Source organism: Mirounga leonina, unplaced genomic scaffold (genome assembly GCF_011800145.1).
Source record: "Mirounga leonina isolate KUSES-001 unplaced genomic scaffold, KU_Mleo_1.0 Mir_176, whole genome shotgun sequence".
Taxonomy (NCBI): domain Eukaryota; kingdom Metazoa; phylum Chordata; class Mammalia; order Carnivora; family Phocidae; genus Mirounga; species Mirounga leonina.
The window spans coordinates 57553978-57623599 of NW_023270454.1; the positions used below are offsets into that span (position 1 = coordinate 57553978).

A 69622-nucleotide genomic window follows, 5' to 3' on the forward strand; every position below is an offset into this window, starting at 1 on the left:
ATCTTATAAAATTTTGTATATAAATGTATATTTATGTTAATATATGTAATTGTTATATTTTTGGAAAATAACACTTGAATAGAACTCTCCACCAATATAACATAATCAAGTTTCCAGTCAATAAATAAATATATGTAAGAATTACACAATTTTAATTAACTTTATTGTCTCTTTCTCTTTTTTGTTCTCAAAAAATGTCTTGGTTAGGTCAATAAATAGGCCCACTAAGTGTACACACACAAACACATACACACACATATTAGATATATACATGCACATGTGTCTAATATATATATATATACACATTTATATACATAAATAAATATATATATATATTTCCCAACAATGGAGATTTCAGCTTTTGGTGAGAGAGATTTAAAGGTAGCAATATAGTCTAGAAGAGGTGGAAAAAACAAAAAACATCATTGCTTCATATCAAAAATGGGAGAGATAAATGTGTATTCCAAAAAGAAAGGAAGGTTAAAGTAATCCCAAGTTTCCTTTGCCCTGCAACAGTCCCCCAGACTTTAAGAAACTGTGTTCATCCTGCCACAATGGTGTATAACCTATCGCTAAGCTCAACATGATGCCAGGTACGTTGGAAGCCTCCAAGTAAGTAATTGTGGGAATGAAAGAACAGACAGGCTTTACATGCTGTGAACCTTGCTAAGAGTGGGGAATGCAAGGCTGTGTAGGGCATAGTCCATGCTCATCAGAAATTTTTCTATTGGGGAAAGCAAAAGCCATAAAAATGAAATGTGAAATAAACTTTTAAGCCAAAAAAAATTCTAAGCGAGTCTAAAGATTAATTACAGCTCAGTTATCCCTGATGCTATTTCAAACAGCATTCTGAGATGGTTAGTTATCATAAAAAAAATAGGCCCACTCAACCAATTTTTTGTAACTTCTCTATTGGGCAGAAATTATTTTAGTTATTATATCAGCAAATAGTTTAATGGAAATGAGAGTATGATGTACATACTTACTTAAATTTTTTCTCTAAACATATACTATCACAGCCATGAAATTGAAGGACTCGATGACTATAAAGCTGCATGGCAAACAAGCTAAGTGGTAATTAAAATTGCTTAAGCAAATGCAAACCAATTTGTATTTTTAAAAAAAATCAAATTTCAACTCTCTAATTCTGGAGGTTTTATATCTTCTGCCTTTTCTGCTTGTGCTTCGGAAAAGAACCTCAGAATTCACATAAAATGAATTAAATACTAAGATCAACAAGCTCCAAATGCCATGGATAGGCTAGGAATAAACAGAATGGAAGGGTAAGCACAAGCACGATCTATTTGGTTTTATGATCTTCTAGTTAAGTGTGAGAGCTGTACTTTGAAATTCCAGAAAAAACAGATGGGACGCTGGTTTGGTATTTGGGAAATAAACATTCAAATCAATGGTGAATGGGAGATGGAGAGCTCATGGCTTTAGCATAAATAATAACACAATAAAGATAGCACGTTTTCCACTCTCTCAGTTGACGACAGTACATTTACCTTCCCAGTAGAAATCTGGAATCTAAAGAACCCAGGTCCAAGTGAGTGCAAACACCTGGCCCGTCTAGTTCAACAGTAGCTGCCTATAGTCAGGCCTTCTAGGGCAGTTCATCTGATTCTACAGTCTGACCTCGACTATGGACTTTTTCCCCTATAGTGGCCCCTGCGGGTCATCCAACCGTCCAGGAGGGAAGCAGCCTGAGTCCGAACCATGACTGCTTTCAACCTCCATCTGGTGGAGGCCATGTCCTTTTCATGAGGCGGATGGGAAGGTCGCCCTACACCCCTGCTATTTTTTTATTTTTACAACATTCTTCCCAGTCCTTGCCTTGCTTCTCTCAGTCCCAGACTGAGAAAGTAAAAGCATCAAGGGAATTTAATGGATTGAAAGGGAGCCCGGACCACTGAAGAATAGGACGGGTCTGGAGTGGTCTTTTGGAACAAGGGGTTTAAGGGAGAGGCAAGGGGCAACTCTCCCAGCTCAACTGCCCTTCCTAGGAGCGGATACGGCCCCCAGAGCCAGCGAGTCCCTCCCGGCCTGGAAGACAAAGAAAGGCTCAAGGCCCAGTGGTGACGGGTGGGTGGGGGCAGCGACTCGCGTGAGCTCGGGGACGTGAGAACGCAGCCCCCGCCCCTTTCTCCGCCCCTCCGAAAGGCGGGGCCCCAAGGCCACCCCCAAAAGGTTCCCCAGCGACTCGGGCAGCGGGGTCCAGGCGCCCGCACACGCCCAGGCGCGGGCGGCGACGGGCCGGCGCTCTGGGGGGAAGGGAGGGGCAAGGGGAGGAGCCGGCGGGCGAAGAAAGGCCGAGCGGTCGGTGGGGGCGGGGCCTGGGCCTGAGGGCGGGGCGGCGGAGTGGGGCGGGGCGGAGCCGGCCGAGTCCCGGGCTGCCTGAGACAGTCACTGCCCTGGCGGCGGCGGCGGCGGCGGCGGTTGGCCGGTGGGGGTTGGGAGGAGCACGACCGAGGCCGCTGGGGCAGCTGGAACTGGCAGTTGCCGGGGCCAACAGGAGGATCTGGAGCTGAGAGCGAACCCCAGGCCGGGTGGAGGAGGCGGCTGCAGTTGGAGTCCGGGGAGCGCTGGCGGCCGCGGATTCTCAGAGGAGCAAGTGCCTGGGGTTTAGAGTCTGCAGCGGCGGCGGCGGCCACGGCGGCGGCTGGGGCCGAGGTAACCGAGGGGCGGCAGCGGGGGTAGAAGCGAGGCCCCTCCTCAGGTCGGGAGCTCGGGGGCTGTGGCTAGGCTCGAACCTGGCTCACCCACCCACCCTTTCAGTCGCCGGCCCCAGACCGACTTCTCCCCACGTTCCGCCGTGGGTCGGGCGGGGGCGGGAGCGGCGCGTGTGGTGGGGGCGCAGAGCTGGGCACCGACAGGGAGGCGCCCCCTCCTCTGGGATTGGCAAGGACGTCGGGCACCCCCTCCCCCCTCAAAAGACACACCCCAAAATCTCGGGCGGGGCGGGGTGTTGGGGCGTTCCCAGCCTTCTGGAAGGGAAGACCTCAGCGTGGAAGCTGCACCTCCGTCCGTGGCTTCTCGGAGGTGGCCCTCCTGTGGCTCCTGGAGGCTGCTCAGACCGAAGGTGGTTCCCGTCTCTGGGAATCCCGGAGTTCCTTTTGTCTGTCAGCTGAAACTGGAGGCCGGAACTCTAGGCAGACACCCACCAGCCCCGAAGCACTCTACTCCTTATCCCTTTTCTGTCTCGGAAGGAATTCTCCCCAGCAGCCTTTTCTCCGGCCACAGTAGTAGATTCCATTCCTCACCCCCATCCGAAACCTTTATCTTTAGCGCCGAGGAAGGAAGGAATTCACGTTGTACTTGTGTTTAGATTTATCATTCAAGATCATCCCCATCCTCCCCTCAGTTTGTTTTTTTCAACCCATTCTCATCCAGCCACAACGCAGGTAAGCATCCCCTAGATTCTGCAAACTATCAACAAAGAAGTGTGACTAGCCGAGTCAACAGAGTCCTTGACTGGCTGGACTGTGCAGTTTAATAGAGCTTCCTTTAACTGGCGCTGTTCTACCAAGCTACTCGGAAAGACCTTTTTGGCTGGACTTAAGGATGTTACTGTGTGTGCATAAAGCCTTTTTTTTTTTTCTTTCTACATGAAGTTCTTTTTTTTTTTTAAATCTAGAGTAACTTGATTAAAATGTAGTTGTTTGGGAAGCATAACCATAGAGGAAGTAAAATACAGAAAGGAAAATGTAATTATGATTCTGGGGATAATTGTCCAACTTTTTCAAAGTGCCAAAGATGAAGCATATGGATTTTTTTTTTAAGTATATGGAATTTTGAGATTATTTTAACTGGCAAATTGTATTCTTTGTAAGCTTTTAAGTAAACAGGCTCTTAACATACAATATTTTGCACCAAGATATTGTTGTTTTATTTTAGTTACTTGTGGAAATTGTTGATTTGCCAGATATCTTGAACCTAGAAATCTGTGAACAGGTTCATTAAGAATTTACTCTCTTGAAAAATGCATTTAACGAATGCTTTGGATTAAGAAGGTGTTCACAGTGGCCTGTCATTTATGCCACATAGAAGACCTTAATCTGAAACAGTTCCCTCCATGGCAGTTTCCCAGACGCCTGAAACTGGCAAGGTCTGGTACTTTGAGTGACTATCCATCCATCAACAAGAAATATAGAGCTACCTATCTACTGTATACGTATAATCTCTTTGATGGCATTTACTATAATGGACATCTTTTCTGCATCTAATTTTCAGATACAGAATTAACACTTCGAATCTGGAGAAGCATTTTGTACAAATTGAAAGATTGGGCATTCTCTTTAGTTTTCCAGATGTATTGTCTCATCTGCACACTTGAAACATCCACAATCACATAAACTCCCAAGATATAACCATGGAGTTATGTGACCCATCAAGATTTAGGGAAAGTATTGCCACGCTTTGGAACCAGGCAATTTTCCACCAGTTCAACAATTAAACTAATATATTCTCTGCTGATAATCAAGAGTAAAGAGCCAAATAAAGTCATGCACATTCTTTTGGCAAATGGCATCTGTGGCTGTTGAGTTTTACTGTAACTCGTTACTATATCATTCACAGTCAACTTAATTTGCAAGTTATGTCCTAATGGATGTAAAGACCTGTGTTGATGTATCCGGGATCTAGCAAATGTTGAAGATAAGGAACCTATTATGACTAATCCTTGGGAAGAGAAAGTCTGCAAAATGGCTCAAACGAGTTTACTGCAGGGGAAGCAGTTTTACTGTAGGGAGTGGGTTTTCCACAAGCTTCAGCATTGCCTCCAGGAGAAAACCAACTGCTGCAATAGTGCTGTCAACACACCGTCCCTTGTAATGAATTCTGGGAATAATGCTAGTGTTGTCTCTGGAAAAGGAGCTGCCTGGGGTGTGTTGTTGGTAGGAGGGCCTGGCAGTGGCAAGACAGCCCTATGTACTGAGCTGTTGTGGCCAAGTTCACCTATAAGCTTGCAGAGAGGTTTACATCGCCAGGCTTTGGCCTTTCATTTCTGCAAAGCCCAGGACTCTGATACTTTGTGTGTTGGAGGGTTTATTAGAGGTCTAGTTGCCCAGATCTGCCGCAGTGGACTACTCCAAGGATATGAGGATAAGCTAAGGGATCCAGCGGTCCAAAGCCTCTTACAGCCTGGAGAATGTGAAAGGAACCCAGCTGAAGCATTTAAAAGGTAACAATAACAATGCCATGATGTTCTGGTTTCTAGTGTTTTCTAGATTTTTTTTTTTTTTTTTTTTTTAGTTTTTTTGTCTGTTTAAATTTGTCGGGTACCTGTACTACTTCTGTACATTTGGGGATAATCTGTAGTTGTAAATACACATGTTTACTTTGAGTATTGAAGGAAACAGAATTTAAGCTTTGTGTTGTACAGGATATGGATTAAAAGAATGTCTTTTATTTTACTTGTTTAATAACAGAATGTGAAATACTGCAGAAACGTAATTTTTTTTAAACTTATGGCAATTGTTTATTTACTTTTCTAACGTTATCTATAACTAATAAAGGATATTTGTTCTTATGGTAGAGAAAACCACTTAGCTGCCTGGAAAATAGGCTACATTTTGAGGGAGGGTGAACTGCACATGACGCCGAATTTAAAGGAACTCTCAGCATAGAATCTCCTATCTTTTTTGCTTGTAGTATTATTATTTCTCTAAGTAAGACAAGTCCTTTTTGAAAGAGATCATTGGCCATTGAGAATCTGAAGAAAATCTGTGTTTGGGGTTTAGTCCCCTTTCAAGTAAACAAAAAGTTAAGTGGTACTTTTAAATATGTGATATTTATAAAATAATGAAAATCTGGCATAATTTTAGTACTTTTAGTGAGCAGTATGAAAAACAACTTCTTCCTAACTTCAGTTAAGCATTTTTCCATTGATAAATGGATTGGTCTAAGAAAAGAGCAAGTGAGCAAAGAAAACATGATTCTTTGAAAATAATTTTTTGCATATCACTCCTCTGCTCATTGTAAAAGAAAGCAGGGAAGTTCTTACTTTTGTGCTTGTTATTGCCTCACTGCTGCTTGAATTACTCATTTTGCATATACTTTTATCCCTACACTGTAAGTATTTCTTAGCAGGCAAAAGTTTGTCCCCCAAAGCTGCAGGTATTCTGTGTGGTGATTAGCGTACGTGTGTGTGTGTGGCTGTCTGTCTGTCTGTCTGTTTCTCTGTGTGTCTCTAGGAGTCATTTAAGCAGGATTTGAATTGCTTTGAAAGGAGTGGTGTTTATTTTTATGATGTCCTCCTACCTAATGGTATGAAACTATTAATTTTTAAGTGATACTGAAAATATTAATAGTATAGTAAACACTATGTGTCAGTCAGTGTTCTAAATGATTTACAAATATTGAATTATTTTCATAGTAATCCTGTGAAATAGATACTATTATTCCCATTTCATGGATGAGGAAACCGATGCACAGAAAGCCTAAGTAACTTGTCCAAGGTTAAAGGCTAGTAAGTGGCAGAGCTGGGATTTGAAGTATGTGTGTATGTATACAGGTTTGTAATCAAATTCTTTGAAGGACTTGAGGGGGAGAGTAGATTAGAAGTTTGTGGAGGACAGGGGTGTGTGTCACAGTTGTGATTTGAGTGTAGGTTCCAGATTACCCGTGTAAGTGATACAGTAGTAGGCCGGAATGATCTTTATGGATAGTGGTATGGAATTCAAACATGGGGTGGGTATATTAAAGTCACCCAAAGGGATGTGTCTCTGCGAGGTGTGATATTATTGCAGAGTTTTTAATGTATAAGTGCAGTCCAATAAAACTCAGGGCAAATCTGTTATCTTTTGCTGTTAGCCACCAACATCAGGGTTAAAACTAGTAGATCATTTTTAAATAACAAGTAAATCTGTTAGGTGATACTGGTGCACAAATATGAAATACCAGGTTCGGTGGACAGTTTTAAATGTGAAATCACTGTCTATAGAATCAGTGTCTTTAATATATAAATCTCTACTTTTTAAGAGACTTAAATCTCTGTACATAAACAACTCTTTTCCTATTGACTTCCTACTTTTTCTGAAGATCCTAGCCCTAGTTGAAGAGCTGAATTTTCATTTTTTATAATTTCATTTCTTATAAGTTATTTGGATTTAACACCTTAGGAAATCAGTTTCAAAGAACTTAGCTAAGTTGAACTTAGTCCAACTAAATTAGGTAATTATACAATTTATTTTCTTGGAATTTATATGTAAATTTCAAATGCCTTTAAATATTTAAAATAATGTCTGATAACTATATTTTTGCTATATTCTCATTTTGAGCAGATCTTTCTGTATGGTATCATAGATTTTTCTGAAAAAAGGTCCTTCTACTTAGATGGTCCTCCTAATTTTTTTTTCCCTGTGTGAATTTTAGTTATTAACTAATTGAAGGGAAATAAGAAGCAATTAGAGCTATATGTAAAAACCACACCAGTCCCGATTTTCTGACTGACAGAAGAAATTAATCACTTTGATAAAGGAAGCATAGTCTTTCTATTTGGAACATTTTGGTGCTTTTAATTTCCTCCTGGATCTTTCAAGAACCTGGGTCACATTCTTTCTTCATCATTAAAGTAATTAATCATTAAATTAGGTGACTCTGGTATTCTAACAACTGTTTCTGGTAATTCATAGAGTACACTCTAAGACTGTGAAGCTCTAATGTAACCATAATGAAATGCAAATATGAGAATACAATTCATAGTTAAAGAGAAATATTTTTGCATAGTCTATGGCATTAGATAATCTAAGCCTTTACTTTTGGACAGAGAGTTAAGATTTTATTTTAGGTTTATTGGTGATTGATTTGTTAAATAAGTCCTTTAGAGAATTTTAATAGGAATCTATTTTCTTTAGGCAGGGAGAAATGTAATTCAACAGGTAAGCAATCATTGTTTTCAAGAAGTTATAATATTTCAAAGGAGACAGAGATCAGAGCTTATTATAACATGGTGGGAGATGAAATATAAGCAAAGTAAAATATTTTTTCACTTTTGAAAAAATTAAAAACCACTTTTTTTAAACATCTTTTTAACATCTAACACTTGATAATATTGATGGTTTCATATATTCATGTGTGAGACAATTTAATAGTATTGAAAAATTGATAAAAATCTTAGTTCTTCACAGTTCCACAAAGTTGGGGAAATTGCAGAGAAGCGATTCAGTATCGAATGTATTTTATACACCTTTCTTCAGTTTACTTCCTAATTTCTTCCCTAGTATTTATCTTCAATGATACTAGATAAAATTTGTAATACCACAAAAAAAACTTCTTACGTGAAGTCATGGACCTACATGGTAACTTGTTAATTACTGGTCTTTTTCTATATGATAATAAAAATAAGAGGAACATTATTTTAATCTAGTTAAATGTTGCTGCTTTCTTCCCTTTCTGACATGATGTACTACCTTGATTTTTAGATTTAGTTGTCACAAAATTTCTTCTGACATTCATTCATTCTTATAACAAATATTTGAGTCCTTTTTTTTAAGATTTTATTTATTTATTTGACACAGAGAGAGAGCACAAGTAGGCAGAGCGTCAGGCAGAGGGAGAGGGAGAAGCAGGCTCCCTGCTGAGCAGGGAGCCCATGTGGGGCTAGATCCTGGGACCCTGGGATCATGACCTCAACCGAAGGCAGATGCTTAACCGACTGAGCCACCCAGGAGCCCCTTGAAGAGTCTTTTGTGTTTTAAGCACAGTTTAGCTGGAGATATTTATTGAGAACCTTGTCTGTGTTAAGTAGAGTTCAGGTGTAGATAAATCAGTGAATAGAACAGACAAAATGCCCTGCCTTCACAGAGCTTAAATTCTTAAAATAATATTTATCCGATTTCTATAAAGAAATAATATTTGGGGTAAACAGTTGTTATAGTGTCCATACAATACATGAATGTTTTAACACTAGTTGGAAGGAATTACATGATCTACTAAAGGGTATGATGAATGAAGACCCATTAATTTCTATTTTCCCTTTTTCATTTTTCTCTCTTAATTGGTTAAATTGCAAAGCTATTGTTACTGTGTTTAGAATTTTTTTTCTCATTTCTGTTGATGGAACTAAGTTGATGACAATTACATTTTTACTTGAAAATTAGAAGCTGATTTCTTTCGTTTTGCCTTTTCCCCTTTAGGCTCTTATTGCAAAACTTTGTATATTTTGTGTATTTTCTAGAGTTATGTGTTAGTGTTTCCTGGTAGTCATAAAACTGTAAAACAAATTCCAGTTATTTTTGACAGAACTGTCAAGGTATCTAAGTTAGGGATGTGAGAAAGATTTTCAGATCTTGTGACTGGTTTAGAAGCACAACTGAACGTGGTTATTTCGTTCAACGAGAATCTCCTTTTTGAACCTTACTGTCATGGTCCTTGAACCCAAGGATGTTCTTGGAGATTTAGATGGATGTGGTGCTGGGAAATACAAATTTTTGTTCCTGGTAGATACCATTCTCTAATTTTTATTTCTAGTTAACAGTCTGCAGGACCGGGTATGAGTTTTCTATGTGTGATAACAATTTTCCTTAGTAAAAAGATTTTCTTCTCTGTAATGTGTAAATGGAATAAAATCATGATGAAGAATTAGGATGACTGACTAAACTTTGAGAGTTTGGCAAGAAAATGTGTTAGTAGTGAAATGCTTGTTGGAAAAGAATTGGAAACTGGAAGACCAAACTGACATTTGTTTTTTATGTCAGATAGGAATCCTCAAATGGTTGAATCTTTTCTCTAATCTTTTTATTTCCTTCTTGAACATTTATAGTTTTTCACTTGTATCTCTCTAGATTTTTAGCTTCTTTTGTAGTTATTTATGCATATCTCTCTGTTATCTCCTCCATTAGGCATATGCTTCTTCATGGCATTATTCATGACTGATTAATTTTTTATATTTACTGTAGTGCTTTGAACAGCATTTTGCGTATAGTCAGTGCTAAGTGATTATTATGCTACTTACCTATCTAGAATATGTTTGAGCCTAATTGAAGGACAGCTGAAGTTCTTGGATAAGAAAAGGAATTGAAATGTTATATTATTTAGGTCAGTTTTCAATGTAGACCAGACTGGTATAGTGATTATTAATTTATTAACCTTCTGTGTCTGCTCTTTAGCATGTATGAATATGGCATTAGTCCAGATAGTTTAAGTGGCCAGATGTCTATCTTCTGTCTTAACTGGCTCCAAGTATTTTTGGCATACTCAACAAAGGGACTAAGAACAGAATGAGACTGAGTGTATGCTTCCCACTTACCCTCAGTTTTGGGGTATTTTCAAGGCAAAATATTCCCTTTCCATTATCTGTCTTGTATAACTAATACTACTTAAAATAACTGTCATTATCTATTCTTAGATATTATCAGATTAAGAGATCTTGTAAAGTGTCTTTATTGTTCACATTTTAAATAAAATATAAATGGATTAATATTTTCATAATCAAAATTCTATTTCTTTTAGTCTAAGATAGTCGTTTTTCACTGAATTGTCCGTTGTTTCCAATTTTTAACCATGTTATTTTTACTTTAAGATGGACTTCCATTCATTCAAACCCTCCCACTTTCCCTTCCTAAAACCTTTTTTTTCTACCCTTGATGGGTTCTTTCTCTTCATATTCATATCTAAGAGCTGCTACCTTTGGTTCCTGTTCCTGGTACTCCTTATCATTTGCTGAACCATTCCTCTACCTTAATCACTTCTGCTATAATGACATAACATATTGCTCCATATCTATACTGTTTAATTTCAGTCACATTTTTAGTTCTGGTTGGCCATTCTTTCATTTACTTCTTAATAACTCAGTTTTTTTGTTTTTTTTAGACCAGAGAGAGTAAAGTTATGCCCTACAAGTAGAATATTTTTTACCCAATTCAGGAAATTTCACACACACATCCAGACTTTGTTTTTCTTGAACAAAAAAAATGGAAATTTTGACAATATTAGGTTCTCATTCTTTTGAATCAGTAATCTGGTAGAGCTGAGTTAGCTGCTGTCTTCAGATGGTGCCTACACACCCTAATTTGATCCAGTTCCCCCACTCTGATATTCTATTCCAAGACCACTTCATTTGTTTATATATCCAGCCTGGCTCCTCCTGGCATTTTCAGACACAAACATGTTTCCTATTCCTCTGAAAAAAAATGTATTTTTTTTAATTTCTCACTAAATCTTCATATCATCTCGAATTTGTATATGCAAATACTACTTTTATCTATGACTTCATTTTTTAACTTAGTGATGTTTGACTTCTATACTTCTATATAATATATATTCACAGAAAGATATTTATGTAGTGTAGTTTCTGAACTCATTGCTCATTCTATCTTAGCTTTCAATGATATATTCTAGAACTTTTTTCATTATTTGTAATTTCTTCCTTTCAAAATCCCCTGACTACATTCTTTGGTCACCCTTGCTCTAGGTTCTCTCTGTTTGTCCAACAAATCTTACTTAGTTCTTCTCTCGTTATACATACTCCTTCAATAATTTTATTTACTTACATGGTTACCAGTGCTCATATCTAATATGATAGCAATGAAAACTGCATCAACAGCCTTTATGCTCACTCTGATCAACATGTATCTTTTCACTGGAGTGTTCTTCACTAGACTTTCCGTCTTTCAAATCAGCATCTCTTTCAGCATTTCTATTCATTGGCTCATTCATTTATTTCTGAAACAAATATGCTGCACCTGCTGGCTGCCAGAAATACGCTCAGTGTCAGGGCTAGAGCTGTGAGCCAAACAGGACACTGGGTTAAGTGTGGGGTGGGGGGATATACATTGAACAAATAATCACAAAGATAAATGTATAAATGCAACTTTAACAAGTGCCAAGATGGAGGGAAGGATACAGGATGAAAGCGTATAATATGAAACTTGACCATTATCTGGAATTCTTGGAAAACGGACTCTTAGTATCTAAGTTGTTCCTTAATTCTTATTTCCTAGACTCTTTCTACTTAAAAATGTGATCTTAAGATCAACATTATTGGCATCTCTTGGAAGTTATTAGAAAGGCAGAATATCAGGTCTTTTGAATCTGAATCTGCCTTTTAACCCATTTCCTAAGTGCATCCTGTGCACATTGAAATTTAAGAAGCACTGCCCTCAGCTTGTTTCTAGAGTTTTCTTTATTTTCTATTAGTTTATTCTAAGGTATTTGATCATTTTCTTAGAATGTTTCTTGAATCTTTTATCCTAATCTAGAATATTTATTCATCTACTCCTAGTTGATCTACGTAATTTTAGCCTTTACATTCTAATTCATTTTGTTCATAGTTGACCAATTAACCATAGTAAAACAGTGCTTTCTTTACGTCATTCCTCTGAGATTGTGATAACCTATACAGCAAATTCAAATTTCTCTGCTTACCTTTATTAAAAGGTCTTGATAATTTCATTCTGTTCCATCTAAGATATGTATTATGTTTCCAAAACTTCATCAGAGCACACAAGCTCATTTGTTGTTTCAAGAAACATTTTAAGCATATAAGAGAGTGTTAAAGGGGGTAAGAGATGTGAAAAGTAGGAATATTCTTACTTTTCTCAGTGTTTAGTAAGAACTTCATGTGTGTGTGTGTGTGTGTGTATAAAATAAGGATATGGATCTTTTGTTAGTTATGTATGTTGCAGATATTTTTCTTTTTGTTTTTTGGGTTTGTTTTTTTTTTTTGCTTCACTTTGTTTTTAGCATTTTTGATGTTTTAAAAAAATTTTATGAAATAAAATGCTTTCCATATGGTAAAGTGGTTTGATTTTATGAAGTAAAATAAGTAAATACTTTTCTGTCTTTAAAAATACCTTTTAAGGGACACCTGACTGGGTTGGTGAGTAGAGCATGTGACTCTTGATCTCAGGGTTGTGAGTTCAGGTCCCATGTTGGACATAGAGCTTACATTAAAAAAAAATGCATCTTTGAAGTATATTCTGATTGGTTGCCTATTTACCCTACAGTCATTCTAGTTATGTCTTTTACCATACTATATATAATTGTCTTAAATTTTAAGTCAATTTCACTCTTTCATGTTATTCTAATCTCAGAAATATATTTTTTATCTAATTTTATTTATTTATTTGAGAGAAAGAGAAAGAGAGTGAGAGCATGAGCGGGGAAGAGAGAGAGAGGCAGGCCCCTGCAAGCAGGGATGTGGGGCTCGATCCCAAGACCGCAGGATCATGACCTGACCCGAAGGCAGATGCTTAACTGACTGAGCCATCCAGGTGTCCCTCTAATCTCAGATATATTCTAATGTTATTTTTTTCTACTATATACATGCATAGTTAAATATAGTCTTTGGTAATAAAATAGAATTTTAAGTGCTCATGTAATTGCTTAATAAAAAAACAAGTATTAATTAAGAGAACTAATTATACCTTACTTGTTGTTATCTAGAAGAAAGATTTGGAGCTTTCCAGAAGTTGCTGACCTTTTACAATTATGACTTATGATTTGAATACATAGAAACTGTGATAGATTGGAGTGCCTGGGTGGCTCAGTTGGTTAAGCATCTGCCTTCAGCTTAGGTCATGATCCCAGGGTCCTGGGATCCAGCCCCAATTCTGGCTCCCTGCTCAGTGAGGAGTCTGCTTCTTCCTTTCCCTCTGCTTCCCTCTCCCTCTGCTTGTGCTCTCTATCAAATAATAAATAAAAATCTTTAAAAAAAAAAAAGAAATTGTGATAGATTGAATTATCTGTTTTTGGTCTTCATCTTTCTATGTATTCTTGGTCTTTGCCATATGGTATTACAGGTCCTTCTACTAGGGTAGAAATACACTTCTCTGTCTTTTTCCATATGGCTCAACCATGTTATTTGGTTTGGCCAGTGGGATGTCAGTAGACATGATCTAAATAGAGGCTTAAAATGTGCGTGAATAGTTGGGCTTATCCTCTTTGCTTCTACTATCACATGAGAAGGTCTTGTGGCTAGCTTTTCAGTTCAAAGAGGATGAGAAAGGTATGCAACCAGTAATATACCACTATTGTAAAAGTAGCTAACAATAAAAAAGCTAAGGAAATAATATTTCATATAGGAAATCCATAATTTTCATCAAAAATTTAGAAATCGATTCCTCAATTTCATTCATCCCCCACACTCAATCCGTTAACTACTTTTGTTTTATTTCAATGATAAAACAAATACCTTCACTTCTCTGCAGCCCCATTTCTGCTACTCCTATTCTTTCTTGTGTAGATTCCTGCACTGGCCTCCCAACATGGTCTTCCCATTGCTATAGTTGTCCCTCTTATCTTCACAAAGCCGTTAGAATATCAGATCATATTATTTACCTGCTTAACATCTGCCAATGGCTTCTCACTACCTCTAGAATGAAATCTAAGCTTTACATGGTCCTGTCTTTGCCTAGCCTTTGACCTCAGCTTGTACCACTTTCATCCTTGTTCATTGCTCTTTATCCACATCATTACCCTTATTATGTTTTGCAATAGGTCAAGTTCCAGCCAGCAGGTTTTTGTATGACTGCTTGCTCTGGTATCACTTAGATGCCAGCTTTAATATTATTTCCTCAGAGAGCCTTTCCTTTCCATTGAGTCTAAGAAGTCTCCCCACCCAGTCAGTGTCTTACATCAGATTATCCCACTTCATTTTCTTTATTTCTTAATTTTCAGTGTCTATCATGATCTGAAATTATTTTGTGCATTTGTTTACTTCGACTTTATGCCTACCTAGTGGAATGAGCAGACAGCTTGACTGTCTTGTTCCCTTTCTATCTCCAGGGCATAGACTATAGTAGAGACCTTAACTATTTCTTGAATTGAGGAATAACTATATTTTAATTTAAAACATTATAAATTTGCTCATATTGATAATTTGTGTTGCTCTAACCATATTCAGTTTTGAAATAGTACACGTTTTTCTGTGGAGCAATTTATATAGAGAAATTTTATAGTTTAGATAACAAGGATCCATTTGAACCAGTATTTTTTATTTTATTTGTAGTCTCTTATGCATGTTGAAATTAGTTTTTATAAAATGGAAGACTCTTTAATAGCATCAGATTGATGTTATATGATGTGAATCATGAGGCCACCTTTTGCTTCTCTTCCATAAATCCGTAGTTTCATCTTTGTTTCATAGTTTCATTCTTATAAATCTTTCTGAGATTATCATTTAAAATTCATATTCATTAGAAAGGAGAAAAAAAACTTTTGTAGCTTAAATCTCAATTATTATGCTTATTAATTGCTAATTTAGAGAGAGAAGCAGCTTGCAAACCATGGACGTCACAGGAATTGAAACATAAAAATTAATGGCACCAACTACAAGAAATGGTTGCAGAAAAAGAATTTGTGGAAAAAATGATGTATTGTTCCTACCCCTGAAGTTTTTCAGTTATACAAGAAATAAAATAGGAAAACAAATATGCATCTGCCTACCTATTTTGCCATATTTGCTTTAAGTCTGAGTTTTCTGTTTTGTTTTAAAGGAAAAAATAATCCACATTCGAAGCCTTCCCAGGTATCCCTTACTAATTTTGATCTCATACCCCGTAAGATGACTCCTCTTATGGATTTACTTTTTATATCTATGTAGTTTGACTAACTTATATGCAGTTTGACTACATAGGGAGATATGTATGTATATTCACATACTAGTTATATGCTCAAGTTTTATACAGTTTTGATTCTGTATCAGCAGTTCTCAAAATTTTTTTATTTTAGGTTTTCTTTGCACTCTTAAAAATTGTTAAGGATGTCAAAGAACCTTTATGTGGGTTATGTATCAGTATTTGCTGTATTTGAAATTTAAACTGATAAACTTAAATATGTACTAATAAATATTTAATAATAAATTCATTACATATTAACATAAGTAACTTTTAAATGAAAGAATATATATTGTCAAGGACCAAAAAAAAAAAAACCCAAAACCACATACTTAAAAGAAGAGCATTGTTACACATTTTTTACAACTCTTTCTAACATTAGGCTTAATAAAAGACAATTGGATTATCATATCTGCTTCTGAATGCAGCCTCTGGAAAACTCTACTGTATCCTTGAGAGAGAACTAGAGTGAAAAGGCAAATCATATCTTAGTTTTATTCTTACCCTGAAAGGTTCTAGAGTATAGGAAACCCTTAGGGAACCTCAGACCACACTTTCAAAACCACTCTTCTATATAAGTGGCATTGTGTTCCTGGCAGTATTCTGCAATATTTTCTGTGTAACTTTTTTTTTTTTATGTTATCTATGTTGTTATATGTGGTTCTGAATGATTCATTTTAACTACTGTACAATATATAATTCCAGTCTTTATGTTATGATTCATTTGTCGTTGTTGTCATGTTGATACTCATTTAAGATGTACTCAGCTTTTTATGGGGCGCCTGGTGGCTCAATCGGTTAAGTGCCCCACTCTTGATTTCCACTGGGGTCATGCTCTCTGGGTCATAGGATCGAGCCCTGTGTTGGGCTCTGTGCTGAGCGTGGAACCTGCTTAAGATTCTCTCTCTCCCTTTCTCTCTCTCTCCCCACCTGACTTGACTGCATGGGTGCACTCTCACTCCCCATCCCGGCCCCCAAAAAGTTGTATTGAGCTTTTAAACTTCTACAAAACCATGCTGCTAACATTCTCTCTTGGGCATACATACTAAAAATGAAGTAGTGAAGGGTGACTCCAAATTGCATAGTTAGAAGTGAAATTTGGGATCATAGGGTATATTCATCTTCAACTCTGTGAGATAGCACCAAACTAACCTTTAAAATTGTAACAGTTTATTCTCTTACAGTGTTGTGTATTTGAGTTTCCATTACTCTTTTAGGTCACTGACACTTACTGTATTGTCATAGTTCTTTATGTTTCAGAAAGTGAACATGAAATGGTATCTTACTATTTTAAATATCTTTGATCCTATGGCTTGTCATTTTGTTTGTAAAATTTTTGTTTTGAAATGTAAAAAGTGAGTATTTTTTTATTATTTCCTTTATGTTTTACTTTTTTTGGGTCTGAATATTTAAAAACTTGTTCTCTACTTGATTGTTTTACTGGCATTTGTTGAGTGGCATGTCTTTCACTATTAATCTATAATACCACCAGTGTGAGATACAAACATGTATGTATGTATTTTTGAGTTCTCACTTTTACTCTGGTCTATTCATTCATTCTTTCATTCATTCATTTAACAATTATATATTGGATACTTGGATCACCAGATGCCATTCTTAATACTGGGATATATTAGTAAAAGTGGAAATGTCATCGTGTTTATTGAGCTTACATTTTTTGGGTTGGAGTGGGTGGTTGGTAGAAAAGTAAAAATTAATAAGATACTAATAGCATATCAATTGACAGTAAATGCTGTGTGGAAAATCAAACTAGAGTAAGGAGGATAGTAGTGATGTACTGGGAGATTGTGGGAGAAGGATTGCTATTTTACATTGGGGAGATTAGGGCATTGTGAAGAAAATTTCTGACGAGAACATTCCAGACTGAGGAAATATCAAGTGCAAAGTCCTGAAGTGGAACTTGGTTTAATATAATCCAAAAAAAATAAGGGAACCTGTGTGGCTAGAACAGAATAAGCAACAGGGTATGTGTAGGAGACAAGTAGAGAACAGGATCCATACAATGTCTGGCCTTCAAGGCTGTTGTAAGGACATTTATTTTTAGTTTCAGTAATTTGGAAGACATCAGGTCTTCTAAACAGAGTAGTAACATCCTCTGGCTTAAGATTTTAAAGGATCACATTGACTACTTTGTTGAGAACTGGGTTGGTGAAGGTGGAAACAGGAAATCAGTACCTGGCTAGTGTAGAAATGGAGGAAAGAGGCAGTGGTGCTTGGACTTGGGTAAAGTGGTGGAGGTAGTGAGACTTGTTCTGTTTTGATTATTTTTAAGATTGATCTGAAAGCACACTGGATGTGGAGGATGAGGAAAACAAAGAGGAGTAAAGGACTATTCTAAAATTTTTGGCCTAAAACTGGAAGGATGGGATTGACCTTTACTGAAACGGAGAAGACTAAGGGAAGCACAAGTTGAGGGTTAGAGGTCTGAAGTTTAGGTTTTAATATGTTCAACAGCAGATACCTAAGCAGAAAAGTTGAGTAAGTAGTTAGATTCACAAGTCTAGATTCAGAAAAGAGGTGCTGGCTATATATATAAATTTCAGTGGAATATAGATGGTACTTAAGGGCATTAATAAACTTATGTAAAAAGTGAATGTAAATAGAGAAAGAGAAGATCCAAGATCTGAATATTGATATATTTCAAAATTGAAAGGTTGAGAAGATGTGAAGAAGAGTAGCTAGTGTGGTAGGAGGTGAGAGCCAAGTCCTAGAGGAGGGGTATGGAGGTGGAAGAGCTTCATTTCAGCCTTACAACGACACTACACAAATAATGCAATAAATTAATTTGAGAATATGATAACCACTACAAAGAAAACAGTTGAGATGGAGTGTTTAGAATAACAGCAATAAGTGATGATGAAGTCTTCTTAAGACATGGTGATCAGGGACCGTGTCTTTCAGGAGCAGAATTTGTGCTGAAACATAAAGGACAAGAAATTCTATATGGGGGAACTTTCTAGGCAGAGGGAGTACCAAGTGCATTGGCCTTTAAAAAAAAAAAAAAAAAAGACATGTTTACTGTTAGAACTGAAAGGAGGGCATTGTGACTGGAGCAAAAGGAAGGACTCAGGAATGAAACCTAAGATTTTGGCTTAAGAACTTTGGCTTAACTTGGTTAAGTTTCTGCCTTCAGTTCAGGTCACAATCCCAGGGACCTGGGGTTGAGTCCCACATTGGGCTCCCTGCTCAGCAAGGAGTCTGCTCTCCCTACTTGTCCGCTCGTTCGCACACGCTCTCTCTCTCAAATAAATAAAATCTTAAAAAAAGAAAAAAAGAAACTAGGGGATGCTGAGATACATCAAGTGACATTGGAAAGGCAGGTGGGGAAGAACTTATTTGGGTGAGATCATATGATAATTGTCTTTCTCTGACTGACTTATTTCGCTTAGCATAATATCCTCTAGTTCTATCCACGTCATTGCAAATGGCAAGATTTCATTTTTTGATGGCTGAATAGTATTCCATAGTGTGTATGTGTGTGTGTGTGTGTGTGTATCTTCTTTATGTATATACCATATCTTCCTTTATCCATTCATCTGTTGATGGGCATCTGGGCTCTTTCCATGTTTTGGCTATTGTGGACATTGCTGCTATAAACATTGGGGTGCAGGTGCCCTTTCAGATTACTTCTTTAAACATACTAAATTTGAGGTGCCTATGGGGCATCCACACAGGAGATTGGTAGCAGATAGTTTGGGGGATTTTTACTTTTGAGTTTAGGGTGAGGTCAAGGTAGAAAAAAGAACTCAACATTTTTAAAGCCATAGATTGGCTTCTGGTTATAATATGAGTAAGTAAGGCATGGAAAATAGTACAAAAGCAAGAAAGTAAAACTATGAGAGAACTATAAGCCCAAACCTTAATATAATGTGGAAGTTGATATCAAATTGAGATGCAGACAAAACTGGCAGAGCTTTTATTCTTTAAAATAAGTGCAGACCCTGAATATCATCAAGAGTATATAAAGGTTCTTATTTGGAACCATGGAGACAGGTTGTAGACTTATGCTAGAAGTTCCCCTGGACTGAGTTAGGGAGAAAACAAAGAGGGCAGGGAAGAATGAGTCAGACATTTGGGGGTAGTTTAGGAGGGGATTGTGGTAAGAAACCCTGCCTTATGTTTATCCCCACAGCTTCTGATCTTAATTGGCTGGGGAGAAGTAGAAGCTCAAAGATATTTTTCATGCCCGTAACTCTGAGTCATAAGGAGAATTCTTACAAGCCTGGACACTGGCTACTAACCTGCAGTTGCTGGTCCAGAGGGAACTTATCTTACTGAAGAAGAGCTGTCACAGATATATAAAAATACATCTCAAGAACAAAAGAGGAAGGAATCTGAGAAGCAGAGCACGAGAAACACTCACCAAAAAAAATGTTGCCATGGAAAAAAAGAAATCTATGGCCAAACATACAGCCTTAAATGAAAACGTAATTAATAAGAAATTACCTGAGTTAAACAGTTGCACAAAGCAGAAATAGAAGTGCTGGGAAAGGGGTGCCTGGGTGGCTCAGTAGCTTAAGCATCTGCCTTGGGCTCAGGTCATGATCCCAGGGTCCTGGGACCAAGTCCCGCATTGGACTTCTTCCTCTGCTTCTGCCTGCCACTCCCCTTGCTTGTACTCACTCTCATTCACACTCTCTCTCTGACAAATAAAATCTTTAAAAAAAAAAAGTGCTTGGAGAAAAGATAGTAAGACAATGGAATGAGATGAAACATGCCCAAAACATGTATGAGGGTTTACTCTGTGAAAAGGGAGATATTTCAAATCAATAGGAGAAAGATAATCTCATAAATAGTTTTGGGATATCTGTGGAGACATGTGGAAAAAATTTGGAACCCTAGGTCACATCTTTATGTCAGAATTTGATTAAAAAATAAAAGTAAAATGTTCAAAGCTTTTGAAGAAAACATGAGGAAATGCTTTTCAAGCTTAGAGTTGGGAAATGTGACATAAAACTCAGGAATCATAAAAGAAAAAAAGACTCTGATATATTATCTGTATAAAAATAAAAAAAGAAACTGCATGTCAAAAAAAATATGTTAAAAAGTCAAAAGGAAAAATACAAATAGTGGAAAAAATTAGCAACAAATGTATTTGCTTAATACTGAGGAGTCCCAAAAAGAGAAAATTTGACAATCTTTTGTAAAATGGGCAAAGAGATATAAAGACACAGTTTAAAGAAAAAGAAATATGACTCCTAGACATATGTAAATGGGATTGGCCTCATGATAAACAAAATGTAAATTAAAACTACAATGATGCCATTTTTTTATGTATCTGTGTAAAAATTAAAGAGGCACTCTTACATAGCTGTTGGGAATATATATTTATGTAATTTTTAAGGAGAGTGTTTTGTCAATTACTACCAAAGTATACACAGGTATGCCCCTTAACCTAGCAACTGTAATCCTAGTAATATATATTACAGATGTGCTTATATCTTGTACAAGAACATGGTAGACTTAGACTGAACCATATCAATAATCATATTAAATATAAATGGCAAATATCCTAATTAAATGTCAGTTTGCTTGGATAAAAATGTAAGATCTAATTATATGTTGCCTACAGTATACTTTATATATAAAGAGACACATAGTCTAAATGAAAAAGAATGAGGAAATATATATTATCCTAAGCCTAATCAAAAGAAAAAGCTTACATTAATATCAGGTGATGTAAATTTTGAAGAAAAGAATACTACCAGGGATCAGAGAGGATCATTTCATAATGATAAAGGGATCAATTCCTGAAGGATATAACAGTCATAATTGTTTCTTAGTAATAACACAACTTCAAAATATCAAAAACTAATACAGTTGCAAGAAGACGTAATTACATTCAAATCCACACATACATTCTGATATTTTAACACTCCCCTTTCAATAATGGATAGAGCAAATAAACAGCAGATCAGTAAGAACAATTGGACAATACTATCACCAAATGACCTAATTGACATTTGTAAAACAGTCTACCCAACAATAGCAGAGTACACATTCTTTTCAGGTGTCCATACAACATTTACTAAGATAGATATATTCTGGGCCATAAAACAAATCCTAATAAATTTAAGGGTATGCAAGTTATATGAAGTATGTTACCTGATCACAGTTGAATTAAGTAATGATAATAACACAATAACCTAAAAAACCTGGGAAATCACCAAATATTTGAAAGCTATACAACTCACATCTAAAAAACCTATAATTCAGAGAAGGAATCAAAGGGAAATTATTTTGAACTAGATGATATTGAAAATAGTTAAGAAGGGAATTCATAGTATTAAAGAATTATATTAGAAGGAAAGTATGAAAAAATTAAGTTTTTATTTTAAGAAACTATAAAAAGAAGAGCAAACAACTAGTAAGCAAAAGCAACAAAATAATCATCAAATCCTATCAATTTCACCCACCAGATTTCCCTCAAATCCTTATAATATTTGCTATAATATAATTAGTAGACCCTAGTGGTTAAGAGTATAAATTCTGGTGACCAACCACCTGGTTTGCCTAGGAGTTGGGGGTGGGGAGGAGGTGCAGCTAGTTTCTCAAATCAGTGCTTAAAACTTGGAAAGTCCCAGGCAAACCTTAGGATGAATGGTCCATCCTTCTGTAGGTTCTGGAGTCAGACCTTAGACCTGAATCCCTTCCTTTAACTTTGGACAAATGACTTATCCTCATGTGCCTTGATTTCCTCATCTGGAAATGGGTATTATAATAGTACCCATCTTAAAGACTTTATGTGAAAATCAAATGAGTTAGTGGATATGTAAAGTACTTAAAGCATGTAAAACACTGAATTAAAGTTAGCAGTGGTGCTCCCCCTTTTTTTTTTATAAGCAGTGGCCTCCCAACTCACTCTTCCCTTGTAGATTTACCCTGCTTCAGGCTTTCCTTCAAATATAGCCAGTTACCTTTATAAACACAAATATAAACATCTCAATTTCCTGCCTTAAAGTACTTCAGTGGCTCTTTAGTACTCTTAGATCACAGTCCAAATTTCATAATAAAGTTTATAAAACCCAGTGTTTACGTATTTTCCTAACTTTTCTTCCATACTTTGTTCAGTGGTCTTTCTCTTCTTCAAGACTTTCAGGTGAGGTTCCCACAACTAGATTTTTTTTTTTTTTTGGTCCTGTGTGTTGTCCTTACCCTAACTCTTTCTCCTGACTAAGCTCCTTTTTTTTGGCTTCCCTGAGCTCTCCCCCACCCTATCCCTGTCAAAAGTAAGTTCTAAGTTGGCCCTCTGTGTACTCCCATAGCACTGTGTTACTTCTCAAGTGGCAGTGATTATAGTACATTACTTTGGTATGTTATATACTATGGTATAAATATTACTATAGTACCTGTTATTCATCAACCTTCTTTGTTCTCATAATAGAGGAAATATATACATAAGGTACAGTAAAGTAAATTTTCCCAAATTTAGCATATTCCTTCTGTCAGGATTGCCCTTCTTCCTCTTAATTATAATTTATTATAAAATGTATTATTACAATTCCTGGAAAACTATAATTGGTTCTTCAAAACTTAATTCATCTGAGCACCTAATATTTGAATATTTCTCTGACATCCTCTGCCTTTCCTCTCTACTTCCCTTGAGTTGGTCATTTATCAATCACATTAGTGATGTTACCGCTTTTTATCATAGCACTGAGCATAATGCATTGAAGTCATTTGTTTTCCATTCTAGCCTACAACAATGTCAAGTCTTTATTTAGGATCTGTTATGGGCACAGCACTATGCTAAGTCTTGGAGTACACTCATGAGCAAAACTGACATGGTCCCTCTTTTCTTGATGCTTACAGTGTAAAGGAAGAAATAAGGATCATTGACATTAATAAGTCTAACTGCAAATTTGATAGTGTTATGAAAGAAATATTTTTAATACTATGAAAGCATATTACAGGGATTCAATCTTGGAAAAGTGACTCTCAGGCTTACAATCGAAGATTAAGGAGGAGTTAATTACATGAAGAGAGAAAAGAAGCACATTTCAGGCAGAGAAAACTGCAAATGAAAAGGTCCTTGTGTGGGATGACTGGGTGGCTCCCGGTTAAGTCTCTGCCTTCGGCTCAGGTCATGATCCCAGGGTCTTGGGATTGAGTCCTGCATCAGGCTCCCTGCTCAGCGGGAAGCCTGCTTCTCCCACTGCCTGCTGTTCCCCCTGCTTGTGCGTGCTCCCTCTCTCTCTCTCTGTCTGTCTCTGACAGATGAAATCTTAAAAAAAAAAAAATGAAAAGGTCCTTGTGTAATTGTATCTTATTTAATAAAAGTCATTGAAAGAAGGCTAGTGTGGCTGGAGTAGTATTGTAAAAAGGTTCCTCTGGCTGCAGTAGAACTCTGGGGAAGTGGTTGGAGACATGTAACATACAGAACATCCAGGTGATTATGGTGGCCCAGGTGAGAGATGATGGTAGCGTGGAGTAGGATGATGATGTTACAGACTGAGGTGGGTTTGAGAGATTTTTAGAAAGAAATATTGGTAGGACATAGTGATAAATTAGATCTTGGTTGCTATGGGATTGAAAGTTTAAGAAGAGAGTTGTAGAAAGTATTAGCTGTAAAGTTTTGGTATTCATAACTAAATGGATTATGTCCCTTTCAGTGCCTTATTCAGCACATGACATGGTTAAGTAAATGTTTGTTGAAAATGAATGAGCATTGTTTCAGCTATGAAAATGTTATATTCGATTGCAGTATAAGTTATGAGTAGGAAATGCTTGTTCTGTTGAATTAAATGTAATAATTTGTTCTTTAACATTGAAATTTGAACATACACCAAACAGGACGTAGATTATAGTAATTTATCTTTGTACCATCTTTTAAAAATAAAATTTGTGCGTGACAAGCTAGTATAGCCTGCAGTCATTTTGTAAGAGAAATAATAATGAAACATTTCTAAATGATATGGGACACTTGCTATTTTCTTTTTATTAAAGTGGTCCCCAAAGGTTTTTTTTTTTTTTTCCTTTGCAACACATTTTAACTTGGTTATAAGCAATTCGAGCTTTTTATTGGAGATTCAAAAAATCAGGAAGGGAATATTGAAATGTGGTTTCCTAAAGTTCCTACTGTCCTCCTTAGCTGAATTACTAACACACACACACACACTCTCTCTCACTTACTTTATTGTGGAAAATGTTGTTACTGAAATGTGGACTATTTAGGACTAGTATCTTAAAGTAAGGAACTGAAACTTGTACAATATTTTTATTCTAAAACCTTAATTTATGTATTCTTAAAATATATTTATAACCTGTATGACTAATGTTTGAATGCTAAACTAAACATCATAGCCAGTAACATTCAAAATGTTCATTTGAATGTGTTTTACAGATGTGTTCTGCTCCCTCTTTTGGGAATGAAGCCTCCCCAGCAAAGCCTGTATCTGCTTGTTGATTCTGTTGATGAAGGGTGTAACATTACTGAAGGTGAACAGACGTCTACCAGCTTATCTGGAACTGTTGCAGAGCTTTTAGCTGGTCACCATGAGTTCTTTCCACCATGGCTATTACTTCTGTGTTCTGCCCGAAAACAGAGTAAGGCTGTTACTAAGATGTTTACCGGTAAGTGTAATTATTGCCATGTATGTATATTGATATGTTATCGATATATTTCTAAACTATCTGTCTTATCTTCTAAACTATCTGTTGGCATTTTTGTGCAAATGCCACATTGGTTTAATATTTTTTTATTTTTTGGGTACATTTACTTCCCTGCCCTCGTTGTCACCAATATTATTATTCTGAATTACATATTTTTACTTTTATTCCTCCAGATTGACTTTAATAGCATACTTTTTAAAATTATAACTATTAATGATATAAACAAAAAATACTAAACTTGGTTAAAACTTTTAATATAGGAGAATTTTGAAATATAAAATATGCTTTCTTTCCATCCATGAGCATAGCATATTTTTTCATTTATTCAACTTTTTTCCTAGACTTTTTTCAGTTTTCCTTGCCTATGTCCTACATATTTCTTTCTGCTTTTTGCTATTGTTTTAAGTTGAAATATATGGGCTTTGAATTGAAATGAGTGCGTTCAGAATTAAAATTGGTAGGTGTATCACCATAGGGAAAGAACAGTAAGATTTTTACTAGTCTAAATAAGTTTCATCCACTCATATCTGAGGATTTAACATTGTTGGAAAGAGATTTTCTCTTTCCTGATGTATTCACTACACTAACCAGTAGCATTTTTATTAATGGCTTCAGATTAGAGTCAATTTAATGAAAATTACTTTGGCCCTTAAGCAGAATCTTGACTGCCTATGAGGTTATTATTGTGGGCTAATGGCAGTTGGTATGTGTTATGGGACTGAAGGAAATAGCCCATTTGAAACCATTTTGTGCACAAAGAAATTAATCCGCAAGTATTTTTGAAGATTTTCATACATATTTATTATATCTGGTTATAAGATAATACATGCTCCATATAGAAAATGTTTTAAATGACAACATACTCAAATATTAACATCTTTCAGGGATAAAATATTAAGTAACCACTCTTTAACATTATTTATTAAATTCTGTGTATGTTACCCTACCTAGTTGAGATCATACTTATATCAATTTGACTTCCTCCTTTTCAATAAAGTTTAACTAAAGCCTTTTAGTGTCACTGTATTGTCTTTTTAATAACCATTTTAACGGCTACATAATTTACTAGTGTATCAATATGCCAGAATTTAGTTGACTTTCTTATTGTTGTATTTCCTAGTTCCTTCCCTCCCTCCCTATCCTATTCTTTAGGATAATAAATACTTGCAGTGAGCATCAGGTTATAAATACTGACACACATCCTATCACCCTGTCATTCTACTGTCAGCAGCATGAAGAAGTTTCATACCCTGGGAAATATTTTCAGTAAGAGTACAAAAGTGGTTCAACAGAGATATGGTCCAACATTTCAGTAAATTCTGTTTTTATCCCCCTAAAAATGTTGAGCATTTTTCAGCCTTATAAAAATGTGTTTAAGTGCTTTGATAGCAATGTATTAAATTGTGCATATTCATAATAAGAGAATTGCATATATAATGATTTGAAGTTGCAATTTTAAAAAAGCAATTATTTTCAGTAACTTTAACTCAAGATATTCAAATTATTAACAGATACTTTCAGTTTTGTTTTAATGAATAGATAACTATCATTAATGATAACATAACAATTTATTCTATCTAAATTCATATTACCAAGCATTTAGATTTGGAAGAGCTTTATTTTTTAAACTGTAAGCATTTTGTATGTATTCTTTATGAAAGTGTATTTATAGTAGTAATTTAGAGGCAGTGACAGGTAATACTCTAATTGGATATAAATATTCAGTCCCATAATTAAGGCTAGTGTACATTCAGGTATGTGGATGGAAATATATAAATTTTTCAAGTGAAAAAGATCAGCTTGTAAAAACAAGCAAGTGTTACTTGTTATCTTTGGCATCCTTTTTTCCTTAGTCATTTGAGAGTTCAGAAAATCTTACCGAGGTGCTTCCATGGATATGTATGTAAGACTTTCCAATGTTGAGTTTAGTATCTCTTGTCATTAAAGTTGAGAGGAGCCCTGAGCCACTAATAGAATAAGAAGTAGTTCCATTTGTAGATCAGAAAATGAAATAGTTTATCTGCCATTAATGCATTTTTACAGAAGGAAGAGAAAACTGATTTATATACTTACAGATATTGTGGCACCTGGGTGGCTCATTCGGTTAAGCAGCCGTCTCTTGGTTTCAGCTCAGGTCATGATCTCATGGGTCATGGGATCAAAGCTCCTTGGGGGGGCTCTGCGCTCAGCAGGGAGTCTGCTTGAAGATTCTTTCCCTGTGTCCCTCCCCCCACCCACGCATAAATCTTTAAAGTGTATATATATATTCATAAGTGTTAATTTATTAGTATTAATTGATTTGTTATTGATTTCTTTGCTTATTAGTTTATTATATATTGAGGACATCCTTTTCAAATATATGGCAACTTCTGTAATCATTTTCAGCTGATGACATCTACTTTTTTTGTCTCTTTAGGTTTTCGAAAAATAAGCTTAGATGACCTTCGGAAGGCATATATTGTTAAGGATGTTCAGCAGTATATCCTTCATCGTTTAGATCAGGAAGAAGCTTTGCGACAACACCTCACAAAAGAAACTGCAGAGATGTTAAATCAACTGCACATTAAAAGCAGTGGATGCTTTCTTTATCTAGAACGAGTTCTAGATGGAGTTGTAGAAAATTTTATTATGTTAAGAGAGATTCGTGACATCCCAGGAACTCTAAATGGTCTCTATCTCTGGCTGTGTCAGAGACTTTTTGTAAGGAAACAGTTTGCAAAAGTTCAGCCCATTTTGAATGTGATTCTTGCAGCCTGCCGGCCTTTGACCATAACGGAATTATATCATGCGGTATGGACCAAAAATATGTCATTAACCTTGGAAGACTTTCAACGTAAGTTAGATGTCCTCTCCAAACTTCTTGTTGATGGACTAGGAAATACTAAAATACTATTCCATTATAGTTTTGCAGAGTGGCTTCTGGATGTGAAACACTGCACTCAGAAGTATTTATGTAATGCAGCAGAAGGACACAGAATGTTGGCTATGAGTTATACCTGTCAAGCCAAGAATTTAACACCGTTGGAAGCACAAGAATTTGCATTGCATTTAATTAATTCAAACTTACAGTTAGAGACAGCTGAGTTAGCTCTCTGGATGATATGGAATGGTACACCTGTCAGAGATTCCCTGTCTACTTTAATACCCAAGGAACAAGAAGTGCTACAGCTGTTGGTTAAAGCTGGTGCTCACGTCAACAGTGAAGATGATCGCACATCGTGCATAGTCCGACAAGCTTTGGAAAGAGAGGATTCCATTCGGACATTATTAGATAATGGAGCTTCGGTAAATCAGTGTGATTCAAATGGGAGAACATTGTTAGCTAATGCGGCATACAGTGGCAATCTTGATGTAGTGAACTTACTTGTCTCCAGGGGAGCAGATTTAGAGATCGAAGATGCGCATGGACACACACCACTTACCCTAGCTGCTAGACAAGGACATACCAAGGTAGTTAATTGTTTGATTGGGTGTGGTGCAAATATTAATCATACTGATCAAGATGGTTGGACAGCATTAAGATCTGCTGCTTGGGGTGGCCATACCGAGGTAGTTTCTGCACTGCTTTATGCAGGTGTAAAAGTGGATTGTGCAGATGCTGATAGCCGAACAGCTTTGAGAGCAGCGGCTTGGGGAGGACATGAGGATATTGTACTGAATTTGCTACAACACGGTGCTGAAGTCAACAAAGCTGATAATGAAGGCAGAACTGCGCTGATAGCAGCAGCATACATGGGCCATAGAGAAATTGTGGAACACCTCCTGGACCACGGAGCAGAAGTGAATCATGAGGATGTTGATGGCAGGACTGCACTCTCTGTAGCTGCACTTTGTGTGCCTGCAAGTAAAGGACATGCATCAGTTGTTAGTCTTTTAATTGATCGAGGTGCTGAAGTAGATCATTGTGATAAAGATGGCATGACTCCGCTGCTGGTAGCTGCCTATGAAGGACATGTCGATGTGGTTGACTTGCTTCTAGAAGGGGGAGCAGATGTAGACCACACAGATAACAATGGTCGGACACCCCTCTTAGCAGCAGCTTCTATGGGCCATGCCTCAGTTGTAAACACACTTTTGTTTTGGGGTGCAGCTGTGGATAGCATCGATAGTGAAGGTAGGACAGTCCTCAGCATAGCTTCAGCCCAAGGAAATGTTGAGGTAGTACGTACTCTCCTGGATAGAGGGTTAGATGAAAATCACAGAGATGATGCTGGATGGACACCATTGCATATGGCAGCTTTTGAAGGTCACAGGTTAATATGTGAAGCACTTATTGAACAAGGTGCTAGAACAAATGAGATCGATAACGATGGACGAATACCTTTCATATTGGCTTCGCAAGAGGGTCATTATGATTGTGTCCAAATATTATTGGAAAATAAATCCAACATTGATCAAAGAGGTTATGATGGGAGAAATGCACTGCGGGTTGCTGCATTAGAAGGGCATAGGGACATTGTTGAATTACTCTTTAGCCATGGAGCTGATGTTAACTACAAAGATGCTGATGGGAGGCCTACGCTTTATATTTTGGCCTTAGAAAACCAACTTACAATGGCTGAGTATTTTCTAGAAAATGGTGCAAATGTAGAAGCAAGTGATGCCGAAGGAAGGACAGCACTTCATGTTTCCTGCTGGCAAGGCCATTTGGAAATGGTGCAGGTTCTGATAACCTACCATGCTGACATCAATGCTGCCGACAATGAAAAGCGATCTGCTTTGCAGTCTGCAGCTTGGCAGGGCCACGTAAAAGTGGTTCAGCTTCTGATCGAGCATGGTGCCATAGTTGACCATACATGTAACCAGGGTGCAACTGCACTCTGTATTGCAGCCCAGGAAGGGCACATTGATGTTGTGCAGGTTTTATTAGAGCACGGTGCTGATCCAAACCATGCTGATCAATTTGGACGCACAGCTATGCGTGTTGCAGCCAAAAACGGACATTCTCAAATAATTAAATTATTAGAAAAATATGGTGCATCTAGTTTGAACGGCTGTTCCCCATCTCCTGTTCATACAATGGAGCAAAAACCTCTGCAGTCGGTGTCTTCAAAAATGCAATCATTAACAATCAAATCAAATAGTTCTGGCAGTACTGGTGGAGGGGACATGCAGCCTTCATTGCGTGGTTTACCTAATGGGCCAGCTCATGCATTCAGTTCTCCTTCAGAATCTCCAGATTCTACAGTCGATCGTCAGAAGTCGTCGTTGTCAAATAATTCCCTGAAAAGCTCGAAAAATTCATCTTTGAGAACTACATCATCCACAGCAACAGCTCAAACAGTGCCAATTGATAGCTTTCATAACCTGTCATTTACAGAACAAATTCAGCAGCATTCGTTGCCACGCAGTAGAAGTCGACAGTCAATTGTGTCCCCGTCTTCCACGACGCAATCCTTGGGACAGAGCCATAATTCACCAAGTAGTGAATTTGAGTGGAGTCAGGTAAAACCCAGCTTGAAGTCAACTAAAACAAATAAAGGGGGGAAATCAGAAAATTCCAGCAAATCTGGGGCAGCTGGGAAAAAAGCTAAACAAAATAATTCTTCACAGCCAAAGGTTTTAGAATATGAAATGACTCAGTTTGATAAAAGAGGGCTGACGGCCAAATCCGGGACTAGTGTGCCACCTAAACAAATATCGGCAGAATCTCAGTGCAAAATTATGGTACCTTCAACTCAGCAAGAAATTGGTCGATCTCAACAGCAATTTCTCATTCATCAACAAAGTGGGGAGCAGAAGAAGAGAAATGGGATAATGACCAATCCAAATTACCATCTTCAGAGCAACCAGGTTTTTCTTGGTAGGGTTTCGGTCCCACGGACAATCCAAGACAGGGGGCATCAGGAAGTGTTAGAAGGATATCCTTCCTCCGAGACGGAATTAAGCCTTAAACAAGCCCTGAAGCTTCAGATTGAGGGTTCTGACCCTAGCTTCAACTATAAAAAGGAAACACCATTATAAAAGGTAACATTTCATCAACATAGAGAATAAAATGTCAAAAGTAGGGTTCTCTCTACTGAGGATACTCTTTTCCCTAATAGTCACATGGCCAATTCCCTCGCCTAATCTCTAGTCAGATGCCATCCTCTCTTTCAACAACACCTTCCCTTTGCTTCCTTGTGAATTCGAATTGTCCCGCCACCAGCACTCTCTTTTTTCCTTTCCTGCTTTTTGTTATCCAAAGAACTTTTTAGCATACTTTATGTACTTTATTTTTTATTATGTTTATTATTTGTCTCTTCCCAACTAAAATGTAAACTGTGTGAAAGTAGGGATTTTTATGTTTTGTTCTCTGACATATTCCATGTACTTGGAATACTGTTTGGACCTATGGTCGTTTCTCAGTGAAAAGGTATTGAGTAAGTGAATGGATGAACGAATGAGTGAATGAATAAATGAATGAATGAATAATAATACTTAATGGATCTCAGATTAAGAATGGCTTCCTATACAGTCATTTCCCCTCTTAAAAGTTCTTTGATGGTAATGGAGGGGAGAGGACCATTTCTGTAATATTCACATTTTGGTTTGAAGAAAATAGTGTATGTAGTGCTTAGTAGATAGGTAGTCAATGTTAATTTCCTTCCTTTTTCACCCTGGAAGAAGTCAAAGATTTAATCAGCAAAAGGTAATTTTTATTATGACAGATCTCTTAAAAATCTTCCAAGTAAAATTTGCACATACCAAGAATAGGTGAGGAAAGATGGTAAGTTGGATGTATTGGCAAGAGGGTATTTAGAGCCTAGTATATTTAGACATAAGAATTATATGTTTAAACCTCAAAATAAATCATATTTATTAAATAAAAACTTTTTCTTCTTTCCACCACAATGGATGCTTCATTAATTACATAGGGGAAGTTAATGAGAAAATATATACATAATTTTATATAATAGATACTTTTTCAGAAGCACATTTCTCTCATTAGAGATAAATCCAAAGGTTTCGTTAGGAATCTTGCTAATTTATACTACAAGTATATTTATCCCACTTTGCTTAATTATTTTTCATCCTCTAACAAAATTGTACTCTTTACTTTAGTAAATTGATATTTCCTCCTTTTGCTTTTTTTGTCTTTGGAGCTATATTTTAGGGGTATTTTAGGTGAAGCATTATTATAAATTATAAACTTCCTGTGCTTTCTAATAGTAAACACCCTTCAATATGAATCGATGGAGGACTGGTCAGATATCGTTTAAAAATAATTTGTGTAAAGTAGTTCATTCTGCTGTGTGATTTATTTTAAAAATATTGTGTTCTGATGGTACAACCCTCTAACTCTCATGACATCTTTTATAAAGGCAAAGTATAAATATATATTAAACAGTAAAACACATGAATTAGGGTAAACATCTTATGGATTCCTTAAAAGTGATTTTTAAGTTGACTAATGAATCTCTAATAGATGTGTCCACTTTATGCTTTACATAGTAAGTATATTTATAATTATATAGGGTCTTAAAACTATATGTAGTTATATAATAAGTATAATGTAGAAATTAATTTTTTTTTTAACTTTTGCATTAGTTTCCTATTCTGTGAAACAGAAGACATTGTGATTGGAGTGGTTCTTCAGCTACTGGATGAAAACATAAAATGCCTGTTGATTTGCTGAAAAAAAAAGAAGAATGTGATATCTGCAGTACAGTTACCTTAATTACTGTAATGTGCCTAAATAGTAAGGCTGCCTTCTCAATGTAACCCTCTGTGCTTAAAAAATTTCATTTTGTGTGCTTTGTATTCACTACACAAGAATAAGCACTTTTGTTTTTAAATGCAGATATATACTGCAGTTCCCTGATAAAAGCTGAAAAAAATTTTAAGTTAAGATTTGATAAATGTGCATGTGCCATGATTCAAATATATACGAAAAGGCAGTGTTCTTTGTATTTATTTTATTTTTTCTTTTTTTGTGGCAAACGAAACTCAAGCATATTGTTTCAGTCACATTTGCATTGTTGTAGTGTATGGCTTGTTTCTTGTATCTTTAAAAATGTTGCTCAATAAAATAAATCATGCAACTATTTTATGTTCAGTACACCTTCAGCATTGGTTGAAAATGTGTTTCTATTTAATGCCACACTGAGGTGAAAAATGGTTTGTTGACAGATTTTTAAAAAATAATTCTAGTGTTTTAGGGAGCTGCTCTGAGTAGTTTAAATTTGGATTTCCCAGTAGAATCCTCCTAATCTCTGGCTACAGATGACAAAAAAGAAAAAGAGAGAAAGAGAAAGAGAGGAAAAAGCAGACTATAGGCAGAACAAAGTTCTGTTTCATTCACTGGGATGCAGTTTCACCTTCCACTCACTTGTCACTCCACCTCCAAGAAGACAGACTATCATCCCTGAGGCATGAAAATTCTCAGGGACAAAGCCATGCCTCAGGGCGTGTGTACGTAGAAGGACATGCACCTGTCTGAGGGTAGATTTTTGATCCCTGAACAATTCATTGACTACACTCATCTCTTCTGTCCAGTTAAATAAAATATCATTTCCCAGCATGAATTTTCATGCTGGCTTCTCTCTCAGTTGTTTCGATCTTGTAAATCACTGCATGACCAAAATAGCCTCCGACTCAAAATCAGTTGAATCAGTTTTCGTGGTAGTTGGATGTAATACGTGCAGTCCTTCACAGATGACACCACTAACCTGTCAGTCATAGCACATGTGTATTTTTTTATTGATAGTTGGTAAACAATAGTGATGGATTTGCACTTTTCTGTCCACATACTCTTTCCTGTTTTCTTCTTTGACCAGTTGCTCACAGGATGACCGGATGGCAGGGTTAAAGATGAAGTCTGTGACCAGGGAAAACAAAGGTGACTGGCTCAAATGAGCTGGGGACCCACAGCCTTGGCCTCCCAGATGGGCTCTAAAGTAGTGAGGCTGGCTTAGATGGGTTGTGTGTATGTCTGGAAAGGTTAGAATTGATTGTTGAGAAGCCAGGGTTGTGGGTTTGATCTCTGAATAAGCCCCGTGAATTTTAGAAAGCCCAGAAATTCTATTTTTCCCATGTGCTGTTGATAAGAAAGAGGAATGAGGAAAGAGAATTTGGAGATTCAGCACAAAAACACTACTACTGGAGAAAAATCTTGAGTAACAGAGGTCAGTAATGTCATCTTCATATATGAAGGACACACATGTGGTGCATTGTTCACAGAAATAGAAATGTGTAATTGGTTGTGATAAGTGTTTCACTTGAATCTTCGTGTAAGGCTTTTGTTTTCTCTTATTTTTTAAAGTCAGCGAAACACATTTTGTTTGTGTCATCGGCAAGTCATAATCAGGAATAGGAGAGAAGTTCAATCGATATTAAGGTGACATGGCAATATTGATAACTCGAATGTGAATGTTTCAAGTACTGAGTTTTTGTCCCTATGGGACATTTATTAAATACACTTAATAGGACTCTTGCAAAGTAGCCTTAAAAGTGTTAATGATTCTATTGATAAATATGAATTCATACTATTATTAGAACCAATCTTACTCATATCTCAAATACAGTACATTTACATTACTGTAGAAGATGAAGCTCTAATTTCTTATTAGGTGTATTTTTCTTTAGAAGAGAACCCTGAAAGCTGCCAGTTTTTCTATTAACCTTGAATTATTGGAATTGTATTTATTTAATTTTATTGTTTTTTTACAAAAATGCACCTTGTGGCCAAAGGGCAAAGATATGATTCATTACATAAGGGATTTATGTTTTTCAAAGAGCTGAATGTTTTCATATCCATACTATGTACACTTGAAACAGTTGGTAGGAAGAGAGTCTGTGGGAAAAATATGATTTTCAAAAGTAGGTATTCCTCTGGATGTTTCTGTATTACTTGTGTTTTGGAATAGGACAGAACTGGCTTTTAGGTAGGATAAGGATGATAAGGGTGCTGAAGATGCCCTGCTTTGCCTATTTGTTTTTGTGGGGGATTTAATAGCATGACTAAAAATGGCTTTTGCTTCATGAAAAAGACTAATAAATAGTCCCCTCAATTAAAAATGCCTAAATAGCTATTTTAAAAATCAAATGTTTAAATTTTGTAAATCACCTGATGTCACTACACACCTATGACGCCATGTGCTTATAACTTTTTTAACATTCCATCTGCGCCCGTTCCCTAAAAGTTATGAGTTGGTAATAAGGGAAGTGATAGAAAATACAGTAATGAAAAATTAAAATCTGAATGTATGTAGGAAAGGTTTTCGAAGGAAAATTGGAACTCCTGTGTACTTACAAAGTACAGCCAGTATCTTTTGTCTCTCTTCCTTATCCCCCCATCCCTACTGGAATCCTTACCAAAAATAATTCACTACTTTAAAAACAGGAGTAAATAATTTTCTCAGTATTGTTTGGCTATGCAAATGTTTGGTTTGCTTAATGTCCTCCATTTACACTTCTCAGCAAATGTAGTTGCAGACAAATGCTTTCTTTTTATTTTTTCCTTGGTTTGGGGTATGTAAATAGCCTAAAATGTACATTGAATTTCACATTGTAAAAGTTTATTTTATTCCTTGTATTATATTAAGCAAAAATCCCTATGTATATGAAAGTGCATAATAAATATATTTGCTCTACAGAGGATATCTTGTTTTAATTTTACCCTTGAACCAGCAGAACATGCGTGACATGTTTACAGTGAAAACGACTATTAGTTTTAAGTTGTTAACTTATTTTAAATAAATAGAAAATGAATTTGGAAACATTTTACCAAAAAAAATGAGATATAAAAACTTCACAAAAGAAGGTAGAAAAACAAAAAGATCTAGACTTTATGTCTTCCAAAACCTTCTGTAAGGACTTAGTGTTTTTTTTCTTTCTTCCTTGATTGATAACTATATAACTACTGTACCTCACCATGTCAGGCTTCATGATTCGGAAATTGCAGTAAGCCAGTCAGTTGTGTGTATGCATGCCCCTTGGTCGTCAGAATATTATGGCCATCTCACATTTGATATTTTGGAGTTTATTGCAAGTATGATCATTTCTGTGTATTCTTCACTTGGTAAAGTTGAGTCACTTCATGATCCGCTTCTCCCACCAGAACACAACATCGTATGTATGTATGTGCACATGTGTGTTTATATACAATATATTAATTACTCCAGGGAGCGGTTTCTAAAAAGGCCAGCAAGGTATTCTGTGTTAGGTGATCTTATGATAATTACAGAGTTCTGCAGTAATTACCAGATATCATTTATAAATATGTTGGATTAATAAAAATTTGACTTGAACTTTTTAATAACAATGTTTAAATGCAAAGGGCTGGTGTACTTAGAATTCTGAAACAGACGGTTGACTAAAACTTATATGGAGTTTTCTAGTTGGTGATCCAGAGAAATACACTGTGAGAACTTGGCAATGACTACGATTTTCACTCCTTTGCCCTAGTAGTTGGAAGGATTCCAACTAGTAGTAGTGATACATACTCTTAAGGCTTAGATTCCTGGATTTGGGGGAAATTTTCATTAAGCAAATACATGCACTAATCTTACTTTCAAGATAGGGCTTCTGCTGGCTTGTCTTGTTAGTACAGTAAAATTAAAATTATCCAGTATTAAAAAGGAGTCATTTGAAATTTACTGCATATTTAGATTACTACTCTTAAATGTACACAGTCATTACCCACACTGACAAAATTTAAATTACAAGAAACATATTCATAGAAGAATATATTTCTAATGTTTAGAAGAAAGTTTTACTTTCAGCCTTTACATATTTTTGGTCTATATGTTAAAAAGTGAGGTAACAATAGGTCCCAAAAGAAGTGATGTACAGTTTTAGTGAGTGCTACTCCCATTTTGTTTGTAAAGTTATGCTGAACTAAAACATACAGGAAAATAAACAAATCTTAAGACACTGTCCTATAATTTTTTACAAATTGAACATACCTCCTTAGCCATCACCCTGACCAAGATGTAGACCATAACCATATATCTAAGGATAAACCTCCTGTATCTGAAACTAATGATTATTGTGAAGATAGAGGGTAAAAGAAACCATGTGATTTTATGAGATTTGATGGTGATTTAATAACTCCATTAGTAGCTTTTAGTAGGTAAAGACATAACAAACAAACACTGTATACATGCAAAAAAAGAAATGCTATAATTTTGATTAATTCTCATAGAGAAAGACAACTTATGCATTTACAAATACCTGCTAAAAAACTGTGTGCATGTTTTATTTTTTTTATTTTTTTATTTTTTAAAGATTATTTATTTATTTATTTATTTGACAGAGAGAGACACAGCGAGAGAGGGAACACAAGTAGGGGGAGTGGGAGAGGGAGAAGCAGGCTTCCCGCGGAGCAGAGAGCCCGATGCGGGGCTCCATCCCAGGACCCTGGGATCATGACCTGAGCCGAAGGCAGACGCCCAACCGACTGAGCCACCCAGGTGCCCCCTGTGTGCATGTTTTAAAAGTACTGTAAGTTCAGTATATCCAAACCTAAAGCCATCAACTTTCTCATTAAACACCAATCCTCTTAACCTTTGTGAATAGTTTTCCATTCTACTTTAAAGACACTAAAATGGGCTACTGTAGGTGATGCTCTATGGGTGTGGCTTATGCTCAGAAGAGGACCTGGAAATCCCTTCAGGGAGCCCTTCTTGGTAGAAAAGGCTTTGGTCCTTCCTCAAGAAATTAACCAAGGGATGATGCACTGTTACATACTTTAAGTTAAAATATAGTGTGACTAAAATTTTTAATAATTAACTCAAAGGTTTAATTAGAAAACCAAATATCCATCCTCACTGAATCACTAAGACAGCTCCTACTTTACACATCGCTCTCCCGGGCGTGTAGGTTTAAAACTCCGAAGTAACATTACTGCACTTTGTTTCCAACACGTGTTGCTAGGTCTAAAATGGATTTTTATGTTATACCAGGTTTTCTAAATGCTGCATGTATTCTTCTCTCTTGGCCACTCATAATGCGCATCATCGTATTAAAATCTCTGAGAGGTCCTTTAGGAAAAGATAAGTTCATTTAACTTTGTATACACCAGTGTTTTTTCAAAAAATCTTTTTGATGATAGAGTGTCCTGCTCCACAGTCTTTTAAAGAGCACCTGTTAAAACATGGGTGAAAAATACATCGCAGAGTCACCTTGCCTCTCTTCGCTGCTCACGAGGAAGTAGCCATCCCCCATGGGCTCTCACCCTCCCACATTTCCTATTCCTTCCTCCCTGCCTGTTGCCACCATTCTTGGGTGGGCCTCACCTGGCCTCGCAGAACCCCCTCTTCACCAGAGGGGCCTTCTGTGCTGGACCTTCTCCAGCCCTACCTCTGTGCCGGGCCTTCTCCAGCCCTACAAACTGACAGCAGATGCGTTTCTGAAAGTATGGCTCTCTTCTCATCACAGACTCCAGCCTGCCTTGAGTCTGTCTCCTCTGCAGTCTGTCCTTCAGGTAGCCACCAGTTATCTTTCTAGAGCATCACTCTGATTCTGGCTTACGCCTGCCCGGAAACCTTCGCTGTCTCCTAGCGTGTCTTACAGAACCGCACAGCTCATGCCTGTCCCGAAAAGCCCTCACAGACTATCTTTTCACCCCTCCTTCCCGCTGCCGCTGCTTCCCTGTCCTCTCCAGCTCCACCCCCACTGGCCACGCACCAAACCCTCTGCTCCCCACCCCCCACAGCCATATTTGCTCTTGCTAGAACACTCCATGCTCCTTCTGAGATATATCTCTCTGCTCGCATTGATCTTTGTCCCCATCTCCCAGCCAGAGAGAAGTGCTTTGTAGTTACTGTTGTATTTTATACTTGCCTTTTATGGTTCTTCTTCTGCATTATGCTAAACATATATTGTCTTCTTTTCTCTGCCTGTAATCTTCTTTCCGACAGGAATTGAGTCTTACCCATCTTTGTATCTTTTGGATTATCTCATACATAGTAAGTGTTCAGTTACTGTTCTTTTCGTGGCACTTTCTTTTCATTCAGAAACAGCTGTGGGAGAAATATTTAAATTCTGCTATTTTTGGTCCACTTGTTAAAACATATTGAGCTTACCCGAGCTCCAAGAGTGATCAAACTTGGTAAGAAATAGTCTGTATTTTCTTATCACTGCTTTCCCATCTGTTTTATTCACTTAGTTTGTATTGAATATAGCAGAAAAACAAGCCAATTGTTTATCATTTATTAGCATACATGGCTGACCGATAGCTTGTTAGCTGATAACCTGACCTGACCTCTTTGTAACTGGAGACAATTAAGTGGAATCCAGTTTATTCTTTTAAGAAAAACTTAGTAACTCTCACTAAAATCGAGAAAACTTATCCATTTGTCCTTCAGTTATGCAGCAAGGAGGGAAAGCCGGTGGTTTTCAGGGATGCAACAAGGGCAAGTGTAGGTTGTCAGCCCTGCTCTGTATCACAGACACATCGCTCCCCGACCCTTTCCCTAGGAAGCCACTGTAAGTTCTTCTGGTAATGATAATAACAGGCATTTGATTCGAAACCTGGTAATAACTCATTTGATGTAGATCTTAATAGAAGCTGCAATGAAAATCGTTGGACATGGGGGGTGCGGGGAATAGCCCATTAAAAATGAAATAAAACTGGTGAAATAAAATTTTAAAAAATGTGTAACCAGGATGGAAAACAAAAGAAAATGTGATCTTAAAACAAAAATAGAGGCTCTAAAAGAGAAAACAAGAGGAGATTGTATAAACTAATTAATGAAGACTATGGTTTTGCCTTATTTCAAAGTTCTAAATTCTATTTCATTTGACTTGTGCAAAAAAAGCTTTCATTAAATTTTATTCACATTTATTTTATTATTTGCATTTCTCACATTTATTACTTGTTCTCTTTAATAGTAATCATATTTCCTTTCTAGTTAAATTCTTATTTAATAAAGAATGACTTTTAGTGTCCATTCGACATTGAAAATTTGTCATATTGATACTAACTTAAGACTTAAATACAAAGAGAACTTTATCCCCTCATCCCTTTGGGTTCTAATGCTTTTCATCTCCGTTTCGGGCAATTTTTTGTGACCAATAATGCAGTCATTTCAGTGCCAGCAACTTCCTATTGGAAGTGACATTTATTTATTTAGTCAGTAAATATTTATTGAATACTTAAGCAGTCACCAATAAAAGTGATAAACAAGAAAAACAAGGTTTATGCCCACAAAGCATTTACATTTTAACAGTCTTTTTTTAAAGAAAGAGTAAAAATAGGATATGATTAGAATAAAATTATAAACTCTATGAGAAAAGAGATATTCTCTTTTATTCACTGACATATTCCTAGCAGTTCTTGGTATAAAGGAGGTGTTCAGTAAATATTAATTAAATTAGTGAGTGAATGCTTTGAAATAGCTTTGTAGCCAGAGAAAATATCTACAGAATCTAGATATTTAGAGTTTTTTTTTTAATTTATGTGTCTAATATTGTCTTATTTCTAATCCCCAAACTGTAGTGAAGGTTAACCATGTTCTGTGAAAACACAATCCACAACACATATGAAACACATTAAGACCTGCAGGGTGCTAGACCAAGGCTGAGTATTTAGAAGTCTTTGGTTGAAGGAGACAAAAACCAACTCAAGCCAAAGGAAATGTATTTGGGGGATATTAGAAACTCACAAAAGTCATGGGAAATGTGAAGAAACTGGCCTGAACACAGGGAGAGTTCAAGTTGTCTATAGATTCTAAAAAAAGGATGTTCAGAAATAGCAGGAAATATTTGTTTAGGGAGCTGGGATAAATGAATACCAATTGTTTTCATTGTGTCTGTCATTCTGTGTAAGTTTCAGTGAGGTTAGCTTGGGTCATGCTCCCATCTCTTAGCTGGGAGAGGACAGAACATCAAATCACTTTCCTGAGATCATATTCAATAGGGAATACAGAGTTCTCAAGAGGGAATTGGGGTATAATTAGGAAAGGAAAATAAATGCTAGGAAACCCCAGCTCGAAAATGCCAGCCATAGTACTTATGCCAACTGAGGCATATCAAGAATTGTGACATCACATTTTACCCCACTTATAAGCTCACAGGTCAGCGTGCCACAGTTTCATAGCTATACCAGTAGAAGACACAAGACTTGAGGTCAGAGACAAAGAACTTTCTTACTCATAGCACAGCAGACATCATGGGCTTCATGTTTGCACTGGTTCTCCTTATCCCCATGCTGTATGACAATGAAGCAGGAGCAGGCCCAGAAGGATGCCACATGCACAACTAAGGAGCTACAAGCCTAGGACTCCCGATCTTGTAAAACGGCTGCTAGCAGACTTGCCCAAACTTTGCCCCAGAGAGAGCCATCGTTTTTATCTTGGACAGCAAAGAAATCTACCCTCCGCACTGAAAGGAAACATATATTTCCAAGGTTATTTGCTACCCAGACATCCTTAAAAAGATATTCCAGACAAATGATGTCACAAGATGGCCAGAAACATGAGGGATTCATGGCAAATTGTCTACTAACAAGATCAGAGGATGAGAGGGACAGAGAGACATTGATAGATGAAAGTCTGATTCAAATCAAAGAAGAAAAAAACCAATGTCTGAAACACTAGTTCAAAGAAACCAGAGGATAAAATAAGATTAGGGACATGTAGCTGAGAGATTTGGGTTTTGTGGGTTCAGAGGGAACAAGGCAGTGGTGCTGGTGCTGGTGTTGGGAGATGTCCTCAAACCCCAATGGTCGTGTGTTGGTGCCATGTGTCAGGCAGACTTACGACACCAAGAACAGGATGGATCTTTGTGAGTTTGTGCCTCCATCTGCTCGGTGGAACTTGGAGAATTACATAAATGTATTTGTGAAGAAGATGCAGGAACACGTGGAGATCAGGCAGAGGTGTTTGGGATTCAATCAAGAGATCAGCTTTATGCCACTGCCTTAACTACAGAGTGCTTACGCTTCACTCAATAAGCTATTCTTTGGTATTCCCAGAGTAGTGTCTGGGCCTTTCATGGTTTCCTAAGGGAGAAGAAGACTGTGGCCATCATGCTTTGAAAAATTTTCCCCAACAAACCTTACTCTGTATGATACAGGCATCTTCTCTGTCCAAACTCAGAGGTACTTCCTGGAAGAAAAAAACCAAACATAGTCACTGTAGGTTCCAGGCCTTGTCACAGGGCAGTGATGGCCATGCAAATGTGGGACTTGAGCCAAGAGTGACACCTTAACCTTTAATGGAAGAGGCCGGGCAAGAGTGGGCCATGTCCCTAGTTATCTTACCTGTATTTGTTTCTGCTGTAATGGCCTCCCAGGAATATTCACAGGAATATCTCTGCTTTGAAAACATATCAGTGGCTTCAGGGCAAAAATTAGTGTTACAGGAAAAAAACAAAACAAAACAGTCTTAAACTAGCATTAAAGAAAAAAACTTTCTTTTTAACTGAAGTATATGCTAATATAGATTGAAACAAGAGTAAGAACTTCAAGTAGTTACCCCATGGAGGTGGTAAAAAATTTAAAAAATATGTTTTAAGGGAAAGAAAAACTGGTCGGTCATTTTTGAAAATTAAGTAATGGAAAGCTACAAAGAAAAATTAGTAATGGAAAGCTAGAAATTTGACTTCTGAAGTCAAATAGAGGCTTTATCTGAAGTATTTACTCCCCCCTTTTTTTTGTAGTGACCCTATTCAAACCTCTGATAATGAATTCCTTCATGATAATGAAGTACTTCAGAACATCTCAAAGAAAATTTTGACGTCATGGTACTAAAGCTGCTATTTAAGATATATTTCAGTCAAATATACTCATAAGGGAATGCTTAAGAATAAGGATTGAAGGTCATCTAGAATTTCCACTGGATAAAAAGCAATTATAAATAAGAATATTTCCCTAAGGTCTGAAAAATGCATATATGGGTTGGCTTAAGAACTTTCATTTTTTTAATCAATTGGTTGTTAGATAGAAATATCACTTATTTATGCCATGGATGTTGGTATAGTCCTGCTTAAAACAGTAATTTTTGATGTAAAATTTATCTTGGATCAGTGGATTTCCAAACTCAGCTGGCCATTTTAGCAGCTTCTCCGTATTTTCTGAAAACCCACCATTTTTGTGAAGCGCTGCCCTGGGTCATCTAGTTCAACTTCCTCCTTTAATGGAATGACTCGGAAAACTTAATCTCAATCATGTGACAGATCTTCTTAATCCAAGCTGAGTGGTTTCCCTTTCCCAGGTTTCCCATGTCAACCTCTAAAATTTTATATTCCACTTTTTGTATTGATTATTCTGACATTCTTCCTTCCCCATAAGGGAATCCATAGAGAAGTTTGATTATTTCAAAGAAAAGTGGATCATATTTCCTTCTTTAACCTATCCCAGTACTGAACAGAGATGCCCCTGTTTTCTAATCATAGATCAGTACAGGAAACAGTAGCATATATCCCAGTTTTGAGAAATTTTTTATCCAATTTTTCAAGTGAAGATAAGCATGCTGTATGAAAATACCACCATGACATAATGAAACACATATGAACCTTGAATGAGCATAGACTAAACAGTATTATTGGGTTTCCTACTATCTCTAAGCATATCTAAATATCTACAAGGTCTAAGTTTCTGTAAGAAGAAATTGGGGGCACCTGGGTGGCTCAGTCAGCTAAGCGTCTGCCTTTGGCTCAGGTCATGATCCTAGGGATCCTGGGATCGAACCCCACATGGGGTTCCCTGCTCAGTGAGGAATCTGCTTCTCCCTTTGCCCCTTCCTCATTCCACCCCCCAACTTGCGCTCTCTCTCTCAAATAAATAAATAAATAAATCTTAAAAAAAAAAGAAATTGATCTAAGAATTAGAGCAAAAATTTGCTCAAATGTAAGCAAACTTTTTATTTTACTTGCAAAATTGATCTAGGGTTCTTGCGTATTCTTCACCTGGATTCTTTCAGTGATAGTATATAAGCATAGTACACTTACTAAAACCAGGAAATTGACATTGAAAAACACTGTTAAAAAACATTTATAAACCTTATAAATGAGGTTAAGCCTCTGACTCTTGGTTTCAGCTCAGGTCATGATCTCATGGTGGTGAGATTGAGCCCCACATCAGGCTCTGTGATCAGTGTAGAGTCTGCTTCAGATTCTTTCTCTCCCTGCCCCTCTGCCCCTCCCCTGATTGTGCACTTGTGCGCACGCTCTGTCTCTCTAAAATAAATAAAATCATAGAAAAAAAAAAACCTTATTTGTATTCCTCATGGTTTTCTTTCACTTTTTAATAGTTCTAAGACATTTTATCACACACGGATTTATATATAACCACTGCTATAATCAGGAAACAGAACTGTTCCATCATCCCCCAAAACTCCCTCATGCTCTCCCTTTATAATCACACTTTTCCCACAAACCAAGCCCCCAGCAGCTATGGTGACAAAAGAATTCACAGATAATTTAGTTTTAAAAGTCCAACTTTATTGAGCTAAATGTATATATTAAATAATAAAATCTGTTTAACTTTGTGTTGAAAAGCCAGTGATTATTTCTAGTGAAACATGAAATGCAAGGCAGCAATTTCCCTTTTGTCTTTCTGGATTTTATACAGAAGTAACAAGATGAACATTAACAAAAACTGCATGCTCATTTTGAGTGAAATCAGAAGACAGACATAATTTACAGATTCAAATAAAAGGGTAGGGTCTGCTGTGAGTAGGAAGAGCATCTCCTAAGCTTGGGATGAAGAGCAGCAAATATTGTTTCAGGGGGAAGGGACAGCAAGATGGCCCAATGGTGACAGAATTCAGATAACAAAAGAATGCAGCCAAAATACACTTTCTTAAGGTAAAAGACCAAACTGAAGTAACTAACCTATATTTGATGCATATATAGAGATCTATTTACTGTTACTCAGATGAATTTGAAAACCTGGAAGAAATGGATAATTTTCTTAGAAAATCTAATTTACCACTACTGACCCCAGACAAGATTTTTAAAAATCTAAATATCGTATTTCCATAGAAGAAATATAGCAATCTTAGGGGAGTAGTAAAAAAAAGAAGCAAGAATAGATCATTTCACAGAAGAATTCTATCTGACTTAGAGCTGAAAATTTTCATGTCCTTAAAACTGTTCTAAAACATTATGGGGAAGAAAAAAACACTTTCAAATGCTTTGTATGCAGTCTTCATAATGCATGAACTTGTTATTACAGTTTAGTTAACTAACACTAGCCCCTCAACAACAAGGTTCAAATTTCAGTAACTATGATGTATTAACCATGAGTCATTGCATAAAGTAAACACTTCACTGCTAGGTTTCAGTCCACAAATCTCTATGTACATAACAGATATGCATTATGACCAGTGTCCCTCATGTCACCTCTTTCAAAGTCTGTTGGTGACAGGTCACTGAGTATCTATCACTCACTTTATGCACAGACAGCAAAACATGAAATTGTGTTGTTTCTTTGTCTCCCGATGACAAACCCCTGTATCATTTTTTAATAATCAAAAGAGGAAATTAGCCAACAAAGATTTAAGTATAGCAAGGACATGAAAATTGATGATGCTAGAGTAGAATTGGATGTGAGAAGATTTAAAAGTAGCAGCGCAAAGACAGGGTGAGATCCGGGCCTCCATGAAGTTGTAGTACAAACTGTGTTAGCAAAGTTTGATAAATATAAAAAACAAACCAAAGTTGTTTTAATATCTTCTAAAATGTGCAAAGGACAGGAAGCCACTATGGTTGAAACCATATACAGCCATTATGAGAAGACTAAAGTTTATTCCACTGCCAATAAAGGTGGATTTCTTTGTCTTAGGAGTTGGCACAAATTGGTTAATATTATCTGGTGAAACCATTAACACAGCTCTGGATGCTGCTGAGAAATGTGCACCCAGATTGCAGAGGTTATTAAGATCTCTTTGCATGGTTTCAGTGTGCGGGTCACTTTTATGTTTTCATACTACAGTGAAAAACGAGGACTCCCTGTATAAATGGGTACCAACTTAATGAAAAAGAAAATACTGGACCTATAGACTGATCTTACTTATGATTTTTGATTCAAAAAATCTTAAGTAAATATTGGCAACCAGAAACCAACATTACATTAAAAAATATTTTATCATAACCAATGGGGTTATTCCAGGAATTCAAGCATGGTTCAATATTGGGAAAGCTATTTATATAGTAGTTCTTTTAATTATATATCTAAAAAGAAATGTATATATCCTTCATGGATTCTGAAAAGACACTTGATGAGCTACAACAAGAGTTCTTGATAAAAACACTATAGAAATAGGATAAAATATATTTCTGAGCATAAAAGTCATTTTTATGCTTAATAAAGAAATAGGAGATACAGCCCACTAAAGTCAAGAATAAATCAAGAAAATTCACTATCATCATTCTTACTTAATATTGTTCTAAGTTAGTAGCCAATACAATTAGAAAAAGAAGAAAAAAGGGTTGAGTTTGTAATGAAGCAGGGGACGTTATCACTATGTGTAGACACTGTCATCATATACTTGGAAAAGTCCAAGTGAATCAACTGAAAAACCACCCTAAGCAACTAAAGATTTCAGTAAAGCAGGGAAGCACACAGTTAATATGTATTTTCCGCAGTTTTCACATATACACGCAATAACCAAGTGCAACACACAGTGGAAGAAATTCACAAAAATGACATTTTTGGGGTCTGTCAGAACGACAAAAATCCCCAAATTCGATCTTTTAAAACCTTCCCTTTTCGAAAATCCACGAGAAAACAGGCGAGCTCCTTCACTGCAGAAGGCAGTATATGCTGCTACGATCTCTATAGAAAGCAATTTACTTACTACGTAATGAAAAAGAGCCAAAGGACAATAAAAATTGCAATGTGGACCAAATGAACAACACTGGCTTCCTCTTCTTCTCATCTTACCTTTATTGGATGGAGGCACTTTTCACCAAGTTTTGAGAAAAAAGATGTCTTTAGAACTACACTGACCACTGATATCACACGTGGCCCCTGTGGTCGTCCCTAAATAATTATTTTAAAAATAGAATGGATAGAAAGGGAAAAGGACCAGGGCTGTGACTTCAATTTTCTTGTGTTTATAGTAAAAGCTCTAATTTTTTTCATGGGAAGAGCTTTCCATTGATGTGCATATGCAGTTGCCATTAGCCTTTATAGGGGTCAGTCATTTGCCTGTAACGAAGGTGCATCCTTGAGGTCAAATTACAGACAGAAAGGTCGTAAGCAAAAGAGAAACCTTGGTATGGAGCTTCTCAAGAAGCACACTGCTGCCTTTGTACTTTCTCTTTCTTTTTTTCTTTTTTTTTTAAAGGTTTTATTTATTTGAGAGAGAGAGAGAGCCCATGAGAGGGGGGAGGGTCAGAGGGAGAGGCAGACTCCCTGCCAAGCAGGGAGCCCGATGCGAGACTCGATCCCGGGACTCCAGGATCATGACCTGAGCCGAAGGCAGTCGCTTAACCAATTGAGCCACCCATGCGCCCGCCTTTGTACTTTTTCAATCCACGGTAAGAACTTCCATCTACTTTCCCACATTAAAATATCAACTTTTTCAAATTACCGGGAGGAAATGTAAACAGTCGCTATCAGTTTCTCCAACAAACAACTGACAACTTGTGCTCTGGCTTGCTCATCTTAACACATTTTAACATGTCTTTTTCCCAATAAAAGGAGGCTTCTTTTAAGACACAGTTATACTGGGGATGTTAGGAGGTGATCAGTGGGAGGCGACACCCTTGCTGCTCCCGAGTTAGTGGGAAGTTAACCCTGTAATGGCTTGAGGGGACTGAGCCATCTGGTTTCACAGTTCATTACCCTTTCACTGTCAGGAGCAACACATTCTGTAAGGAGTTGCTCTTTGCTTGCTGAGCAGTTTAGAATAGAAACTAACAATGGGATTAAGTTCATTCTGCTTCCCTGCAGGTTTCCATCCTCAGGGTGCCCTCAATTTGAAGAATAGAAACATCGCGGCTCAGGAGTTGGGGAAATGAGAACAGTAGGCAGAACACATGGGTGTAAAGCAATCAGTTACATTTGCAAAGAAATAGCCTACTTAGGATGAGGCCAGTAGGCACAACCAAAAACAGAGTCAGTCCCCACTAACACCATCACCGTGGAGAGTTAAAGGACAGGCAGCATTTGTGAAGGGACCAGAGTGGGGAGAAAATCCTTCTTGAGGAATCCGTGAATTTTGGTAAAGGCTAATTTAGTGGTTTTCCCTCCCTCCCTCCCTCCCTCCCTCCCTTCCTTCCTTCCTTCCTTCCTTCCTTCCTTCCTTCCTTCCTTCCTTCCTTCCTTCCTTTCTCTACAGAGAAATATCTTATAAGTTATAGACCCTCCCCATGCTCCTCCCCTCAGCTTGGGAGCTATGGAGAGTATACTATTTACCAAGTGCTTTTAGGCACTGTGCTCAATGTATCCTATACAATTAATTTGCATTTAATACTTTTAAAATTTTATGAAGTTCTACCACTCATATTTTATGAATTGATAAAATCATGTTAAGGGAATTAAGTAACTTGTTCATTGTCAAAAAAAAAAAGCAAACAGACAGTGCCAAGATTCTGTGTTTGTCGTTACTCAATATTAGGTAGAAGAAAAAGCTGAAGAAACGAGTTTAAGGTCTGTGGACAAGTCGTGCAAACTGAGATTGGAAAATGTGGAAAACAAAAGGTGACTTTTGAAGGGTGACTCAATATTACTTCCAAATTCACAAAATCTAGAAGGAAAATGTTTTCTTTATTAAGTTTTTTAAATTTTATTATGTTAATCACCATACATTACATCATTAGTTTTTGATGTAGTGTTCCACAAGTTTTTAATTTTAATTCCAATATAGTTAACAGGAAAATGTTAAATACTTTGCTGTACCTTACACATAGGAGAAGAAAAAAGGGCATAACTTACATTTGAAACAATGTTTAGTATTAATGAATGATCTTTGTAATAGGGAGAATTTAAGTTAAGGGTAACAATCCTTAGAAAATTAAAAAAAAAAATAAACAGTTACATGATTTTGATGGAAGAGATCTGCCTGTAGGGAAGATTTGAAAAGAAATGATCTCTTAATTATTATCTCTATTATCTCTTAAGTAAGAGATGGGAAAAGATGACCAAATGTGAAGATACACCAGTGGAAGAGAAAGAAGGGCCAGATGATCATATGATTTTCTTCTTGTGTTCTGAAACTTGTTTGCAGAGACTTCAGTGGTCAGCAGGTCATCCAGGAGGATTCCCAGCAAGTTTCAGAAAGTGAGAATCTGGTTTGTTAGCATGAGTTTGAATGTGCAAAGAGAGGAACAGTTGCCATAAGCATTTGGTTATCTTTGAATATAGGAAAGAACTAAGATGATAATATGATAAGCTATTATCTATAAGCTGATTTAGAAGCAGGGCCTTGATACAAACTTAAAGTCCTCACCTATGCAAAACAAAATAAAACACCTGCTACAAAAACAATTCATACCCGAAGGAGCTCTCATTCGTTAAAACTACAATAACAAAAAAATGTGTTCCTACCTTTTCATAGAGATCCATCCGCTAGCAAGGATAAATAAGTTACTATTAGTTGCCTTCTGGTAAAACTTGGGGATTAATGGGATTGTGCTTTCTGTTGGCATGAGACATAAATTCCATTCAGTAAGGATTCAAATGCTAAATTGGAAAATCCCTTGCACCTACGTGTAAACTTGATTCCTGGCAAAACTGTCTTTAGCATCAATGCTAATATATGTAGAATACTTAAAAAAACAAAACAACCAAACTTCATAGGTTTCTATAGAGACTATTCCCCTGGTAGTATACTATTGGGAGATTTTTTTTTTTTTTTAATGGCTTGTGTTATATTGGAAAGAACACTAAGTTTCCAGGAAACCTGAAAAGTCGTCTCTGCTTTGCTGTTCTTTGTCCCATATTGCTTCTTAAGACACTGTTTTATCAATTATGAATTAGAAATAATAATTCCTGTTCTTCCAGCTCTTCATAGGGTTACATGAAACTATTTTGTAAGAGATATTAGATCTAGATTTAGAATACTGGCAATTTTTAATACTGGAGACTCAATTTAAAATTATTCCTAACTTTTAATAAAATTAAAATCTTCACAATTAAATTTGAGTTGTCATAAATTCCAGTATAGTCCCAATAACAAAGTCACATGAAATCTCAAACATTTACAAAGAAGAAAACAAGCAGGCTATGATAAGAGAGAAAATTTGAAAACCATATTCAAATATTGCAAGAGAAATTTAATTTAATGATTGTAGTTGGCAATCTGTTCGCATTTTGTTCAGGTTAGCTTCCCTATAATGCTGGACTGTGGCAATGTTGCCTTGTATTTTCTGTCCCACAGTTTTGTCATTTATTGACCTTTTGGAAAACTCTATGATCATTTAGATCCCTATGGTTGATCTGTCACTTCTACCTTTCCTTCCATTTCAAACTTCAGTTCCATACCCACCCTTCACGCTATACCAGGCACCAAAGAGTTTCAAAACCCTCCCTAATTTTGATAAGACTGGAAAAGGCATGTGTTGCCTGAAGAAGCTCAGTCAAAATAGGAACTACCAGGATCTTTAAACAGATTCTTTTTTCCAAAGCATGCATGTATCAGGGTGCCAGGTTGACTCAGTCGGTTAAGTGTCGGCCTTCGGCTCAGGTCATGATCCCAGAGTCCTGGGATTGACCCCCCGTGGGGCTCCCTACTCTGCTTCTCTGTCTGACCCCTCCACCCCCCACTCCTGCTTGTGCTCTCTCTTGTGCTCTCCCTCGCATGAGTGCTCTCTTTCTCAAATAAATAAATAAAATCTTGAAAAATGCATGTATCTCCTTTACTATCAAATAGTACATTTCAGTTAGCAATTGACATAGGATTCAAAACATATCCACCCCCCTCAAAGAAGGTTCCTATGACATTTTCAATTTGTAAATTAAAAGGTGAGAGGAAATTTAAATTTCTAGAACCACATAGCCTTGTTTTTAATCTCCCAAATAAGCTTTTTCATATTGGTAAATTTCTCTTTATAATAAATACATTGCCCGCAACTCAGAAGGAAAAGTACTTTAAAGGAAGAGACGTGCATTTTGCTCAGGGCACTTCAGTTGATCTAAACAAAGGCTGGGCTCCAAGCAAATGTAACTTTGGAGATCAGACGATTGCAGCTGCTGGTAAATAAGTAGGTTTTGGGAATTCATACTTGGGGAGGCCTGCTATGGCTGCTCAGGCCCCTTACATTATGTCAGTGGTTTATTGAGCAATCAAAACATTTAGAATTCTCATGGAAATTTGCCTGAAGCAGGCATGAACATACTGAGGTGTAAAGTAATGATTAGTTCATGAGTAGAGGTGTTGCTGTTTGTTTTGTTTTGTTTTGTTTTTTGGTCTGTTTTGGATTACCCTTAATGGGAGCAAAGAACACAAAGGATTTTCTGAACATGTATAGAGTTGTATTTCTCATGGAATATTTGAACTATCTCCTTACATCAAAATCGGGATTGGGCTAGGCAGTGTGATTGGAGCTCTGCGAAATGAACTGCTAAAAGTCCCTCGTTGTCAACTCAAGACAAACTTCACACTTAGATTTACTTTCATATGTGACTTCTTTACAGAACGGTGCTGCACTCTGCCCCACCACTCACAGATATACATTCATCGGAAAATTAATAATGAACCCAAATATCTCCTGTGCCCCCAACCCACTCCTATCCTACAGCCCTGAAACCACTACATTAAGAATGCTCTTGTAGATTTACCTTTAATGCCCTGAGCTCATTTGAAATAAGTCCTCTCTGATCAGAGTCCAAATTCAAATCAATATTGTGGGGCCTGGAAAAAGACGAGACAGGCCCACTCCTACCAAACCTAAATGAACTTGCTGTTTGGTGAAGAGGACAAGGGTAATGTTCATAGACCCTTCATCAGAACATGCAAGTACAGATGGGTGTAAGGTCTTCTAACCTGGGTAATAGGGGGACAGTTTTAATTACAAATGTCTTCTGAAAGGAAAAATTATTAAGTCTTGAAGTATCTTTGAAAATCTATGTCCTAGGAGAAATTTTCACAGAACAGCAGAGGTATATTTGCTTCATAGGGTGTCAGTGAAGTCTTGTGGAAAGGTCATGCTAGCCAGGCAAAGGAAAGCTAAGGCCTGACCAGGCCAGATGCAGAATCTCATAAAAAGAAGGTGATTCAGTGGCCATAGGTGATAAATATATTCATTTTGAATCTTTTGGTTTGCAAGTCATAGAAATCCATTCGAATTATTTCTGGCAAAGAGGGGACTTCATTGAAAAGCTGGCTTGCCTCGCCATAGAATGGCAAGAGGTTGCTCAACCTAAGAGGTGACCAAAACCAGGCACTTGACATCCTCCTGACTGTCTCTCTTCTGTTTGTAGATCAGCTTTTCTCAAAGGCTGGCAGTCTTCAAATCACATAAAGCTGCCACTAGAGAGGAATTTCTTCTCTTCCCAGGGAAGGCAGAGATTGGCCTACCCTTGGATAAATCAACTTTGACAAGGAAGGTAGGGTACTATCAATGTGAGCAGTTATTAAAAATTCAAGGTTAAGTGCAGAAAATAGTAGCTTTGAAAATAAAACGGGTGAGATTCCCAGAAAAAGGGACTAATTTTGTGCAGCAAAGAAAGCTGGATGTAGGTACTGCACCCGAGAATGAGAAGAGAAATGATCAGTTGTGCTCAAGCTGAGGATCCTTGGCGAGAGGCATTGAGGACAAGGAAGCAAGAGCAGAAATTAGAATGCTGGAAGAGGGCCGAGGGTAATATTTCCAATGGAGAAGAATCAGGCAGTATCCTGTTCAAGTGACTGTAACAAAAGCTTCAAAAATTACCAGGCCGGGAGGTCAAGAGCAGCAAAGATTGCTCTTTAGAAATGCAGTTAAGGCCAGTGAGTGATTCTGGCTTTGAAATTGAGTGACTCTGCACTCCCCTGAACCCGTTACTGGTCTTCAAAGGACCACAACCTCAGGGCTAGTGGGGCCCTCTGTCAGGTCCTAAAAGTACTCGAGACATTACTGCCTCCGCTCATCTGCTTGTGTAAACCATCCCTGGCTGAAGGGGGTTAGAATTTCCGCATCAAATGAAACCTAGGTCACAATTTGTTTTCAACAACTTTAACTGATCGACCAATGCATGAATCTTTTTCTTTGCTCTTATGAACTGGTGAAGCCTGAAGACAAACTAAAAGACAAAGCAAAACAAAATTTCCTGAGAATAATTTCACAAATTTCTTCTCTTCTAATATTGAACCTTATTAACCCTGATTAAAACAAAGCAAAACTAAATAAAGTTTCTGTTTTTTTGTTTAGAAAAGGTAGTGAATATATGAGGCTGATAAAAAATTTATCTCTAGGCAAGGGACTTGAGCAGACATTTCTCCAAAGATGATATACAAATTGCCAACAGGCATGTGAAAAGATGCTCAACATCACAACCATGAAGGAAATGCAAATCAAGACCATAATGAGGTATCACTTCACACCCATTAGGATGGCTCCTACTGAAAAAACAGAAGCCAAGTGTTATCCAGGATGCAGAGAGATTGGAACCTCTGTGTCAGTGGGAATGTAAAATGCACAGTTACAACAGAAAACAGTATGGTGGTTCCTGAAATAATTAAAAATAGGATTACCATATGATCCAGCAACTCCACTTCTAGATGTGTGTATGTGTGTGTATTCTGGATATATATCAAAGAATCAAAAGCAGAGTCTTGAAGAGGTATCTGCACACCCATGTTCATAGCAGGCACTAGTCACAATAGCCAATAGGTGGAAACAACCCAGGTGTCCATCAGCGGATGAATGGATAAACAAAATGTAGTATATTATTTCATTTAGAATGGAAGGAAATTCTTACATATGCTACAATATGGATTAACCTCATGGACATCATGCTAAGTAAAATAAGCCCGTCACAAAAAGATGATTACTGTGTGATTCCACTTATACAAGGTATCTAGAGGAGTCAGATTTATAAACAGAAAGCAGAATGGTGGTTGCAGGAAGCTTGATGGGGAGCGGAGACTAGGCAAACTGGGAGTTGTTCAATGGGTATAGAGCTTTGATTTTGCAAGACGAACAAGTTCTGGAGATTGGGTGCACAACGATGTGAACATACTTAACACTACTGAGCTGTGGTCTTAGAAATGGTTAAGATGGAAAATTTTATGTTATATGATTTTTACCATAATAAATATGCAAATTATGATCAGAATTTGTTGATGTGAAGATATTTGGAATGTTTCTACTATGAGTCGATTTGACACAAGCAGATTTTTTTATTTCTTGTAATTTAAACCCCTTTATATTGCATGATGTTTTCTTCTTAAAATTGCATTTGGGCAATTGCTGCTAACTTTGTAATTATTGCATTGAGCTTTAAAAAATTATAATAAGGGGCGCCTGGGTGGCTCAGTCGTTAAGCATCTGCCTTCGGCTCAGGTCATGATCCCAGTGTCCTGGGATTGAGCCCCGCATCCGGCTCCCTGCTCTGCGGGAAGCCTGCTTCTCCCTCTCCCCTCCCCCTGCTTGTGTTCCCTCTCTCACTCTGTCTCTCTCTGTCAAATAAATAAATAAAATCTAAAAAAAAAAAAAATTATAATAAGATTTTATAAACACTGCTGGTTTTAAAACTAAATTTTTCCTTCTAATTTGGCTTTTAAGAAATAAAGAATAATGTATTTTAAGCAGTGTTTAAATAAATCATAATTAATTATATTTTAGGTACATTGACTAAGCTGGGCCTTATAATTAGAGAGCTAATTATGTTGAAAATGCAATTTCACTATCCCCCTGGGCTCGTGTGGTTATTTCTATGCTCTAATTTTGACATGCAGTGTTTATTTGCCACTAGGCAACACCTGATAAAAATATTTAAGTAATGCAAGGACAGTTATATACCTATGAAGACATGCAAAAATAGTTTTATGTGAGAAAGATGATTATCTGCTTAACATTTTGAATATTTGCTTTGATTTACATGTCTCATTAATGATAAGTAGGCAACATAGCTCTCATCACAAGTCTAGACTGCTCAAAATACTGGTTTTTTGAAAAAGTGAGGTGATGGTCAAGTCTTCACATATAACCTCTGTACCAAGGCATGAAGAGATATCACCTAGGTGGCAATCGTTTTGTAGCTGAGACATTAGAATTCTTAGCTTAATGCAACATAGAATCAAGAGGTGTCAATAGCAAATTCTCACAGAAAGGTGGTATTTAAAACTGGACCTGACACAGAGTAAGTAGGTCTTCCAGGAGGAGTTTTGTGCCTCTGATTTTCATTCTGTGACAACAGAAGTCCTTTAACTTTTTTGAATTCCAGTTCCTTCAAGCATTAAGTAGAACTAACAAACACCTGCTCTTTATGCTCTTCTTAGGACGCTAAAACAACAACAAAGCAAACAAAACCCTCCCGTGTATCTCCTTAGCAGAACATAAGTTGTTTTAGGAATATTTAAAATTCCTTTTTATTAGGACAGAGGCAATGACCTGCTGTGCAGGGGAGCACTTCCAGTGGAATGGCAAGAATTGTGTCTTTTACAGCACGCTACCAAGATGCTGGTTGTTAAAGAATTACAAGCAAAAATGTCTTCATAACACATGTGTAAACTGAATTTTTGTACATTCGTTTCTGAAAATCAGAACCTCTCATTATTGTGTTTATACATTTTTAATAAAAGTGAGCTTATACCAAGTAAAGGAATGTGGAGAAATAGGATAAATAAAAATGTGAGGAAAGTATATATACTAAAGAGATTAGACACAAAATTAAGATGAGTCAATTCTTTTTGTATTAGACATAGAACCATAGAGGCAAGCAATAATTAAATTTCTGTGGTAAACCTTTCATATATTGAAGCACTGTTGTAACTTCTGGTGCCAAAATGTCCCCTAGCATCTCTCTCTGAAATTATTAATTCCAAACAGACTGATAATTTTGAATGTCATACTTTAGAAAAGCAGAAATATTAGATCAATAAAATAGCTTCTATATTTTCTAAATCCTTTGGAATTATAACAATTTGATCAAAAGATATAGATCCGAAATACATCTATATATTGGATTACAAAAGTCAATGAGCCACTCATTGTTTAGACTTCTGGTTAAAAAAGCTTACTGGTAATTTTATTAATTTATTCACATTCATTGATTATTTCTGCTCTCTCAACACTGAGAAGGCTAGGAATTACCTATAGATGCAGTTACCGTTAGAATATTTGCAAAGCTATGTTCATCTTTATTTATGTTTTCCTATTGAAAGTAATCCAGATCCAAACATGTTAGTGACAAAAACGTCACTTATGTGTATATTTATGAAGTTCTTACTGAAAACAAAATGTGGACAATACATTTCTTTTCTTTTGCCTCTCCTTTAAATCTTTTCTCATTCTCACTCAGTTCTATTTTCTCTATCTCTCAGGCATTTTGTTAGGTACATGGAAGAACAATGGAGTCAAAACTCTTTTCTGGTCACCCTGGGTCCATTCTGCTGTGAAGTTCTCATCAATGATAACAGTGATGAGAGACAAACAGTAGGATGTAGTCAAGGACACAAGAATCTAGTCATGGAGCAAAACCCTACAGATAAATACTTTTGTGTTTGTTCTTTTACCTCCTGGCCAGTGGCTTGTCACCAATTCCACATTCTCCATCCTCATCACTGTACTCCTCAGAACTGAGGGAGATCTGATGTCCCTTATGCTCAATTCGTGAAGCTTTATTTTTAAAAATGTCATCAAAGTAGATACATATTCAGATAAAATTTGGCTCTAATATTTTGTGAATTCGCAAAATGTAGAGTCTTCACATTGTGGCAGAACCAGAGTGATTTAAAGATTCGATGACTAATTCACCACAACTTATTGTAGCTGCCAAACGATATCTAGGTCATTTTTTAAGTCACCCTGTTGACTAGAAATATAAGAGGAAAGAGAGTTTTGAATAGTTTTGCTGTAGGGCAAAAAGATTTAGCCTTTGAGGGACAAGTGATATACATCATGCTTAGAAAACATATATCATTTCATTGACATCCATGAAATACATATTTAATTTAACATATATTCATTGAGCACCTAGTATATCCATAACACCATTACACATACTATACAACCATTTGCTAATTTGCAGTTTATACTTTATTTATTTATTTATTTTTAAAGATTTTATTTATTTATTTGAGACAGAGAGAATGAGAGAGACAGAGAGCACATGAGAGGGGGGAGGGTCAGAGGGAGAAGCAGACTCTCCGCTGAGGAGGGAGCCCGATGCGGGACTCGATCCCGGGACTCCAGGATCATGACCTGAGCCGAAGGCAGTCGTTTAACCAACTGAGCCACCCAGGCGCCCCAGCAGTTTATACTTTAGTGTGATATACACACATGGGGATATTAAGGTAACATGATTGCAATGTAACTGTGTACTGATCCTCCCAAGAAAGTATATCAGTACATTCTAAATGAGTGGAATGACAATGACCCATGAGGGAAACGAAAAGACCATCATGGGCTAGAGTGGTTTCTCTTTAGAAGTGCCAGAGCTTGGAAGGCATGTGGGCCATGGTGTCAACTCACCATCTCACCATGTTTTCTCTTGCTCTCTTTATTCCAGTTGAATGACCTTCTTTCTCCTCTTACCTGCGATTCTTTTTCCTCCCTGCTTCTCTGAGTTAGCTATTATTTCTCTTTCACACCGAGCTCAATCATCACTTCCTCAGGGAATGCTTTCCTTGCTTTCACTCACAATGAGAAACTAATAAGGCAAATGATGGTTGTCCTTTGTTTCTGATATCTATTACTGCATAACAAACCACCTCAAGGTTGAGTGGTCTAAAACAACCAAGTGTCATTATCTCTCATGGTTATATAGGTTTCCAGGGTAGGCATCTCTTGGAGTCTCTCATACCATCTGAAGTTTTGATGGATAGATATCCAAGATGGTTTCTTTGCCCACATGTCTGGAACTTCAGTCCTCCTTGGCCTCTTGGTCTCTCCTTATAATGTTTTATCTTTCAGGGCCTCTCCAGGTAGCTGAGACTAACACAGAGAAATAGTTTCATTTCTTGCAGCAACTGGCTTCTTAGAGGCAAGAAGCAGAAGCTGTCATGCCAGTTAAAGTCTGCCCCCAGAAGAGAAACAATGTCAATTCTGTGATATTCTATTAATCAGAGCAATCCCAGGATTTAAAGGGTGCAAAAATGCACTTTACCTCTCCCATGGATATGTAGAGAAATCACATTACAGGAGAGTGCATACAGCAGGAGTTCTTGTTACAGTCACCTCTGGAAAATATAATATGATACAAATATAAGTATAAATATATTAGCCACATAAATTTTAGAGTGAGGAGTAACATATACAAGCATGCTGCTTAGAAAGGGGAATGATGAAAGATGGCAGGAAGCTCAGGTGAAAATGTGAGGGTGAAGTGGGTTTTGCCATCTGGTTATTACAGAACAGGAAGTCAGAACAGAGAGTCAGGAATGAATTAAAGGAATAAAAGTGTCTTTGAGAAATACCTAAAAATAGGAAGAGGAAACTAGTGATAAAAAACAGGGTTCTTGAGCAATAGCTTTTGGTGGCACTCACAGAAATAGTGAGGGAAGCAGTGTGTCATCAAAAGCCAAGATGAGGGGTGCCTGGGTGGCTCAGTCCGTTGGGTGTCCGACCCTTCATTTTGGTTCAGGTCATGATCTCAGGGTTCTGAGATGGAGCTCTGTGTCAGTCTCCATGCTTGGCGGGGAGTCTGTTTGAGATTCTCCCTCTCGCTTTGCCCCTCCTCCTGCTCTCTCTCTCTCTCTCTCAAATAAATAAATAAATATTAAAAAAAAAAAAAAAGCCAAGGAGAGAATCTATTTCTCTAGCTCCTAATGTGGTTAAGACAGAAGTACAGTCCTGGGCTAGGAGATGGACTGTAGGGATAGCATAGCAAGTACAAATATGTTTCTCATAAAGAGGTTTATGGACTAAAAACATGCCAATCTAGGATTGAAAGGGAACAGTTAAGGGCTTTAATCATCTGTCTTGGTTTAAAATGTAATGTCATGGATATAGTCTGGATTTTTATAATAAGTCTTCATTTTAACCCCATAGCACAGATATTTAAGAAATAAATTTTTGAAATGTGGTCATCCCTCCACCCACCCAAAAAACTACCCACTCCCTCTTCTCCTGCGTTGTATCTGTAGCATTTCAAGGAGCTTGCAGAGTGTCAAGTGATTAAGGATGGCATCTGTTCCTGGTAGCTGCCCTCTCCCTGCGCTGGCATTTTCCGAAGCAGCCTTGTCCTGGCTGGTCTGTGTGTGTTTGCCCATGCAGACTGCTTCTGTGACACCTTCGAATCTAGTCCAGAGGCTGCACGGGTCATGCTGGGACTCAGTTAATGCTTGGGACTCTCTTGGGTGTGCAGAAATCACGCTGTTTTTCTTGTTTATGCTGAGACCACAGAAACTCAATGAGGCTTCATATAATTCTTACCCCTTCCTGATGACTAGAGAAAAAGGAAACCATCTACTCCTAGTGTAAGGTAATTGTATGAGGCTTACTGGAGATATCTGAATCCAGTCCTACTCTGAGGACGTTCCTTGTCTTCATCTCCACCAAATGAGACAAAGGTTCCTTCTACACTTGTTTCCCACAAAATATCTGGAGTCCTCTGTCCCTCAAGACAGAAGTCCCTCAAGACTTCCTTCAGCAGAGCATGGATATCTCTACCTCAGACCCCACTGTATCTACTCACTCTTACATCTTTTTCTCACTCATTTTTCCCCCCAAACTTTTTGGAGTTATTTTTCATCTTGGGGTTGGGAAAGAAGAGAGAGAAGAGGACAGAAGCAGTGAAATTTCACTTGAGTCATCTAGTACTTTTTTGCCTTGAATTCCCTTGTTGGCTAGATTTTACCCATAAAAATGTAGGCTTTTGATCCTCAGCAGTCTGTTCTTTGAGTCTATGAGTACATTTCTTCCAGCAGTGGATAAATGCAGTCACAGGGTAGCATAAAATATAGCAGATACATGTTGATTAATACTTCAAGATATTATTCCACTATAACACTAAATTACCCAACTTATGGGTTATTCAAATTTTGCTTTGATATAATAAATAAGGCAGGGAAAATATTAGTTTGAATTGTATGAAATTGCTACTAGTCGAGAATTTTAATCAGAAAGGCAGAAAAACATTGCAACACAGAAGCGTGGGGTCTAGTGTATTTTTTCCTCAGGGCCTGGCCCATGTATCATCTGCTTCAGAATTAAATGGAGTAGATGTAGTGGGAGGTAATAAAATTATTAAAGTGGTGTTAACTGTACCCTACTTCCAGCTTTCTAACCAGAAACTCTAGAGGTGAGGTCTGTGATTTTGCATTTATAACCAGCATGCCACATGACTGGTTATTTGGTACATGTACGAACCCCTCTTTGGGAGTTTTTATTTTTTGTATGGTGTTAGTGAATAATCAACCTGAGTTAGTAGCAGATAATAGATCTTTTTCAGAGGAAGCCATTTTCTGTTTCCTTGGCTTCAGCCATCGTGAACTTATGTCACTTTGTCACATATGCTAACTAAACATTTAATCTATATTTTTATGTCATTGTTTAATGAGCAATTCATTTCACTTGCAGAGAAGAGAAAACTATTCTCACTTAGTTAGGCATATTTTACACCAAAGAAATACACAGCAGAGTCAAGGACAAAGAAGCGCAAAACTATTTCCTTAACCATTGTTAGTTTAAATAAATGGGGATTGTGTCTACAGTTAGCAAAGAAAAAGAATTGGAAAATGTAAGTTGCGTTTACGTAAAATAAAACCAGGATTGAAATTTTTCCCCCTAAAGCTGAAATTACTTATATGACATAAAGTGAAAGATGTAACAATTGATAAAAGGATTTGAGTTCACATGAAATATGCCATCTGATAAATTAGACTTTTAAGAAATGGATTGTTAACCCAACTTTTTATATTAAGATTTTTAAACATAGAAAAATAGCTAATGGAAAATTTCAAACACTTAACTACTAGTTATAAGATGTAAGTTAGGGGTTATATTTACTTGAATTTAATTATGGGGAGAGGGAAAACCAACACATTACCTGGAACAGCAAACCAAGGTGCTACGTAAGTTGGTTACAAATCAGCAAACAAGAAAATGCTGAGGAAATTGTAACTTGCAATTAAAATGATGTTGGCAACAGAAAATTGTCATTTTTCATGGGTTGGTTATTTAACCACTACCTTGAATGCAGTATGTAGCTTCAAAAGAAAGAAGTTAACCAAGTTTATGTGTGTCTCTAAGAATTTTAGTTCAAGTGCAGTCAATCCTGATTAACTTTAACCCAACTAAGTGGAACCCTTAATTAGCGATATTTTTTTCCCTCAAAAAGCTGAAAAAAAGAGGTAACACACACACACACACAAATAAACTTATTTCAAAGTTTTACTTTAAAAATTTCCACCCAAAACTTCCAGAGCATATTTTGTAGTCAATGTCTATTTAGAAAATTTTCCCAATCCACTATTTTCTTTATTATATAAAGATGCTATACACATACCCTAAATATTAATATAGATTCTCAAAAAAAGACTCTGTTTTATTTAATATACTTCCTAAGGCAAAAAAGTAATCTTCATTACAAAACAAAAAAAGATAATTTCAGGAATTCTCTTATTTGTAATTAATGAGAACACTAAATTAATCTAGAATAATCCTTTTATTGAGCTTTTTGACTAAGTAAACTTAAACTTTAATAGCTGGGACAATTTATTGGTAACTGTCAGGTAGGCATCAAAGAGAACAATGAAAGATGATCCAGACAGTGGACACTTAAATTGTTTGTCAGCAACCTCACCCTGGGCATGCACGGGAGTGAGGTTTAGAGAGAAGGGGGCAAAAAATTATAGAGATAGGAAAAGGAAAACCCTTGGAGGATTTTTATTATTATTATTATTTTTTTTTAAAGATTTACTTATTTATTTGAGAGAGAGAGAGAGAGCGCATGAGCAGTGATGGGGGGTGTAGAGGGAGAGAGAATCTCAAGCAGACTTCTGACTGAGCACGAAACCTAATACGGAGCTCGGTCTCACAACCCTGAGATCAGGACCTGAGCCAAAACCAATACTTGGACACTCAACCAACCGAGCCACCTGGGCACCCCTTGGAGGAGTTATATTATTTAAAAAAAGAAGAAGAAAGCAGAGAAAAAAAGCAACCCGCTTTTTTTTTATTATTTTAAAAGATTTTATTTATTTATTTGACAGAGAAAGAGAGAAAGAGTTCACAAGCAGGGGGAGAGACAGAAGAAGAGGGAGAAGCAGACTTCCCGCTGAGTGGGGAGCCCCATGTGGGGTTCGATCCCAGGACCCTGGGATCATGACCTGAGCCGAAGGCAGCCGCTTAACCGACTGAGCCACCCAGGCGCCCCAAAAGCAACCCTCTTGATGGTGATCTTCCCTTAGTTACCACATCACTTAAGTAAAATATTTGTAAATTGATGGGAATAATGCCCAAAAGAGGAAAAACGGATGATTCAGGAAAGAGCAGGGAGAGGAAAAGGCGCCATGTCTGTGAGTAAGCGTAACGTAAAGACTTTTGTTTTAGATAGAATGATTTAACGTTAGAAAATGTAACTTCCTCAAAACAAAGACATATATTTAAGGAACTATTACTTGGAATCCTGATAATATATGTTTGTGTATGTGTTCGTAAAACTGGATAAAACAATCTTAAAATTTACCTGGAGAACAAATACCAAAGATTAGCCGAGAACATTTTGAGAAACAATAACATAGAAAAACATGTTTTCCTAGACTTAGAACATCCAAGAAAGCAAATATAAATGGACCAATATGGTATCTACATGGTAGTAGACAAATGGCTTAGTAAAATATAATAAAAAATCCAGTGTTAGGTCCAAAGATGCATGAGAATTTCATGTGGCAGTTAAATTCACTGGGAAGGAATTTGTTATTCTATAATAAGTGCTTGCAAAAGTAAATTTCCATCTGAATGAAAAGAATATTAGCCTTTACCTTACAATAAAGAGAAATGAACTTCAGAGGAATTAAAGTGGTAAGGGTAAAATTAACATTTTGTGAGGACATCTAGGAAATCATAAGTACAACCTAGAGATGAGGTTGAATTTAAGCAAGACTAAAAATCCACAGGCTATAAAATAAAAAATAGACAGATCTGATTACATAAAAAGAGCTTAGGATATAGTCAAGAAATGATATGATGGACCATGTATGCCAAGAGGAAGAAGGAAGGGTGGGTGTGGAGGGAGAGAGTAGAGGGATGAAAAAGCTGGAGGACTCAGTTCTCATGCAAGGCTCATGCTGGTCACGGATAAGCAAGTAAAAGTACAGAAAGGTGTAGTCTGAGTGATTAGTTTGAGCCAGGGATTTGGGGAGTGGAGTAATTAGAGACAATGATAAGATCTAGGTGGGATCAGATCATGTACCTCAAGAAGCTGGGAAGAGTGAAGAATGATGAATGAGAACACTTCAAAACTACCTTACATCAATCTGTTCTTAAGATACATAGAAAATGCTTACTTGGGCTTGCACAAGCCTTCCCCGCCATCCGCAAATCCAGAGCTGATTAAGGGATGGACCAGCCTGGCAGCTCCCCAGACCTCAATCTATAAAAGTTGCTAAATCATTGTTGGAATACTAATCGTTGCTGGAAATGTAAGAGTGTTAGGATTTCCTCTTCACCGTAGTTGTTCTCAGGGAGATTGACAGGGGAAAGAGGTCCTTCCAGCCTTCTTTCCTCCCAACAGTTATCATCCAGTACCAAGAGTCAATAAGCTATTTCCAGAAAGAGTTGAGTCCGTTTAACTGCAGGCCTTCATTTTGCTGACTGGAGTGTCTAAATTTGGAGCCAAGATTTCTCAGAAAAATAGAGGAAGAGTTGATTGTTCCTACAGAACTTCTACTACTTTAAATGTGGAAAATTATGAGTGTGTAGGATCAGTGAATAATTCCATGCCCACCCCCGTCTGCCCAGACCCCTGCCAACCACGTTCCTGGATTTCATCTTCTCTAAGTCATTCTCTACGAAGAATATTTGCACTGAGTTCCTAGTGAAGACAAGAGAAAGCCTAATAATACCATGAGACACAGTTTATCAAGGCTCTAGAGAAGGTGAGAAATCTGGAAATACTTTGGGAGTTATTTCTGCCATCTCTTTAGGGCGGACAAAGGATGTAAATTTACCAAGTACAGATCTTCTTGGACTTACGTCCCAATAAACCCACAATAATAAGTTGAAAATATCATAAGTTAAAAATGTGTTTAACATATCTAACCCATGGAACATCATAGCTTAGCCTAGCCTATCTTGAACATGCTGAGAACACTTAGATTAGTCCACAGTTGGGCAAAATCATCTAACACAATGCCTGTTTTATAATAAAGTGTTGACTATCTCATGTAATTTATAAAATACTGTATCAAAACTGAAAAACGGAATGGTCATATGGACACAAATGGTTGTGAGTGTAGAGGTTGTTTACCCTCATGATCACCACGGCTGCCCAGCATCATGACAGAGTATCCCACCACATACCATTAGCTCAAGAAAATATCAAACTTCTAAATTTGAAGTATGGATTCTACTGAGTCCGTATCACTTTTGCACTATCATAAAGTTCAAAAGTCGTAAGTTAAACCATTGTAAACCGGGGACTGTCTGTAATGCTTTATCAACAATCTTCAGAGGCAGCCAACTGAATCAGTGCAGGCTGGCAGCAATAGAAACAGGCGTGGGGTTCTGGCAGCAATGGACAGACTGAGGTAGGAGAGAAGCTTCTTTGGTTTTAATCCTCTGTATTCATTTCCTAAGGTGGGAGAGATAGCATCACCTATTAGACTAATGTGAAACACTGTCCTAATTTATTTCCAAGTTTGGGTCTTTCTGACTTAGATTTTTTTTGCTTTTTCTATGTTTGACATTTTTATCTTCTGGATTTTTTTTTTTTTAATATCAGCCCATCTGTATACGGTTCTTCTCTAATCATCTTATCACATCCTTGTTTAAGCAACAAAATCTACAGCATTATGTTTAGTTGTGTCATGAAAATATATCTATGTTTTCTTTTGAAGCATCTGTGATTATTATGGAGAGATCTGGACGTGGAGTACAAAGACCAGATCTGAAGCTCAATTCCTATGCTTAACATCTGTATGGATGTGGGACATTTTCCTGATTTGTTTTAGACCCCATTTATCACTTAATGAAGGAGTGAACCATTTGAAAATGCCCATGATATAGAAATGCTCCCTAAGCTATTTTTTAAAATTTTCCACTTTAGACAATGAACTTAGAGAAAACTTACTTGCTTTACCCATTTTATGTGATATTAACCACATTGTGTGCAGTAATGACTAGGAGTCTCTAATCCACTAATAGAGTTTGAGAAGACATGACCACATGGGGACAGTTCTCATCAGATATTTTAGGGAGAAGGCAAAATACTTCTTTTGGTGTCTATGTGAGGTATATGATTTTGTTACTCTTATAGGACATATCCAGTTTCCTGGGAAATAAAGTAGTGGCCCTTATTTTTCCAATATGCTTTTTTAATTCATATAACCATGTCAAATGGCATAGTCCTTCAACATCCTCTTGATAGTGGAGAGTAATTCTATATTGAGGTGAACACAATCTCAGGTATAGAAAGGAATGGGGGAATTAGTGAAATCTTGTGTACCTATATTTATTCATTTTCCCTGAATAAAATTATTAAATAGACAAAGTGTGTGTGTGTGTGTGCACACGCACGTGTTTTGGGATGTCGATAAAGGAAAGAGAAGAGAAAAAGAAATCATAAGAGTTATTCCTTCTCTTAAGAGATTATGCCTAAGAAAAGCACAGAGAAACAAGAACCATTCAGTGTGATGTATCCAAAATGACAAAATAACATCATCCAGACTGCCCATTTGTGGTGCAGCAGTGAACATTTTATGAGTGATCTAGTTCTTGTGGAATAAGTCAGCACACTCTCCTAGAGAAAACAGATATTGAATGAAGCTTTAAAAAGGGGGATGATGTGGGTTGAGAGAGACAGAGAGAAAAGGCTTTCCACATAGGAGCCTTGGAAGACGACTGAGTGTGTGATAACTGGAGCAGATCTGTTTGCAGGAAAAGGGAAGTGATGGGGGTGTGGGGGTGGGGAGTGATGTGATTGGAGAGTTAGAGAAGCTACAGTCCGTGGAGGACCTTTCAAGGTTTTTCTTGACCAAGGGGAGGCAATAAACCTGTGCTTTGTGAAGCTCCTGCCGAGCTCTTCTCAGAGATCACCATCTGGGCACAGCCTTAGGGTAACTATACTGAGTGACGCTCCCCACTTGCCCAATGCAAGTGCTAACAAAGGCTGTTTTGCGTGTCAGACCACACAAGGTAGCATAAGTAGTGTCAGTATTTTTTTTTTCAAAAGGGAGAAACAATTCTGAGAAGCCTGTCACAATCTCCTAATCCAATGGAGTCCCTAAGATATTTTTATTTATTTATTATTTTTTAATTTAAATTTTTTATTATGTTATGTTCATCACCATACATTACATCATTAGTTTTTGATGTAGTGTTCCATGGTTCATTGTTTGCATATAACACCCAGTGTTCCATGCAGAACGTGCCCTCTTTAATATCCATCACCAGGCTAACCCATCCTCCCACTCCCTTCCCCTCTAGAACCCTCAGTTTGTTTCTCAGAGTCCATAGTCTCTCATGGTTCATCTCCCCCTCCGATTTCCCCCCTTTCATTCTTCCCCTTCTGCTATCTTCTTCTTCTTCTTCTTTCTTCTTCTTCTTCTTTTTTTTTTAACATATAATGTATTATTTGCTTCAGAGGTACAGATCTGTGATTCAACAGTCTTGCACAATTCACAGAGCTCACCATAGCACATACCCTCCCCACTGTCTATCACCCAGCCACCCCATCCCTCCCACCCCCCACCACTCTAGCCATCCTCATTTTGTTTCCTGAGATTAAGAATTCCTCATATCGGGTGCCTGGGTGGCTCAGTCATTAAGCGTCTGCCTTCGGCTCAGGTCATGATCCTAGGGTCCTGGGATCGAGTCCCACATCGGGCTCCCTGCTCTGCGGGAAGCCTGCTTCTCCCTCTCCCACTCCCCCTGCTTGTGTTCCTGCTCTCGCTATGTCTCTCTCTGTCAAATAAATAAATAAAATCTTAAAAAAAAAAAAAGAATTCCTCATTATCAGTGAGGTCATATGATACATGTCTTTCTCTGATTGACTTATTTCATTCAGCATAATACCCTCCAGTTCCATCGACATTGTTGCAAATGGCAAGATTTCATTCTTTTTGATGGCTGCATAATATTCCTTTGTATATATATACCACATCTTCTTTGTCACATGAAAAAGTGCTCAACATCGCTTGGCATCAGGGAAATCCAAATCAAAACCTCAATGAAATATCACCTCACACCAGTCAGAATGGCTAAAATTAACAAGTCAGGAAATGACAGATGTTGGCAGGGATATGGAAAAAGGGGAACCCTCCTACACTGTTGGTAGGAATGCAAGCTGGTGCAGCCACTCTGGAAAACAATATGGAGTTTCTTCAAAAAGTCAAAAATAGAGCTACCATATCATCCAGCAATTGCACTACTGGGTATTTACCCCAAAGATACAAATGTAGGGATCTGAAGGGGTACGTGCACCTCTATGTTTATAGCAGCAATGTCCACAATAGCCAAACTATGGAAAGTCCTTAAGATATTTTTAAAGAAGAGAGTGCAACTTTGTGTCTTTGTCTATCTTTTACATATAAAGAATATTTTCTTTCCTTGGCAATTAAGTTTGCTATTAGAAAAACATATCCATAACCTCTATGTCATGGGAAAATTTGGAATAATCTGTACTGACGCTTATGAAAAAGTTTCCTTCCTCTCAGACCACCTGCCTTCCCTCAGCATTTCTCTTCAGGCGAGGAGCTGTCTCTGGCATCTATTGTTCTAGAGCCAAAGCATATGGTATGTGCCAAGCTGTCTGCCAATACTACTAACCTCCTCTTGTTCTGTTCCTTTTTTCCTCTTTTCTTTTGTTTTATTTCCTAGGCAATTTATTCTTTATTTTCATTTTAGCCCCTCCCTTTTGGCCTCTTCTTCTCCCCCTCTCCCTTTTCCCATCCTTTCCTTTCCTCTTTCCTTCCTTTTACATTTTGAATTATCGTGTTTTCCATGTGTGCACCATTCCAAGCATGGCTCTGGTGGGAAAGAGAAGACTGACTCTGGGTTTGTAAAGTGTTGGTCCACTTGGATGAAACCTTTTTTGGATACCAGATTTAATGTATAGTTCTACTTTATTGACCATCTTCTATATTAGTCAGGATCTTCAGAGAAAAGGAACCAATAAGAATTATGTGTATCTCATCAATCTATCTATCTATCTATCTATCATCTATCTATCTATCATCTATCTGTCTATCTATCTATCTATCTATCTATCTATCTATCTATCTATCTATCTATTTATCTATCTATAGATTTACTATGAGCAATTGGCTCATGTATTTATGGAGGTAGGGAAGTCCCATAGTCTGATGTCTGTCAGCTGAAGATCCAGGGAAATGGTGGGTATAGTTCCAGTCCAGGTATGAAGGCCTGAGAACAGGGGAGCTGATGGTATAAGTCTCAGTCCCAGGGTAGAAGAAGACCAAGAATGATGACCCAGCTCAAACAGGAAGGCAGAGAGACAAATTCCCTCTCTTCTGATTTTCATTCTACTTAGGCCCTCAATAAATTAGATGAGTCCCATCCACATTAGGGAGGGCAATCTGCTTTATATAGTCTACCAACTCAAATGTTAATCTCATCTGGACATACCTTCCAAGGCACACCAGAAATAGTTAAATATAGCTTAGTCAAATATCCGGACACCCTGTGGCCCAATCAGGTCAACCCATAAAATTAATCATCACACCTTCATAGTTCTGGACCAGTCCCACCTGAATCCTGTATCCTGACTTGGCTCTTGAAATTTTAGCTCAACATATTATAGATCACCAATTTTCTTAAGTCCAGAATTCAATGGACACTGAAAGTACTGTCTGAGCCATGCACAATTCATGGGACCATCATTTCTTGTTTTCTAGATATAATCCAAATATTCATGAATTCTAAAGATTTACTGATTTTGAGCAACCAGTTTATAGTCAATTGACTCATATTAAACATGTGATTATGTAAACACTCAGATTTCTTTTGCCATTGTAAGTCACTATGATGTATTACACGTAACTTTTACTTTTTTTAAGATTTTATTTTTAATTAATCTCTACACTCAACATGGGGTTGGAACTTATAACCCCAAGATCAGGTGTTACATGCTCCACCGACTGAACCAGCCAGGTGCCCTGCACATAACTTTTTAAAAACAATAATTCATGTAACTATGGAGCCAGGGAATACTAGAGAATATTTAATTGACCTTATTTAACATCATCATCCCATTTTTTAGAACTGAAAATCTAAGTGTACTAAAATCA

General features: G+C 37.1%; 1 protein-coding gene and 1 long non-coding RNA gene across 4 annotated transcripts; one reads left to right on the plus strand and one right to left on the minus strand.

The window, feature by feature from the left end:
* The first annotated feature begins 2430 nt into the window (after positions 1-2430).
* Positions 2431-35769, plus strand: ANKRD50 (ankyrin repeat domain 50). Of its 2 annotated transcripts, XM_035023107.1 has the most exons (5): positions 2431-2673; positions 4234-5182; positions 24922-25151; positions 27607-31157; positions 32721-35769. In XM_035023107.1, exons 2-4 carry the CDS (start codon positions 4671-4673, stop codon positions 31152-31154), a joined length of 4290 nt encoding a protein of 1429 aa, XP_034878998.1. In that variant the 5' UTR covers positions 2431-2673; positions 4234-4670; the 3' UTR covers positions 31155-31157; positions 32721-35769. The 2 variants fall into 2 exon arrangements, with proteins under 2 accessions (XP_034878998.1, XP_034878997.1); XM_035023106.1 differs by lacking the exon at positions 2431-2673 and having other exon boundaries at positions 3452-5182.
* A 3193-nt stretch (positions 35770-38962) lies between these two features.
* Positions 38963-58422, minus strand: LOC118022474. Of its 2 annotated transcripts, none has more exons than XR_004682501.1 (3): positions 58318-58422; positions 42178-42223; positions 38963-39136 (listed from the first exon to the last, which is right to left on the minus strand). It is a non-coding gene; the product is annotated as an uncharacterized LOC118022474 (long non-coding RNA). The 2 variants fall into 2 exon arrangements; XR_004682502.1 differs by lacking the exon at positions 38963-39136 and adding an exon at positions 41369-41498.
* Positions 58423-69622: the final 11200 nt, after the last annotated feature.

Coding starts and splice junctions, on each gene's coding strand:
- ANKRD50 (XM_035023107.1), top strand. CDS start 4,671: ATGACTAATCCTTGGGAAGAGAAAGTCTGCAAAATGGCTCAAACGAGT. Junction 5,183..24,921: donor CCAGCTGAAGCATTTAAAAG/GTAACAATAACA, acceptor TGTGTTTTACAG/ATGTGTTCTGCTCCCTCTTT. Junction 25,152..27,606: donor TGTTACTAAGATGTTTACCG/GTAAGTGTAATT, acceptor TTGTCTCTTTAG/GTTTTCGAAAAATAAGCTTA.